Below are 72089 nucleotides of genomic sequence, written 5' to 3'. Positions count from 1 at the left end.
ATAGGTTAACAAATTTAGTTGTGCTTGGTAGATAGTTGATTATCTTGCATATTCCTGTTGATATATGCGTTGTTGCACAACATGTTGATTTTGGAAACTTGGGGATGTCGTTGTTTGACTATGGCTAGGACGTGGTTCTAGTACGGGGGATAGTCCCTCTATATGGTCTAGTGCGCACGTAGGGAGGTTAGCCATGGGCTAGTAACCCTAAAGTAACTATGTTGTCGGTCTGATCCGGCGTGACATCCGAGTATCCACTTTGTTTGATTTTGCATTTCATTTTCAAGTTGATAACTAGATGATGTTTTAACTTGTTGTTTCTTATTTGTCGTTCCATTTTAAGTTACAGGATGTTAACTTTGCGAAATTGTGCTTTATGCGTTGTATTGGAAGTTCCAATGTTGGTTAAATTGCATCGATATTGAAAATCGTGTTTTGACGTTCTAATAAAGCTTAGGATTGATCCTATTGATTCTTTTATAACATAGATGTTAGGTAGCATGAACCACTACTGTTATTTTGTGCTTTAGATTCTAAGTTGATGGCTTTGAGAACTTAAACCTTGTTGCATTGTATAACATGCTCTTTTGTTATTGAATTGCATGGATAATGTGATTCTTGTTAACTTGTATTCAAATATGCTTTTGTCATGTTATATGGATTACTCTAGACCTAGTTTAATTGTATTGAAAATGTAATTCATGTTAATCTATGCTCAAGCATTCTTTTTGTCATATTCTTTGGATTATCCCAACCATGATTCGTTTCATACACGTATGTATATCATGATTCTTGTTGCTTAGACTCTAAGGTAGCTTAGGATACTCCCCGAGTCTCACTTGGACATAGACGTTAGGTGGCATGAGCCCCTTTAACAAGTTTCACCTTAAGGTGATAAATTTGTAAAATGTTAGGTCGATGCATGCTCATCTCTTACGAGTAGCTTTATGTTACTCACCCCTACGATACTGGGGCATATTTCAGGTACTAAGACTTGGTTCATGACGCCTAGCATTCCTTGGATGTCGTGTAGCTTTCAAGTTTCCATTTCATGCAAATGTTAGCATGAAATGTCATTTTGTAGACTTATATGTCAAAATATGTATATTTGATTCCATGTATGCAATGTGTATTTAAGTACACTCCTTTCAATGTATTTGATATTTATGAGATGAGGCCGGAGGCCAATGACCATCATATTGTGTTCTATGTACTTTTTAACTTCATGAAATATTGTGAAAATCTTGAAAAATCGCAAGTCATTGCTTCACCATAGTTGCATCAGGTGTGGGAATTCCATTCTCATTCTTTCATAGGGTCTTACTAATCTTGTATGAAGTGTGGCCAAGGGTCAAATGGTCATTTGACCCCGTTTTGTATTTTTGGATTCCGAGTTTTCATTCCAAGTTTCATTTTTGCTTTTTTGCCCGTTGGGGGGTCGGATTTTGTATCGGTGGTATATTTAAGTCGTGGACCATTGTAGCACATCCAAATAGGTAAGTTACGTTTGCGTGCATGGTCGTTTCCGGGCAAAACCTTATCGTTTGTGTTTTGAGCCTCTTGTGAATTCATTTCGCATTTTTTTTACATATTCTGATCTAGGGGCATTATGGACCTTTCATGGTGGTTTTATTTTCTTTTTTCAACATGGTTGAATAGGAAACATGATTTTAGGGGGGGTTTCTTTTCCGTATTTTTCCAGAAAATGTCATCTTAGCATCAGAAATCGCATCCGAATTTCAGCTCTCAGTTTTTAAATTTAGCAGCTTTTTGGATCCTCTGGACTAGTTTTCTTGGGAGGGAATTTTGGGCATTTTATATTGAGTTTTTTTCGATTTTCTCACGAGTCATGTAGAAAACTCGATTTTAAGGGGGGTTTCTTCTTTGTGTTTTTGCAAAAAAATTCATCTAGCCTCTGATTTGGATTTTTCTGGAAAATAACCCCATAGCAGCTTTTGGGCTGCTACTGCCAGCCATGGTGCACTCAGCGCGCGCGCGGCGTGCGTGGTCGAGCGCATGGGCATGCGCATGGGGCTGTCATGGCCCCTCGTCGGGCCGTCGCGACGTCAATTCTTCTTTTGGGCTATTCTCCTTCGTCCGGACTCCGATTCAAGTGAATTTTTTTTTTTAACTTGACTAATTTTTCGCTATCTTTCCAACGGTGTGCTCGATTGCACCCGGTTCTTCCTGGATAATTACTAGTTTACCCTTTTTGCCTTAAGTACTCGTTTTTCTTCGTCATGCCTTTTCTCCTTCGTCCGGACTCCGAATTATGCGATTCTTGAGTCCATCTTGATTAGTTTTTGCGTTGTCCTTCCAGCGGTGTACTCGGAGACACCCGAATCTATAATTTTCAGAAATGACCATTTTGCCCTTGGGGGCCTGTTCAGTCTTTTTCTGATCATTCGTTCCCGCATTAGTTCTTATTAAGTTCTAAGACCTCATGGAAGGTCACTTTGACTTCTTAGAGTCTTGTTTTCTATTTTCGCTTCTGCATTCTGATCTGTTATCGGCTCAACCTTCGGTTCATCATAGGACACGCTGGCCTAAAAACCAGTGTCGTCACAATTGTGTTATTTTCATACAAAAATTTAATCTTTACTCATTAAAACACTCTTTGGGACGTCAAAGGAAACTCGCATAAGTTCAACTCAAAACTCTCATTTTCTTTTAAAGATTCAATCTTTATACATTAAAAAGTTCAAGTGACATAATAGGTCCCCTAATTGAGTTAATTTCATTCAAAGATTCAATCTTTACTCATTAAAACACTCTTCGTAACGTCAAAGTGAAATCGAATTAGTTTAACTCAAAACTCACATTTTATTTCAAAGATTTAATCTTAATACATTAAAATGGTCTAGTGACTTCATAGGTACCTTGATTGAGGTATTTTCATTTAAAAATTCAATCTTTACTTATTAAAACATTCTTCGGGACGTCCAAGGGCACTCGAATAAGTTTAACTCAAAACTCTCATTTTCTTTACAAGATTCAATCTTTATACGTTAAAAAGGTCAAGTGACATAATAGGTACCCTGATAGAGGTATTTTCATTCAAAAGGATTCAATATTTAATTATTAAAACACTCTTCGCGACTTCATAGGTGTGACGACCCTGGTTTTTAGGCCAGCGTGTCCTGTGATGAACCGTAAGGATGATCCGATAACGGATCCGAATGCGGAAGCGAAAATAGAAAACAAGACTCTAAGAAGTCAAAGTGACCTTCCATGAGGTCGTGGAACTCAACAAGAACTGATGCGGAAGCAAAAGATTGAAAATGTAACAAATAAGCCCCAGGGGCAAAATAGTCATTTCTGAAAACTGTAGATTCGGGTGCCACCGAGCACACCGCTGGAAGGATAACGAAAAACTAATCAAGATGGACTCAAGAATCACATGATTCGGAGTCCGGACGGAGGAGAAACGACATGACGAAGAAAAACAAGCACTTAAAGCAAAAAGGGTAAACTGGTAATTATCCAGAAAGAATCGGGGGCAACCAAGCACACCGTTGGAAAGACAGCGAAAAATTAGTCAAGTTCAAAAAAAAGTTCACTCGATTTGGAGTCCGGACGAGGGAGAAACGAGGGTTTGAAGTTGAGACATCGCGGCGGCCCGACGAAGGCCATGGCGCACATGGCGCCCACGCCCGAGCCCTCCGGCGCGCATGCCGGCGCCCAAAGACATGGCTGGTGGCAGCCCTTGGCTGCTGCTACATTTTTTTTTTATCTGCCCAAAACTGAGGCTTGAAACGGAGGTCAAGATGAGTTTTTCTAGAAAAACACGAAGAAGAAACCCCCCCTAAAATTGAGTTTTCTACCCAACCATGCTGACAGAATAAAAAAAAAAAATCACTGTGAAATTCCCAAAATTTCCCTAGATCAGAGCTGAACAAGAGGGTTAAAAGTTGCTACAGTGACTGTCTACAACTGAGAGCGAAAACGGGCAAGAAGATGAATTTTTCTGGAAAAACACAAAGAAGAAACCCCACTCAAAATTGAATTTTCTATGTGATTCGAGAAAGAATTAAAAAAAAAAACGCAATATAGAATGCCCGAAATGCCCCTCCATGAAATCTGGTCATGGAGGTCCAAAAAGCTGCTAAGTTGGAAAACTGAGAGCTGAACTTCGTAAGCGATTTCTGATATCAAGATGACATTTTATGGAAAAACACGAAAAATAAACCCCCCCTAAAATCATGTTTTCTATTCAACCATGTTGAAAGAAGAAAATAAAACCATCGTGAAAGGTCCATAATGCCCCTAGATTAGAATATGCAAAAAAAAATGCGAAATGAATTCACAAGAGGCTCAAAACACAAACGATAAGGTTTTGCCCGGAAACGACCATGCACGCAAATGTAACTTACCTATTTGGATGTGCTACAAAGGTCCACGACTTAATTATACCACCGATACAAAATTCGACCCCACAACGGGCAAAAAGGCAAAAGTGGAACTTGGAATGAAAACTCGGAATCCAAAAATACAAAACGGGGTCAAATGACTGTTTGGCCCTTGGCCACCCTTCAAACATGATTTATGAGACCATATGAAAGAATGAGAAGGCGCGTGGACGCGCCTGCCAGTAAGGGGAAGTACATGATGGCGCGTGTGGGTGTTCTAGGAGTATGTGGCGGCACGTGGGGATGCGTGTGACATCCCGGAAAGTTTCTTAGGAGTTTGGTGAATTTCCAGAATTTATTTTAAGCTTGTTAGGGTTAAAATTAACCATTAGAGGGTGTGTTCTTGGTGTTCTGAGAGCCTTAGAGTGTTATTAAGATACTTAGTAGCGTTTAATTCGCGTAAATACAATTAATTAAATATTTTGCCATGGAAGGAGGTGTATATATATATATATATTTATATTTATATATATGCATATATGATTTTAAATAATCAACGATTAGTATGGAATGTATTAAACGCATATATATATTATAAAATATATGTGTATATATATATATATATCATTTATGATTATTAAATATTATAAATCCTATTTGGTATATCTTGATTTGTAGATGGTATGATTGATTTAAAATCGCAATAGAGTGGTTATTAAATTAAGGACATGCTTTTAATATGCATGTGAAGTCTATGTATGATTAAGCTTATAGTTTAGTTTAAAGTTAGTACATGGTTGAATTGTAGGCATGGATGAGTTGCTAAAGGCTGTAATATATTGCCTTATTAGTTATGAATAAATTTCATATATGGGAAGCATGGTTGAATTACTAATTAATGGTATAAGTAAATATACTTAAGGAGGCATGGTTGAATTGCTAAAAAATAAATAAGTATATTTATAATGGCATAGTTGAATTGCCAATGCACAACTAAATTGCTACGTGTTAGATGATTTAAAATTCATCTATGGATATTGTACACTTAGGTTGATTAGGATTGGATATTCTTATTCGAATAGTCTAGTACCTCAATGTTAGTTATTATTTTATTATATTAGTAAAATAATAGTGGTTGAGACATGGACTAATTGTCAAAGCATAGACATTAGCTATGTGATAAAGATAATTGAAACAATTATTTGTTTTGGATTAAATGTGGTATTCTTTTATTTTAAAATTTGATGTTTAATTAAGTTACTATCTAGGGTGGAGTTAAGGTTAGAGGAGTTTCTTTTTAAAAGAAATATATATTAGTGGATTGGTTTAGGTAGGATTCTTTATTAATCTTTGATTAATGGTTTTACAATTTAATGAACCTATTAAAGGATATGATTATTGTATATATATAAGTATTTATGTATATGTGTATCATCGTACAGTAAAGTTAAAACTTTGTTAGGGTTGGTTTTGGTATAGATGGTTTGTTTATTGGTTTTCAAAGGCTTAGTAGAGAGAGCTTGCTCGTAGGGTTTAACCCACGATTTGTTTTTCAGGTTATTAGAAGTTTAAGTCTCAAGGTTGAGGATCCGTAGCTGGAGGACTTATCCATTCTTTCGGGTTATTTAAAAGTAGGATGTTATTTTTATTTCATTTGATATTAGTATTTAATAATGAACTTCTGGATAATGGATTTTGGTTAAGGGGTCCTTGAGTTACAGGATTCCCGAGTTGTAAATTTTGGAGAATTATTAATGGAATTTTTTATTTAATAGATTTCTTTCAACGAGTTATTTATTCTTTACTATTCATCTTTGTATTCTGTGCTTGTTTAAAGATTTTAATTGTTTTGACATTCCTTAATTTTGTGCGCGGATTTGATCAACCCGTGTTCCGAAATTAAGGGGTATCACACTTCTTCCCCTCTCTTTCAAGTTCTTTCAATACTTCATTTACCTATGAGGAGGAAGGGATTTCATGTGTTTGATTATTAGGTTGTGTTGGGATTGGAAGATTTCTATGTTGTTACTCTATTTGTGGGTTTTTTAAGTTCCATTCCATACTCTTGCTCTAGTAACTTGTTGTTGCACACCACATGTTTGTGAAAATTCCCCAACCTACTTTTTTTACCTTAAATGACACCAAAGGTTGGAAACAAACATGCTAAATCATCTAAGGCACCATTCGTTCCCAATTGGAATGAATGGCCCATCGAGAATGAGACCAAATTCGAACTCAATGATGACTTACAATGGCATCCACAAATGGCGTGGGCGGTTCAAAATCTAAATGACCGTGGTCTTACTTCTCTTTGTGCACCTTGTTACCATGTGACATATCTGCGGTTGGTTCGCTAATTTTATCAAAACTTTTCCTATAATTGTGAGAACCCAGCCATGTTCACCACTACCATTGATAGAGCCACCATTACCTTCATATTGGAGGATATCACTTTGGCTAGTGGTTGCCCCATTGACTCCCCAGTCGATGCAAATGGTTAGCCTATCTTTGGCCCCTTTCCAGAACTTATCAACCAAGAAGACATTGTAAGGCAAATTTGCCATAACAACTACATGAACCAAAGGAACACCTCTATTAGCAAGTCTTTTTTGCCACCCCGGATTTGGTTCATTGAGTCCGTCTTGGCTAAAAATGTCTTTTCCATTGACCATCATGTGGAGAAAAGGGGCAAATTTCTGAAATCTCTTTATTTAGCCCATGCCGGTTTTTGGTTCTCAATTCCTGACCTCATTTGGGAGCAGATGATGAAAGTCTATATAGATTTAATCATCAAGCATACTACTAAGTCCTTGACTTGGTCATTTCCATTTCCATATCTTATTTCCAAAATGATTAAGGACAAAGGTTCCCCCATTTATCGTAGGGAGGCAAAATCCAAAAGTAAGGAAAAGTATACACTTAAAGAGTGGAAAAAGAGCATAGGACAACTAAAGAAAGCAAGGCAGTTGAAGATTAGGGGAGAGTTAGACTAGGGTAATGTTGAGGGTTTAGAAATTGAGGAACCCGTGGAAGAAGAGGATGATACACCTCCAGTTGGACCACCTCCACCTGCGATGGGGCGGGATGACTATGATTCATTAAACACTTGCATGGACACGCTCCAGCTGCGAGTTGATGAGATTGGAGGTACATTTGACACATACCATCACCAAACTATGGAGGAGCACCACATATTGCGTGCAATGATCCAGTCACTTATTGATCATGGCGGTGCTAGTTCGGGTCTATCTTCATCCACTATAATGGAAGATTAAGCATTGTATTGCTCTTTTGGCTTGTTATTTGTTTCTGTTTTGTGTGTTTTGAATATTTTTATGTTTTGGGCCATGTTTGGTATGACAATTGTGGGTACACTTTTTGATGTGCACCAATTTTGATTTTTCTTCCTAATTTTGGGAAAGGTTCACATTTCTTCAAATAATTTTCGAAGCGTCTTTTTCATCAACACTTAGAATATTTTGAGGATAAATCTTCATGGTGCTCGATCACTGTATCATGGTGCTCGATCACTGTGTCTGAGGCTCGAGCCTTTTGACTTTGGCTCGAGATCTGGCAACATAGAACTTCCAAAGTGTCTTTTCATATTTCCGATGCAATTTGGGTTCGAGCACCTTTGCAAAGGCTCGATCACCTTGAGTTATGGCTCGAGCCTTAAAGTTATGGCTCGAGCCTTTTTGCCTTAGTTGGAATTCTTGTTGTGTCTTGAATTCTGGCTTGAGCCTAAGGAACATAGGCGCAAGCCATGACACTTGGACTTCTCCAAAATCACCATTTTGACTCTGGACTTGCTTCAAATGACAAGCTATGACTCTGTAATCTTCAATATCAGTATTTTCATCATAAAAGTTCAATTTTAACCATTTATTTAGGAAAATACCTAAAAATATGAAATAAACATAAATCAGTCTAAAACTGGATAGAAATATCACTTTTAGGTCTTAACATATGCGTATTTCAGGGCTCGAATATGCAAAATTCAGCGCTCATCATGTCACACTTTCTATGGGGTAACTTGTTGACTTTCCATTAGAACACTTGTTGCCTTAGGATGGTGACAAGTGTAAAGCCTAGATTTAACATTGTGAGGAGGCCTAGGATGGTGACAAGTGGAAGGTGGATGTGTGTGAGAGAAAGAGAGAAGGGTAGTGTATTTAACTAACAAAAGCCATTAGTTAATGGAATATCTAGAGATATTCCATAGTCTTCTCTAAGCTCTCACCTAAACTTCATTAATGAACCTTAAAACCCTAGCCTCCATTTCTGATTTTCAAACCCTTTCCCTTGAGATATTGGTTTTCCACCTTGAAGACTAAATCTTCCTTTCTTCCTTCTCTAGGACACCTTTTCTTAGTTTCTCCATTTACTTTCGTTTGCCTTGAATTCTAGAGGAATAATCCTCCAGTCAGGCACTTTGATAAACCCAGAAACCCTAGCCTCCATTTCTAATTTTCGAACCCCTTCCCTTGAGATTTTGATCTTCCACCTTGAAGACCAAATCTTCCTCTATTCCTTATCTAAAACACATTTTCTCAATTTCTCCATTTACTTTCGTTTACCTTGGATTCTAGAGGAACAATCCTCCAATGAGGCACTATGATAAACTATGAAACCTTAGACTCCATTTTTTATTTTTGAACCCCTTCCGTTGAGATTTTGGTCTTCCACCTTGAAGATAAAATCTTCCTCACTTCCATTATTAGAATACCTTTGCTCGGTTTTTTCATTTACTTTTGTTTGCCTTGGATTCTAGAGGTTCAATCCTCTAGTGAGGTAGGGGATGTCGTATGTTTATACTCTTAGTGTTTTAATGTGTTCTTAAGGTTAATATATATTGTATGCATGTATTTTTGAATTCTAGGGTTGCATCTAGATGTATCTTGCATGAAATTAACTTAGGGCTTTATATTGTTTAAGGCTTTTATAAGATCTTCAACTTGTGTTAATTTTGTTTCATTGGGTGATGTTTTTAAATCTAGAGATTTCATTAGTGTAATTATAGAAATTCTAGATAATAATTGTCAATGATTTAATTGTGTATTTGATACTTTGTTATTGTTGTTATTATAAATTTAAAGCTTATAATATACTAGTGTGAATGGATTTCATAGGTTGATTACATAATAGTAGCTTGATTTGATTCACTTTGTAAACTTGTTCATGTATTTGCCATTGTAGTTTTAAATGATATGATTGTGTAGATATTAAGTAGTCTAGATTGTTTTTGTATTGTGACATTTTGATATATTTACTTGTGAGTAAATTATAGTGTGTGTGTGCCACTTTGGCCTTAGGAGCATGGTGGTCATCATTGGTTCATAAAGTACATTTAGTTATAAGTTGTGTATGTACGACATGCATAACAAGATTGAAGCATAGACGCTATCTGAATATTGAAAAAGTGGACATCGAATCTATTAGGTTGAAAGTCCCAAGGAACACTTGGCCAGTGGGGTGTGGAAGCACACCATTTGTTTGCATCGGATTTGATTCCGCAATACATCTCATTGTATCATGGAGTCCCATGTGTGAGTTGCATCATAGTGGAGTCTATGTGTAGGTTGAATTATAGTTCTTAGAGTGGTGTAAACTTGTCATTATTCTAGCTTTATGGTAGTTGTTCTTCCAATATTTTCGTTTTGTTTGATTTCATATTTCATTTCAAGTTGATAACATTGAGTCGTTATAACTTGTTATTTTAAATTTATTCCAATGTTGTTTAATTGCATCTCTTATCATGGATTACGTTTAAATTGTTTCAAATGTAGCTTTAGGATGATCCCTTCGCTCCACGTTGAACTTAGACGTTAGGGAGCATGATCCACGTGTACCTGTTTATACTATACTGAAAAAACCGTTAAAAGTTTAGGTTATACACATGCGCATCATCCTACTGAGTAACTCATTTACTCACCCTAGTTGATTTAGGTTTTTTTCAGGCAAAGAGACACTCTTTACGGATGCTCACCTTCCCTAGCTTGGATTGGGCTCATTTGGTTAATTTTGTATAACTATGACATGCAAGTGTAGTATGATTTTATTCTCTTTGATGTTGTTTAATGTATCACTTGTTTAGAAGCATGATTTGTTTTCTTTTTGACATATAATATAAACCTAAGTACATTATTTTGATGCTACTTCAACATATATGTAATGAGGCCAAGGGCCAAACCTTTTTGATGTATTGAATGTATGTTAAATTTCAGCCAGTTTTTACTTTCATGACCTAATTAATCTTGAGGGCATTTTGGTAATTTTAGGTTGCATATTATTTTTGGTTCGTACCATAGTTGATTAGAAGACTCATTTTTAAGGGGGATTTCTTCACAGACTTTTTCCAAAAAGTCCCATTTTGGCCCTGAAAATCAAGCGTTTTTGGAAAATAACTGCTCGTAGCCAAATGCCTTATCTTCTTGACATACCTTGCTCTCAGGGGCATTTTGGTCATTTTTAGTTACTTTTTATTTTTGTTTTGTTTTGTGCCATGATTGAAAATCGCATGTTTCGACAAAAACACTGTTGCAGCAAATTCACTATTCATTGGGCACATTTTTGGCAAACTTTTCTAAAACTTCATAAATTCATATCTTCTTCGTTCTAGCTCCAAATCAAGTGATTTTTAAGTCAAAGTTTATTAATTTTTTGTTGTCTATCTAATGGTATGCATGGTGGCATCCATTTCTATTTGAAAATAACATTTTAGCCTTAGTGGTACAGTTTATCCGTTTTAGAACCTTAGCTTTCGCGTTGTTTTCTTTTAAGTTTCGTGACTTCTCGAGAAGTCACTTTGGCATCCTAGAGGTGGTATTCACCTCTAGAGACCCTTTATATATTCTTGCTTCCGCATATGGGATTCGTTATCTGATTAGTTTCAGGTTAGTCGCTGACACACCGGGTTCTTGAAATTCGGGCCGTCACACCAGAAGTCAAGCAATAATGGCAATGCAGAATTTGAACAGGTTTGCACCGAATGACAGCGCAGCCACGCAACCCTAGGACTTGATTGATTACAGCTACCCCTCATTTACGAGGGACAACTGTAGGGGCAAGATAAAAGGGCATAAAATCCCACTAGGCCAAGTCCAGTTCGGCCCACCAATTAAGAAGAAAGCCCAACAACCTCCCAGCCCACTCATTCTCATTCAAGGCCTATCTTGACCTAGGGATCAGCCAAAATGAAGGTTGAGCCCATTGAGGAAGGATTAGGCCCATATTATCTCAAGGTTTAGAAAGATCCAAGGAATTATTAGGGTAAGAATAGACTTCTATAAATAGAAAAAGAGCAAAAATGTAAAGGATTCGATTGGAGTGTAATAAAATTACTTTCCTAATAAAGAGAGCATTTTACTGCATCTTCAGTCCTTGAGCTTTCACCTAATAATTTCTTTCCATGAACACAAAAGATAAAAAGTGGCATGAAATGAAATTGATCCTCTATAGATAGCAACAAAGAAAAAATTAATAAAAATTCCCAATAGAATAGAATCAGTGACTACATTGAATCCTAATGCAATAGCAAAATAACAATAGTATTAATTCATTAAAGAATAAAGAAATTAACTTGAAAGAAGAACACAAACCCCCATATATTTTGTACCGACAAACCCAACAGATGGATCATAGAATAAGATTTAAAAGAGAAAAAGATTTGATGATAGAACCCTTAGAATGGAGGAGGCACACCCACACCCATAAGGGGTCTTCCACATGATGAAGAGGTAACGCAGTTATGAACTGTGTCCTTCAACTTGTAAAACCCATCTTTGAATACCCCAAATCCAAACAGAAAACCAATCATAATCACCACCAGTATTAGGCATGTGCACAACATGCAAATCTTGATCCCACACCATATCTTTAATTCTCTCTCTCTCTCTCTCTCCCTACAAAATATATATATATATATATATATATATATATGAATGGACTCTGTCTGTGAAATTTTTAGATCTAAAAATTTATTGTATAGTGACTATATATATATATATATATATATATATAGATATATTGAGGAGGGGAGATTAAAGTTTGATTGTGGCAGAGAAGGAGATGAGTCTATGCAGGGCTGAAATTCTATCTCTAATAAGTAAAGTTTGTTAAAGAAAACAGTTACTCTACGTTTTCTTAAACTCTCTGCTCTGCAATGGACAGTAATTACAGAGTGGGGTATAATTTTGCTCTGTCTCGCCCTGATTGTGAATGTGATTGTGAGGTGGGATATGGTAATTAATTAGTAATTCTAAATCATGTTGTGAGTCTCTCTTTTATGATAGGTCCCACTTATCATCAATCCAAGGGTCCCGATGCGTTAATGGAGGGAATTGTTGTTTGAGAGAATCACATCACATGCTCTTAGGATGCCAATTTCTCCTTACCGGTGGGTTTTCACCCCTTCCCGTCCCTAACGAGGGATTTGGTAGTCTCTTAAATTGATTTGGAACGAGTATAATAAAAAAAATTGAAAGCTCGAAGTGTGTTTGGGCGGGGCCTGTGATGCACGTGGTCAAAACTTAAAAGTTAATTTATAATAAAAAAAAAATTAGTGATGACCTACCCCAATTACATATGTACCTTTAAAATTTTAATATATACTAGTAAAAAACACGTGTGCTGCACGTGGTCAAAACTTAAAAGTTAATTTATAATAAAAAAATTTATTTTATAAATATTAACAACTTGTTTTAAGTAGTTGATATTTAATATTTATAAAGTCGTTATAAATATATATTGGGTAAAGTGCAAAAAAAAATGTACTATAGATACAGTGCAAAAAAGTCCCTGTATAGTATAAAACTCCCCTATACTATCAATTTGTTGCAAATAGGGGATTGAAAATGATTGTAATACCTTTATGTCAGTAGAATAAATGAATATGTTAAACTATAAGCCATGTAAAATGACTGTTTTGTCCATTTTTTAGCACCTCATTTCTCTCCGCTCTTCTTCCTCTCAGTTTTCTCTCTCCTCTTCACCTCATCTTCTTCACCCATTATTGTGACAAACTATGCCACCGTAGCTGTGGCACGCCGGACTAAGATACACTGGACTGAGTCTTGAAGATCACCGTGCAACTAACTTCTGACATGGAGGGAAGCTCCTCAAAGGTTGAAGCTTCTATTGGGTCTTGCTTAAGGCTTGCAGGTCTAAGATAAATCTCATTGGATAGAACTAAAGTGAAGCACAGGTTTTGTCTTTCGTAGATCGTGGCCAAAAAAGATGGATGTTTTTGAATTGGAATACGCTAGTTTAGTCACCGTCACCAGAACTAGTCGTTGTAGTTTTTAGAGCTCGCAGCTGTGTAAGCTTCACTAGACTGGTTCTATACACTTCACCAAACTGGGTCTATGAGCTTCAGTTTTGGTCATCAATGGAGTACGTCGAAACTTCTATACTGTTGGTCACCATTGTAGTTCATCATTGCTTGTAACGTCGCTAGACTGAAATGAAGCTTTACTGAGAACTTGGGCTCGCCAGACTAAAGTTCTGACCACTGAGATATACCGAAATAGCTGGGTTTCGTCATTGTTGTGACGACCCTAGTTTTTAGACCAACGTGTCCTGTGATGAACTGAAGATTGACCCGATAACGGATCCGATATGCGGAAGCAAAAACAAAAAACAAGACTCTAAGAAGTCAAAGTGACCTTCCATGAGGTTGTTAAACTCAATGAGAAATGATGTGGAAGCAAAAGATCAAAAATATGACAAATAAGCCCCCAGGGGCAAAATGGTCATTTTTGAAAACTATGGATTCGGGTGCCACCAAGCACACCGCTGGAAAGACAACGAAAAAATAATCAAGATGGACTCAAGAATCGCCTGATTCGGAGTCCGGATGGAGGAGAAACGGCATGACGAAGAAAAATAAGCAATTAAGGCTAAAAGGGTAAACTGGTAATTATCCAGGAAGATCCGGATGCAACCGAACATGAGAAGTGAGGTTGTGCCAACAATGTGACAAATGGGGAAAAGACATAATAGGGAAAAGGACAAAAAGCGCATAGTGTCCGAAAAGTGAAAATGCGAAAATGACTCGGCCCTCAAAGGAAGTTGTCAATTCACATGAAAAAGTCTCATAAACCAATTCCGAGCACTCGAGATGACACTAAGCGACACAAAATAGAGCTCAGAAAAGAAAATTAAACGAAAAAAATTCATTCGTAAAATTTCAGGAAAAAATGAAATGAAGGCAAATGACCGAGTCGTTACAACCTACCCTCCTTAAAGGAATTTCGTCCCCGAAATTAGGAACATACCAGAGAGAACAGAATAATGACCGAACAAAAGGTCAAATCAAAGGACAACTCACAATGCACTGAAGGACAAATTCTGAAGTCTAAAGATCAACTGAAGGAACGCGAAACCATGAACTGAGACAACACCCCATACGAATCGGCACGTTAACTCAACGTCAACCACCGAGAGAATCCCAAGAAAACAAAACGTCAAACGCAATGAAAGAAGAGAGTGACAAAGCAGTACAAACAACAACCAGAACCCGCCCACACTTACTCGTCAGTAAGGTAGCATGACAATATAAGGCACTAGTTCGTATCATGCTCCAGAAGGGAACTTTTCGATACAAATGACATCAATGTCAGAAATGATCATTACCAAAAGCACCACGGGAACCAGGCATCTGTGAGAGTTGGGGTAGCTAATCCCAAAACTCTGACAATAATGACATTGGCACCATTATGCTTAAGGCCTTAGATCTAGAAGCCACGAAGGAAAAAGAAATGAAACGGTGCCTCCCTGGCCCACATCTCACTCCACCAGACAAGAATCGCGATTCTACACTCACATGAACCTTACTCACATCAATTGACAGGACAGATAAGAAGGTTCCCGACATGGGTCCTTACAGAATGAATTTCTCCTATCCAAGGAAGAAACTCGTGAAATAAGAATGCATCCAAGGGATACAACAAATCCTAAGAGGCAATGCCAAAACAAGACATAAAAGTAAACAGCTAGCATGCATCATAGCAATGGACTATCTACTCAAGGTTCCACATAAGCAAACATGTCAAACAAAGATGTTTTTAAACACATAAGCATATAAGTACAAAAAATATGTCATCACACCGAGCATGTTATCAAACGAAGCACGTAAACATGTTATAATACCAAAACATGTTATCATAGGCATATATGTAACGACCCGGACATTTCCCTTCCTTTCCTTTTTCCTGAAATTTTACGAATGAATTTTGTTCGTTTAATTTTCTTTTCTGACCTCTGTTTCATGTCGCTTAGTGTCATCTCGAGTGCTCAGAATTGGTTTCTGAGACTCTTTCATGTGAATTGACAACTTCCTTTGAGGACCGAGTCATTTTCGTAATTTCACTTTTCGGACACTATGCACTATTTCGTCATTTTCCCTATTCTGTCTTTTCTCCATTTGTCATATTGTTGGCATAACCTCACTTCTCATGCTCGAAGTTGGTTTTTGACTTCACGTACCTTCATCTTAAGTGGTTTCCTCGAAATACGTATCTTTACTTTTGCAAGAAAGTACTCTGGTTGCTCCCGGTGTCCATAGGGGCATAGATGCACAATTCTTTGGAATTATTTTCCTTTCTTAGGGTGTTTTTTGTAAATATCTTTTGAAGATATTTTATTTCAGGGGTATCTAAGAAAATATCTTTTGGAAGATATTTTCATTCTGGGGTTGTTTCACAGTTAACCCTTTTTGTAGAGGCCATTGTGCAATTAACGAAAGTTATTGCAAAATACCTCGTCTGGAGCCTGGATCCTCGTACATGATTCATTTTCACTTTTCGTTGACTCGTAAATTCATAGAATTTCCTTCTGGTCGTTTTTCTCCAGTTTCAGAGTTTCTGGACCCGGTTGCCGTCGAACTTGTTCAGGGCATAACTTTCTGCTTGGGACTCGGTTTTTGACACCGTTTTTTCTGTTGTTCATATTTTCTCATTTTGAATCTTTTTCATTCACATAGTTTTTCCGTTTGAGCACGTTTGCTCAAAATTCACTTTTCCAGACCCGGCGGGGCCAATTCGGGGCACTTTTTGAGATTTCTATAAAAGGGGGATGAGCGATTTCATTTTTCATCTTCCCCACTCCTCTTGCACGACCTGAAGCAGCCATGGATGCCCATGGAGCTTCCACCTTCTCTCTACTCCTTTGATCTACTTTTCCTAAGTGAAAAGTCTTCGGCCTTCACATTTTTTGTTTCCCTCGACGTGTTCTACCATTCCCCCTTATTAGAATTCATTTCTGACCATTTCTTGAGTTTGGGTTTGAGGTCAAGTTGTGATTTTCATGGGGCTTCCTTCGGATTCATGTAGATCGTGTTGTCCCTGACAAAACCCTTCGGTTTCGACGGATTCGGAACACTTTTTTTTCGGTGGGCCTTTGAGGTTTTCATCTCAAATTGAGGTAGGGCGTGTTATAATTTACTTTCTTGCTCTATTACATGCTTGTGATACTTATTCAACTTAATTTCATGCTTGGATATTAAATCTAGAATTTTTTATTATTTATTTTCTAGTACGAAATTTAATTTTCCCGGTGAGTTATAGCATGTTTTAAACTTGTGGCTTGACATTATATTACACCTTGATGAGTTGATTAACATATATTAAAATTTGAGCATTTGGATAAGAAATGAAGATTTTATTTAATATTTATCTTGAATAAAATATTAATTCATGTGGCCTTAACTAACTTGAAATCAATGTGTGATAGCATATTATATTTGGCCTTAGCATGCTCTTCAACATAGTTGAATTTGAAAGTAATTGGAGGTGTTTTGAAAAGTAGTAATTATTAATTAACTTGATTAATTAATTTGCCCCGAGTGCACTATTCATTCCATTTGAATTCCGACTTGATATTCTTGATCTACATGCCATATAGCTTCATATATATTTGATTTAGAATATTTGGTGAGGTTTTAAAACCTTTCATTTAATTAATTTCCTTGTTTAAGATTTAATCCTCATGGTGATATACAACTTGGAATTGAATTGTGGCATGCTAGAAAATTAGGCTTTGGTATGGTTGTTCACATATATTAAATTGGGATTAATTGCATGAGAATTAGAATTTTTATTTTATATTTAACTTTAGTGAAAGTTTAATTCACATGGTTGTAAATTGAATGAAATAAACTTGTAATGTGATATTACATTAGTCCTTGGCATGTTCTCTAAGATATGTTAAATTGAGAACATCTGGTTAAGTTTGAAAATCTAGAGATTTTAATTAAAAGAATTAATTAAAATCTATTTTGTGGTCCCACTAGCTTAATTAAGATTTTAACTTGATATTTGTATTGGCCATGACTTGTTTACTAATATATATTAATTGTGGACCATTTGAAGTTACTTTAGAACCTTGGTAATTAAATTAGCATGATTTAATTAGAGTTCTACTTTGTTGTTCCAATAACCTAATTGAGTTTTAGAATGGATATAGGTGATGACCATGCCATCTAGGGAATTTAATTATTTTTATTTAATTAAATTCTATCTAATTGAGTCATAGATTTAATTGTGTTTGAAAGTCGTTTCTATATCAAAATCCTAGACATGGACTTGTTGTATATTCATTTGGTTATGTTTTGAGTATTGGATAACATAGTTGCTATGTTTATACTCATGAGAATATGTTTTCCTTATTGAATATATTGTTGCCTTGTGTAATGATTTACACATTTCGTATTTAACATCTTTCATGCATAGCGTGTAACGAATCGCACACTGAAGATTCGACATTCATCATATCATATTAGTTGTGGACTTAGAGCATGTATTTTATAAGTTTCCAAATTTGGTTGTGCATGGTAGATAGTTGATTATCTTGTATATACATGCTGATATATACATTGTTGCACAACTTGTTGATTTTGGAAACTTAGGGATGTCGTTGTTTGGCTACGGCTAGGACATGGTTCTAGTACGGGGGATTGTCCCTCTATATAGTCTAGTGCACACATAGGGAGGTTACCCATGGGCTAGTAACCCTAAAGTAACCACATTGTCGGTTTGATCTGGCGTGACGTTCAAGTATCCACTTCGTTTGATTTCGCATTTCATTTCAAGTTGATAACTAGATGATGTTATGACTTGTTGTTTCTTACTTGTTTTCTCGTTTTAAGTTTCAGGATGTTTACTTTGAGAAACCATGTTTTACGCGTTGTATTAGAAGTTTTGATGTTGGTTAGATCGCATTGAAATTGTGATTTGTGTTTTGATGTTCTAATGTAGTTTATGAATGATCCTATAGATTCAATTTGAACATAGACGTTAGGTGGCATGACCCACTTCTGTTGTCTTCGTGCTTTAGATTGCAAGTTAATACCTTTAAGAACCTTTATCTTGTTGCTTTGTATAACGTGCTTCCATTTTGTTTAAATTGCATAGATGATGTGATTTATGCTAGAAATGATCTAAGATAGCTTAGGATGATTCCTGAGTCTAATCTTTGACTTAGACTTTAGGTGGCATGATTCCTTTTGAATTATATCATGTTAGTCCTAAAAATCTCTAAAGAAATCGAGTCGATGCATGCTCATCCCAACGAATAAACTTGTTAGTCTTGTTTATTCACCCCGAAGTTATTGGGTGTTTTGCAGGTAAAGAAGCTTTGTTGTGGGATACACAACTCTCTTAGACATGCTAGAAGTCTTGAAGTATTTTTGATGATATTGAATATGCACATGTTAGCATATCATGTTTACTTTTGTTTATTTTGATAAAACTTGTATTCTTTGATTCCATACATGTAAAGTGTGCATAAGCACACTCTTTTCATTGCAATCCATGTATATTAAAAAATGTAGAATTTTGCCTTTAATGAGAAAATCATGAAAACTTGGGTTTCAATATGTCACTTTCGCACCGGTGTGTGCATTGTGTATGTAATTCATCCTTTAGCATTCATTTGCTATATGTGAGGTGTGGCCAGGGCCAAACACCATTTAGTTTTCATTTTTGCATTTCAATTCACAAATTGCATTTTGGTCTAAAATAGTAGAAACTGAGCCTTTAAGGGTTCATTTTCAAATTGGGTGGTGTAAAGTGTGTTCCGGTACCTCCACTAGGTCTCATTTATCTTGCATGAAGTGTGGCCAAGGACCAAACGGTCATTTGAAACCATTTCCTAATTTTGGTTTTCATTTTTCCCATTTCAAGTCCATTTTTGCCTTTTCGGCTGTTGGGGGGTCGGATTTTGCATCGGCGGTATTTTTAAGCCGTAGACCATTGTAGCGCGTCCAAATAGGTAAGTTACGTTTGCGTGCATGATCGTTTTCAAGAAAAACTTCATCCTTGGTGATTTGAGCCTCTTGTGGACTCATTTTACAACTTTGTTGCATAATCTGATTTTAGGGCATCCTGGGGTTTTCCTTCAAGAAAAAAATTCTGGTCTTCACATGGTCATTTAGAAAACATGATTTTAGGAGAGGTTTCTTCTTCGTGTTTTTCCAGAAAACATCGTCTTGGTATCGGAAATCCATCGCAAAGTTCAGCTTTCTGTTTTTTTTATTTAGCAGCTTTTTGGATCTCCATGACCAGATTTCATGGAGGGGCATTTCGGGCATTCTACATTACGTTTTTTTTTAATTCTCTCACGAGTCACGTAGAAAACTCAATTTTGAAGGGCGTTTTTTCTTTGTGTTTTTCCAGAAAAATTTATCTTCTTGCTCGTTTTTTATCTCAGATGTAGATAGATCCTGTAGCAGCTTTTTGCCCTCTTGTCCAGTTTTGATCTAAGGGCATTTTAAGAATTTTACAGTGAGTTTTTCAATTCCGTCCGTAATCGGGTAGAAAACTCTATTTTAGGGGGGGTTTCTTCTTCATGTTTTTCCAGAAAAAGTCATTTCGGACCTCGTTTCTGCTCTCAGTTCTGGCTGAGTTGTTTTCCTTCCTAGCATGTCATGGTGCATGCCATTGGACACTGAATGGGGCACCGGCATGGGCTCCGGGCACGCATGGGGCATGCCATGGCCTTCGTTGGGCCGCCGCGACGTCACAACTTCAAACACTCGTTTCTCCCTCTTCCGGACTCCAAATCAAGTGAACTATTTTTTGAACTTGACTAATTTTTCGTTGTCTTTCCAACGGTGTGCTCGGTTGCACCCGGATCTTCCTGGATAATTACCAGTTTACCCTTTTTAGCCTTAAGTGTTCGTTTTTCTTCGTCAAACCGTTTCTCCTTCGTCCGGACTCCGAATCATGCGATTCTTGAGTCCATCCTGATTATTTTTTTGTTGTCTTTCCAGTGGTGTGCTTGGTGGCACCCAAATCTACAATTTTCAGAAATGACTATGTTGCCCCTGTGGGCTTATTTGTCATATTTTCGATCTTTTGCTTCCGCATCTGTTCTTGTTGAGTTCCACAACCTCATGGAAGGTTACTTTGACTTCTTAGAGTCTTATTTTCTGTTTTCGCTTCCACATTCAGATCCGTTATCGGATCATCCTTTCGATTCATCATTGACGCACTGGCCTAAAAACCAGGGTCGTCACAATATAAATAAATCAAGGTACACCAACAAAAGCACGACATGCACCCAAAACCCATCGTCCTAAGGTTTTTGAACCCGGACGCTCTGATACCACCTGTGACGACCCTGGTTTTTAGGCCAACGTGTCTTGTGATGAACCGAAGATTGACCCGATAACGGATCTGATATGCAGAAGCGAAAATAGAAAATAAGACTCTAAGAAGTCAAAGTCACCTTCCATGAGGTCGTGAAACTCAATGAGAACTGATGCGGAAACAAAAGATCAAAAATATGACAAATAAGCCCCCAGGGGCAAAATGGTTATTTCTAAAAATGTGGATTCAGGTGCCACTAAGCATACCACTGGAAAGACAACGAAAAACTAATCAAGATGGACTCAAGAATCGCCTGATTCGGAGTCCGGATGGAGGAGAAACGACATGAAGAAGAAAAACGAGCAATTAAGGCTAAAAGGGTAAACTGGTAATTATCCAAGAAGATCCGGATGCAACCGAGCATGAGAAATGAGGTTGTGCCAACAATGTGACAAATGGAGAAAAGACATAATAAGGAAAAGGATGAAAGGCGTATAGTGTCGAAAAGTGAATATGCGAAAATGACTCGATCCTCAAAGGAAGTTGTCAATTCACATGAAAGAGTCTCAGAAACCAATTTCGAGCACTCGAGATGACACTAAGTGACACGAAACAAAGCTCAGAAAAGAAAATTAAACGAAAAAAATTCATTCGTAAAATTTCAAGAAAAAAGGAAAGGAAGGCAAATGACCGGGTCGTTACAATTGTCAACTCAGAGCTCCACACCGAAGTTCATGGTGTTGATAAAGCGGGTCTTCTCTATAGCTCGTTGGAGCTTTTAGTTTGAATGAAACATACCAGAGCTGAAATTAAAGCTCATCTTAAATTGAACTGGAGCCCGCCGAAAATAGGTCTGCATTATAACTCCGACTAAAATAGTTTTCCAGTAAATCATCAACCCATAGTCTTCAATGGAGCTTCAATTATGGTCTTCAATGGAGTTTTAGCTATGTGGTTGCACTGATAGAGAAACTCAATGTTTGAGTCACGGTTTAAGCATAAAGATGATGCTTTCTCACCAGTGTTGTCGTCGCTGCCAGTAACCACATTATTCTTTTAACTTCAATTGGTAGATTTAAAAATTCTTAAATTTTACATGGCTAAAGGTTGTGACGAATTGATGAAGAGGAGAGAGAGAGACAAGAGAGAGGAGGAAGAGGAAAGAAAGAGAATAACGTGGAATTGGTGGAATTAAGACGTATATAATGCTTGGTTTACAGACCCCAATTGGTGGAAATTGGGACGAGTTAATGAAGAGAGAGAGAAAGTGAGAGAAGAGAGAAAATGAGGAGAGAAGAAGATGATGGGGGTGATAGGGGTGGTGGCCTGTAATGGTGGTGGGATGAGGTGGCTCGTTGGTGGAGAGGAAAGAGGAGGAAGAGAGAAAAAGATGAAATTATTATTAGGGTGGATAGGTAAATCCATCACAAAATCTGTTAGGGGGAGGGATGAGGGGCAAAATAGGAACAAAAAGGTAATCGGATTTTCATATTTACTTTTTGCCAAAAAATTATCAGATGGGCTTATTTACACATTTTAAAAATATTATGAACTGAAATACACATTTTCAAAAAAGAGGGGCTAATTGTGCACATAACTATATTATAGGCCGATGTCTATTTATAAGAGCTCGGTTTTATTTTTTCTTTTATTAATAAATTTTATAAACAATAATCAAGTAGAATTAATAATAAAATAGTTGTGATCCAAAACTAAAATAAACAATAATTAGTAGAAATAATGTAGCTTCTATATGTAAAAAAAAATAGCTGTGATCCAAAATTAAACAAAACAGTAATCAAATAGAAATAATATAACTTCTATATGTGTTTGATAAAATTAATATGTAAAAAATAATTATGATCCAAAACTAAACTAAAAAAATAATCAAGTATAAATAAAATAGCTTTAATATTTGTGGACAAAATTAATTGTACTAGCAGAAACCAAATTTATCAAGTTGTTAATTAATTACCGAAACCAGATTGAAAAGAGATAAGAGAAATAAAAGAAAAAAAATTCAATTTACTAATCAACTTGAAATAAGAAATTATTGAAAAAAAATCTTATAATAGATAAAATGTTGCTAATCAATTATTAAAAAAATTCAAAATAGAGAAAATTAATTGAAAAAAAAAATCATAACATAGAAAAGGTAATTACTTGAATTTTTTATTTTTTATTTTAAATCCCAACTTTGTATGGAATAGAAAAGGTGGCAGAAACCTAATTAAAAATCCTAACTTTGTAGTTACAATTTTTTATTCTTCTCTCTCATTATTCTTCTTTCTCTTAATTCTTCATCAGCTACAAACCCTAGAAGCAAAACAATAGCAACTCTAGAAGCAAAATAGAGAAAATGAATTGAAAATAAAAGAAATAAAAAATTCAAGAATTCAAGTTACATAAAAATATAAAATACTTTCATGATACTTCTAAATTTTCAAGATCAACCATTGTTGTCACCTATCAAACATTAAATAAAGAATAAAAAATAAAATACTTTCATGGTACTTCTGAGAAAATGAAAATAAAATTAAAGACGAAAAACATAATCCTAATGAACTTACTAGATGAAACACGATTCACAAAATGTAATGTTGAATAGTTTCTAACAAAAATTGCACAACTATAATGTAAGGTTGCAAAGTTAAAAGGTGTTCAACCTTCTGGGAGAAAAATCTAAACGCCAATTACAAAGAGAAAATGAGCAGATATGATAGAGGTAAAATATGGAATAAAAAATAAATAAAATACTTTCATGATACTTTTGAAATAATAAAAAATAAATCACAATGCAAACTAAATTTACAAGATCACCATTGTTGTCACCAACCAAACATAAAACACACATAAAAAAATAAGGAAAAAATCATAATCATATCTAACTTACTGGATCAAGCACGTTGCTGCCTTGTGCGAAAAAAATATCTGAACACCAATTACAAAGAGAAAAGAGGCAGATATGGTAGACGTTTGGCAAATTATTTTATTAAACAATTACCTATTTTATCTTAATTGGTTACTTGTTTTAGTCATGAAAAATTTCGAGTATAATAAGATTTATTTTAATTGGTAACTTTTAAGAGTATAATAGGATTTATTTTAATGGGTAACTTTTAATTGGTAATTTATTTATTTTTAATGATGATTTGAAATTCTTGATACCCTTGTACTTTTAATAAGAGTCATGACAGGGAAACCGAAAAGGAATCCCCGAACTAACACCGAATTTGGCATGGTTGGCTATACTTATTGCGTGTTAAACAATTATTTTTTGAAAACTGTTTAAGTAGATAAGGTAGACAAAAATATGTCAGATTCGGACTTATTCGGGAAAATCATTCGGTGACCCTATCATTTTCCTTTTAATAATAGTATAGATATATAAAAAATATATATTTAATATTTATAAGACCCTTATAACTTGCCAGTTAATATATTAATATTCACTACTTAGTAATTTAAAAGTTGAACTAGCTTATTTATTAGCCCAATTTGAGCACATTGAGCTTTTTTTTTTTTTTTAAAAAAAAAAAAAAAAAAAATTATTATTATATAATAAGAGTAACATAACCAGACCCGCCCTGCATTTAAATAGAGTACGTGAGCCTGAGTCGATACTTTGTCTACCGAAGTAGGGGTAATGATGGTATACTAATTACAAATTCGTCCCAGAGTAGACACATAGTTGGTATGACGAATTTTTTAACGGGGCAGAGTTGAAAGAGTCGGGTTTAGCTAAACCCGCCCTATTCCCATTCCCATTTCCATTCTCAGGGACGGAGGCAGTTAAGGACGAGAGCACATGCCCATCTTAGATTTTCTCCCCCTCTTATATTCTGTGTATATTTTATAATAATATATACATTTTTTTAATGAAAATTTCTCAGTCTTCCCAAAATTCTATATATATTTCATATTTTTTTCTCCTAAATTATTTCCTTAATACTTATATTCTATATCTATAAATTAATTTAATTCCAAAAATATTAGTATCTCTTTCTATATATATACATATATATATATATATATATACATATATCTCTTTCTATATATATATATATATATACATATACATATTCTTATATACATATACATTATATTGTAAATATATATTACCGTATACAATAATTATAATGTGCCCCCCTCGAAAAAAATTTCTGACTCCGTTAATGCCCATCCCTACATGCTCCTCCCATCCAACATAATAATTTCATAAATAAGGAGATCTCCATGGGCTCGTTTGGATTGAAGGGAAAAAAAAGGGGGATATTTTCGATCGGTTTGTTTTCACACATTGTAGATGGAAAGGAAAATTTGGACAGAGAGAGAGAGAGAGCACGGAGTATGGACAACTAAAATCCTGTATTATGGGTTAAAAAATTAAATAATAATTATAACAAATTGGACGGAGGGAAATGACTGTTATAAGTGAAAATTTCATGATATAACTAATATTACTTCAAACTTATAAAGAATAAATTCATAATGAATTCTCAATCCTTGTTCACTCTTTTGTGTATTTGGATAACACTAGACATATTCCCATGTTTCTTGACGTAGCCAAAATTTGAAGTGCGTTAACGGATGAGAGCCATTTTTATTTATTTATTTATTCCCTTGACAAATCTGTAATTAAATTTTTATGTAAATATAAAAGAATATAGTGGTAAATTTGCCGAGACAGTTTTCTTTCTTTTTCCTCTTTTACATTTTCTAAACAATGGGCTTAGATTGATAATAAAAATAACTTGTGGTTAGAAATGAAAATAAAAAATAAAACATTTTTGTAATCATGAAGATTTGTATAGAATGGAAGGGTATATATATATGCATGATAATAGCTTTCATGGTATGAAGGCATGGCCAGTGGCGTTTGTGGTTTAGAGAAGCCCAGAGTGCTGCTGGATTCTAATGTTTGATTTCATCAATGTTATTTTCTATGCCCAGTATAAATAAATAAATTCCCCTTATAATTGAAAACACATTGCAGTGGGAGGATTTTAACCCAAATCTATTAGGAAAATTTTGAAACGCTAAGGCCTAATTTAGTAAGGAGAAATGGAATAACCATTCCACATTTTAATTGATTTTTCCTTATTTGGTGTGCTATATCAAAAGTGAATGGTCATTCTAAATCCTTTGGAATGACTGTACAATTCTCAATTAAAATAAAATAAATTAAAAGACAAAAAGATAAATATAATTTTATCTCCATATTAGCTTTCACCTTGAGTTTATTTTTCAATTCATAAGATAGTAAAACCCCCCTCTCATACCTCCACTGCTGTTGCCGCTATAGTCAAAAACACCCTTCCAATCCCACCGTGCCGCCTTCAATTAAAAATTTATTTCACTTTAAGTTTTAAATTAGTCTAACTGCTATGTTTAGTGTGTAGGAATAGAAAGAAATGCACATGGGAATAGAATGAAATGACCATTCTCATTTTATTATTTAGTCATAAATATGAAATGTGTAGGAATGAAATGATAATAACCATTCGAATGTTTGGTTAGACCAATTTAAAATTTAGAATGGATTAAATTTCAAATTGAGTTCTCTAAAACATTACTCGTAGTAATAAATAAATTAAATTAACAAAATGACATTCTTCTATAATTTTTTTAAAAATAAATGGTGGCAGTGACAGTGATGGAAGGCGGCAGTGGTGTTGGTAGAAAGCGGTGACAAGTGGTGTTGGTGAAAAGCGGTGGCAGCAGTGTGGTGGTGGTGGAAGGAAATAGCGGTTTAGGTGACGGTGGTGGAAGCTAATTGAGATGGAGGTGGTGGAAACCAATGGAGGTAATTATGGTGGTAGTGGAAAGCAGTGGCGGTGGTGAAAGATGGTGGTGGTGGTGGTGGAAGGCAGTGGCGGTAGAAGGCGGTGGTAGTGATGGTGATGGAAGGTGATCACTAGTAGTGGTGGTGAAAGAAGGCGGCGGTGATGGCGGTAGTGGAAGGTAGCAGTGGAAGGTAATGGCTGTGGTGAAAGGTGATGGCAATGGCAATGGTGGCGATGGTGGTGAAAAATGACGGGCGGTGGTAGAAGGCAGTGCTAATGGTGGAAGTCAATGGTGGTGAAAGGCGGAGGTGGTTGTGGTGGAAAGTAGTGGTAATTTTTGAACTTGGAACATGAGAGATTTTTTGGAAGTTGAATTTTAAAAAAAATTTACTTGAGAATGGAATATCCATTCCATAGGTTTAGTTATTGAATGAATTTTCATTCTAATAGAATGACTAGTCCCATTTTAAATTGTAAATCAAATAAATGAATGGTTGGAATTGACATTTAATTCTATTTTTGTACACCAAACACAACATAACAGTGATATCATTCTATTCCTTCAATTATTTCATCTTTGCATTCCATTCTCATTTATGTGTATCAAAATAGGGCGAAAGCAATGAGGGAAAAAGCTCGCCTTGTAAACCAATTGCCCTTCTATGTATTGAAAGCACGTTCTTTTCACATTTGTAATAATTGATATATTGCTACAGTAGTTTGGGAGTGTGTTTTGTGAGTTTATTTTAAGGAAAAAATGATTTTTTTTTGGGTACTAAATTAATTAGCTAAATAGGGTAAACTTATAGAGTTGAATAGTAGGGCTTCAAATTCTCGAGGCTTTGTTTCTTCCATTGGCATTTTAAATTGGGGGATTGTGTTCAGAATTGAAGAAGCTTTAAGGGAGTTGAGTGATATTATCCTAAAAATCAAGTGTGGTTTTCATAATTTATTTATTACTTTAAATAATAATATTTCTCATCGGTCTTATTATATTATTCTTCTTATTTTGGTCTCCCAAGTCCCCACTTATTCATCAGTGTTATGCAAAAGTAGTCCAATATTGGGGTTTTGGTCCGGCCTTGAAATCCTCCACTTCATCGGATCTCAATCTGCAAACTCTTCCGGACAAGGTAGAATTCACCTGCAAACCCCTCTTTATCTCTCTCTATATCTATATTTATATATATAGTTGTAAATCAGTCTCTCTCTCTCTCTCTCTCTATATATATATATATTCTGAATTAGATAGATAGATCTCTGTGTATCAGTAACTATATATATATATATATATCACAGCAAATTGTGTATCTGCTTCATGGCTACCCCTGGAAATCCAAACCAACCAGGTGGGCCATTTGATATGCACAAGTTCTTCAAACCCACAACAACAAACCCTAACTCACAAAACCCTAATAGCAATTTGATTTCTTCACCATTCCCACCCTCTTCTTACCCTGCACCACCTCCTTCTGCTTCTTATCCACCGCCAACTGGCCCTTACTCTTACCAACCTCAGACCAACCACCCATTTCAACACCATCAGTATCACATTCCTCCTTACCCACAGCAAGACCATATCACTAATATGCACCTCCAGAGATCCATGTCTTATCCTACGCCTCCTCTTCAACCTCCTCCCCACCACCTCCCTTCACCAAATCCTAATCCTGGGGCCAGACTCATGGCTCTGTTAAGTGCCCCCCCGCCTTCGAATATGGATTTGCCACCACAACCCCCTGTGCCCATGGCTCCAGTTCAGTCTTCCTCTTCTGGTGTTTCTGAATTTTCAATGCCCCCCAGTGTCCCTCTATTGTCTTCAGTCGTTTCAGCACCAAATGTTAACCCCCATCCGCCCCCCATGCGGATGCCAAGCAGTAAACTCCCAAAGGGGCGCCATTTGATTGGCAATCACGCGGTGTATGACATAGACGACAGAATGCCAGGTGAGGTGCAGCCACAACTCGAAGTTACTCCCATTACCAAGTATATCTCAGATCCTGGCCTTGTTGTGGGCCGCCAAATTGCTGTCAATAAGACATATATATGTTATGGACTGAAATTGGGAGCTATCCGGGTCCTTAATATAAACACTGCATTGAGGTCATTGCTTAAGGGCTTCACTCAGGTTAGTTCTTCTTGATTAGTTTCTATACATTCTATTATTTACTGGTTAAACAATGTATTTTACGTTTTAAATACATTGAGTTTGTTTGTACTAAATTATCTATGCCATTAATTTCTTTAAATTGTATTAGGTTGGAGTTTGTATCATATCTGAAAAGTAATTCATATTTGGATTCAGCTTTATGTTGATTTTGTTTTAGTCCAAGGTTCACTATTAGTCTTGATTTGAATTTTGAAATCTAGTATAAAAAATGCTTTTCAAATTCTCAGTGTATTTAATTTAAGGGTTTAATTACCTTATGAATAGGAGGGACATCAAATTGTATATCCAGGGAGATACTTTCACTGAGCACTATTACCATATGTAGGTTATTACCAAACAAAAATGAACTGAGAGACTATGATACAGTGAAAAATCTCATGTTGAATATTGGAGAAACTAGAAAGCGCTTGAGAATGAATAACTATGTATTCGCAGAAGTCTACGAAAGTCCTTTGCTTGGCCTCCATGCTTGCTTACGGTTTAATGATCATTGCAAGCTGATTAAGAGACATTTGTATTATTCATTGATTCAGATTCTAATTCTAGAAGTAACTTATCAAAAAAAAAAAAAAAAAAAAAAAATTCTAATTCTAGAAGTAATTCACATTGCCTATATTCAACTACTTCGTCTCTCTCTCTCTCTCTATATATATATATATATACACACACTTTTTTTTTACAAGTGTCTTTCTCTCTCTATTCAGTTTTCTAGTTAAGATAATTGCTGAGGAGCTGTTGGGAATGTGTGGCTGACAAATACATAGAGATGGATTTTGTGACACCCCGTAATTTTCATTGGCTAGGCTTATACACAAAAATAGGAGACATCGACACTTGATAATAAGCAAGCATGGAATACAATATGCAATAAAGAAAGGAATAATGGCGGAAGGAAATAACTAATAAATTCTTAAATCAATATATCCATTTAATACATCTCGGGAGTCCCATAAAACAAGGACCCCTAAATGCAAAACCATAAAATACTATAAAAAAATTCATAATAGTCTAATGAGGGAATTAAATGAAACCTACACTGAAATAATTGGAAAGAGTAGATGACCACAACAAGCTATGGAGTGTTTAATCCTCAACCCTGTGGTTGGAATTGTCTGGGACCTGAAATATTAGCAAAAGGTTGGTTAATCCCATGAGCAAGTCCTCTCTACTACAACCCAACAAAGTACCGATAAACCGATCATCTCAAACGAAAACAATACAACAACAAATATAACCCCCCGACACAATACGCATAACATGTGATCAACAATTATAAGCATAAGATAATAGGCAACTCAACTATGTTTGCAACCAAACCACGTACCCAGCAACTCAACTATGCCTTAACAAATCAACCATGCCACTAGGTACTTGTATGACTGCGTTAATAGTCTGCCCATAGTGGTTCCACAACGCATTCTACATTTGTAACATGATAATTATCATTTAGCACATATGACATGGAATTAATGACCCTTTCCCGTTATTAATTTCGGTGCAAATCATGCTTTACGCGAACTACTCTAACATCGGTCTAGAGACTAGAAAACACTAATAAAACGCTATGTCAAAAGTTTACCGTTCTAGAAATTTTATTTATTTTTGATAAGTAAAAGTAGATTAGAAAAGCGTTCAAAAGGGGAACGCGTCCCTAATACAAAAAAACGAAAGTTAAACCTAAGGACCAATAGAGTTCAAAAGATCAACTAAGTCATCAATCAAGGAGCAAACGCTTCCTTTCACATAACAGAAAATAGAACGAAGAATATGAATTTTCAAGGTCGCCAAAGACGATTCCTTTTTTTCGAAATTTCTGCTATTCCTCTCTCTCCGTATGCACCACCAAACACAGTGTGGAACTATCCTCCAATAGTCACGAGTGTGACTTTTCACTGGTCATCTTCTCCACGCGTTAATCAATCCTATGGAGGACTGAGGCATTACCCAATGTACGCCAAAAATGCTGAAGATGAGGTTCCAACAATAATACGCCACATGATAGTGCATAAGAATGTGATCCACATACTTACCGTCTGTTGGCAGTCCAAACAAAGAATGCGACTGTTAGTGGAGCCTTAGAACGCCATATAGTCTTCCATGGGAAATCATGACCAACGATATTGGAGAAACAAAAGAACATGGACTGAACACCAAATCTACCATGGGTGGAAGGGACCCACAAAATGTCATCACTACCTTTGCCAACATCCTTCTGCTGATACAACAAATCCAAAAAAATACATACCTCGTCCATTTCCTAATCCTGAAAAGAATGCCTAAAACGCACATCTCACGTAATTCCACTGCTATCAAGCCGATAACAGTCAACTACGTAGGTGTGTCTATTTTTGGCAATACTATAAAGTCTAGGAAAGGAATAAGACAACAACTAATCTCCACACCATAAATCCTCCCAAAAACGGACGCGCCTACCATCACGAACCTTGAATCTGATGTGTGAGGAAAAGACATTCCAACCCTTCCGAATGAATTTCTACATGCCGACTCCTTCCGCAATAGAGACTGGACAGGAGGACCAGCCACCATTCTCTTCCCCAAAACGACATGAGACAATCCTTCTCCACTGGCGACGTCGTTCCCTACTAAATTTCCATAACAACTTTCCCAATAAAGCTCTATTAAAAGGAACCAACTTTCGGATGCCTAAACAGCCTAACTTTAAGGGTTTGCAAACTTGCTCCCCGTTAACAAGATGATATTTGAACTCCTCTCCCTTTCCACCCTATACAAAGTCCCTTCAAATTTTTTCAATCCTTTCAGCGACAGAGCATGGGATTTGAAACAAAGATAAAAAGTATGTGGGAAGGGACGAGAGACTACTCTTAATAAGAGTGACCTTCCCCCCCTTTGACAGATATTGCTTCTTCCATCCTGCCAACCTCTTCTCATACCTATTGATTACTGGATTCCAGCTCCCCACCCTCCTAGAGGAAACCCCAAAAGGCAATCTCAAATAAGGAAGAAGAAAAGCATCCACCCCACACCCAAGAACTGCAGCTAAGGAGGAAATATCTGGAACATCGCCTACCGGGACAAGCACACTCTTTCCAACATTGATCTTTAGCTCAAAAACCTCCTAAAAACAAACAAGTATGCACCTCAAATATCTTAGTTGGGAGACATCGGCATCACAAAAAACCAAGGTATCATCCGTAAACAGCAAATGGGAGATCTCCATCTGATGAGCTACATTTCTGCCGACTTTGAACCCCCTGATATAACCCAAATCCTCTGCTCTCATTAGTCTGCTCAAACCCTCCATGACTATAAGGAATAGAAAAAACGACAAGGGGTCTCCTTGTCTCAAGTCTCGAGAGCTCGCAAAGAAACCAATTGGAGACCCGTTCACAAGAACAGAGAACATGACGGACGAAATACATGTTTCGATCCATTTCCTCCACCTATCTCCGAACCCCATCATTTGAAGCAGGTCTTAGGGTACGGAAATAAGTCTGAAGAAACAGGATAGGATTTCAGCTGGCTGAAACTAGGCTAAATTGCGCGCAGAGAGCATTCTGGAAACACCTGCGCCAGTCGGCTGAAATCAAGTTTCAGTCGACTGAAATTACAATTTCAGCCGACTGAAATTGCTTGGGACTTAGTCTTACGAATTTGCGAGTTCTCATGTCAAAACATATTAATTTAAGTCTGGTTCCGAAAGGCAGAGGCAAATCATTGGGCTATAACAGATTTAAATCATGCAAATTCCAGTATCCAAAAGCATAACAAGGATTCAAATCAAAATTATCAACAACAAAACATGGTTTACAAATTAAGTTATTAAAATTCTAAAATAACAACGTTTAGGGATTAAGTCCACAATTTCATAATTAAACCCTCATGTTTTAAACAGTGAATATACATTTGGATAACGATTCCGAAGAGGTGAAAGGCTTATAAGTTCAAAGGGGAAGAGAAGAGCAAGACTTGCCTCACTATTCGTCGGGCAACAACTCGTATTCTTAAGCCTCCGATCTAGGGTTGCAGTCCTCTCCTAGTTTCTCTTCCACGATCTAAAACGCGCGCAGGCTAGGGTTCATGTCGCAGTTCTTTCTCCCTCCCTCTCTCTCTCTATACGTGTAGTTCTGTCTGATCCCTCTAACTCACCTAATTCATAATATTTAAGCTAACCAATTAAGCCTACCAATAAGCCCAACCCGAATTCTAAGCTGACCCATGAAACCCCCATGACCCGGCAACATAAAATCCGACCCAGTAAACATAACCCAATAAACACAACCCAATGCAATTAAAACATTCTCCCTCTGTCCCAAAAAGGATGTCGCGTTTGGTTTATAAGGATGTCGCGTTTGGTTCCCCAAACGCGACATCCTTTTTGGGACAGAGGTAGTAATAATTAAACCACAACAACAATATGAAAATACACAAATAAACACATAATAAATTAATTTAAACCCAATTTATAAATCCCATTTATTTATTCCTTAAAATTATGGGGTACCGTATTACAGATATACACAAAATCATTGCCAAAACATGATAGGAGTAGTCTCTCTATTTTTGATAGGTTAAATAAGAAAAATCTTTTTAACTCACACAAAACCTGAAACACTGGTGCAATCATCTATTGCCTTACAAAGACAAGTAAACTCCTTAAGTACTAAATTAGTTGGAGATGCAAGTATTGAAAACTAATATTTTTTGCATGGGCCTTATCCCCAAAGTTGGGTCAAGGCTTTGTTGAGTGTGAGCCTCTTTGCCATTAAGGATTCATGTGCATGCAAGTCAAAGTAAAGTTCTGCTGCTGTTTGCAATTTTCAATTAAGGGTTCTTGTGCATACAAGTCAAAGTATAGAAGACCTAATTCTGTCTGTCTCACGTTACCCTTATTCTTTGTCCGAGCTTTGAATACGTAGTGAAAAAGTTCTAGCAAAGAGGCCCTATTTGGCCTTGTGTAGGTTTTGGGGAATGTGTTCCACATTATCTGATCACCAAATTGAGCTAATTTTTGTGCAGTGGCATTTATGCTATCATGTTGATTTCATTTTTTTTTTCCTTTTATTTCTTGTTGCAATAATGAGTAGGACTTCAGAATTGGGAAAAAAATGTCCAACTAATGTTTATTACACACACATTTGCTAAATAACAGCTAATAACAACTAATTTTAGTGGGGGACTACATTTGCTAAATAATCCACTTCAAATAACAGTGGAGATAGTTACATGTCCCTATCATGATGGTAGATCAAAATATCTTCCCAAATAATTTATTTACATTTTTTTTTGATAAGTAATAATGAAATAAAAAGGCGTTCAAGAGGGGAACACGTCCCTTATACAAAGTGGAACCGGGGACTAAGGCCCCAAAGAATCCAAAAAAATAATTAAATCATGATAATCATCTGAAGAGGAACAAGAGCTTCTCTTCACATAACAGAAAAGAGAACGAATAATATGGAGTTTTAGTGTCGCCGTGGACGACTCCTTTCCTTCGAACATTCTACTATTCTTCTCCTTCCAGATGCACCACCAAACGCAATGTGGGACAATTCTCCAATAATCGCGTACACCTCTACTCACACGACATCCTCTCCAAGCTTGAATCAAATCCTTAGAAGAACATGGCATTACCCAACGCATACTAAACAACCCAAGAATAAGATTCCAGCAATCGTACGCCACAGGATAATGCATGAGGATATGGTCAACTGACTCACCATCTTGCTTGCATAGACAACACCAATTAACAAAACAGTTACCCCGCTTCCTCAAATTGTCAATCGTCAGTATCTTACCCCATACAGCAGTCCAAACAAAGAATGCCACCCTAGTTGGAGCCATAGAACGCCAAATGGTCTTCCACGGGAAGTTAAGACCAACAAAATTAGATAGACATAAGAACAAAGATCTCACTTCGAAACGTCCATGGGAAGAGGGAATCCATATATATATATTTTTTGATAAGTAAATTGTATTAAAAGCGTTCAAAAGGGGAACGTGTCCCAAACTATACAAAGACAAAACGGAGCCTATGAACTCAAAGAGCTCATAAAATCAACAATATCCTCAAGAGCGGAGTAGTCTCTCCCCTGACCCCAACAAAACAAATTACAAATGATAGAAAATTTTAACACCCCAATGGAGGATTCCTTTCCCTCAAAAGATCTTCCATTACGCTCTCTCCAAAGGCTCCACCAAATACAAAAAGGGGTCACCCTTCAAAAAACTCTGGCCTGAGCCCCCACCCATTGGCCCCTCCACATATCTAACAACTCCCAAGATGACCGAGGCATGACCCAATGAATACCAAACAGGCCAAACATCAAATTCCAACAATCACGAGCCACAGGACAGTGCAACAAAAGATGATCCACCGACTCCCCATTAATCTTGCAAAGACAACACCTATTAACAATGATATGTCTTCGCTTCCTCAAATTGTCCAAAGTCAAAATCGTACTCTAAGCTGCAGTCCACACAAAAAAGGCCACCCTAAGAGGCGCCTTAGACCTCCACACCGTCTTCCATGGGAATGAGGTACCATGAAAACCAGAAAGGCACACAAAAAAGGACCGGACCTGGAACATCCCCTGAGAAGAAGGCACCCAAATCAAGGAATCTGCCCCAGACCCCTCCACCTCCTGTCCGTAAAGGAGAGCCAAAAACCCAGTGACATCATCCAGCTCCCAATCCTGAAAAGCTCGCCGGAAACGCACATCCCAAGACAACCTTCCACTATCAAGGCGATAGTAGTCAGCAACCATAGCATGTTTGTCAACAGCAATCCTGAAAAGCCTGGGAAACAATAGGGCCAAAGGCCTATCATCACACCATGGATCCTCCCAAAACCGGACATTTCTTCCATCCCGAACTTTGAATCTAATATGTTTGGAAAAGGCATCCCACCCCTTACCAATGGCCCTCCACACCCCCACTCCGCTAACAGACCTGACTGGTCTAACTGACCATCCTCCTCTCTCCTCCCCAAAGCGACATGAGATAACCCTTCTCCATAATCTATGTCTTTCCTTACCAAATCTCCAAAGCCACTTACCAAGAAGAGCACAATTGAAAAGGGCCAATCTCCTAATTCCAAGCCCTCCTAACCGAATAGGCCTGCAAACCTGTTCCCATTTGACAAGATGATACTTGAACTCTTCTCCACGACCCCCCCAAAGGAAATTACGTTGGAGCATTTCTAGTCTTCCAACAATAGAGGCTGGAATACGAAAAATCGAAAGAAAGTACGTTGGAAGGCTTGACAAAGTGCTCTTCACTAACGTAACTTTACCGCCCTTTGACAGATATTGTTTTTTCTAACCCGCTAATCTTCTCTCGACCCGCTCAATCACCGGGTTCCAACTTCCCACCCTCCTAGCCGAGTCCCCCAGCGGCAAACCCAAGTACGAGATGGGAAAGCGTTGCGTCCCACACCCTAGAACAGCAGCCAGAGTGTCCACCTCCTGAACCTCCCCCACAGGAACAATCAGTCTTAACCACGTTAACTTTCAAACCAGAAACAGCCTGGAAACAAACCAAAACACATCTCAGATACCTCAACTGGGATACATCAGCCTCACAAAAAACAATAGTGTCATCTGCAAAAAGTAAATGAGAGATCTCCAACTGCTGAACTGATTCAGGGCCAATCTTGAAACCCCTAAGAAAACCCAAATCCACCGCCCTTCTCATCAGCCTGCTAAGGGCCTCCATAACAATAATAAAAAGAAAAGGGGAGAGAGGATCCCCCTGTCTCAACCCCACGAGAACTGCCAAAGAACCCCGAAGGAGAGCCATTCAACAACACCGAAAACCTGACAGTGGAAACACAAGAAACAATCCACTTCCTCCATCTCTCACCAAAACCCATCCTCTCCAACAGATAGAACAGGAAATTCCAGCAAACATGATCATAGGCTTTCTCAATATCCAGCTAGCACAGATCACCAGGAGTCCCACTACGAAGTCTAGAATCCACACATTCGCTAGCAATAAGAGCGGAATCCAGAATCTGTCTATCCCCAACGAAAGCATTCTGAGACTCAGAGATAACTCCATCCAGGACCTCCCTCAATCCAAAGGCAAGGACTTTCGCAATGATCTTGTAAATGCACCCGATAAGACTAATGGGTCTAAAATCCTCGATATTAGAAGCACCACCCTTTTTAGGAATAAAGGCAATAAAAGATGTGTTAAGCGATTTCTCAAATCGCCCCGTGGAATGGAACTCATGAAAAGTGCCCAAAATCTCGTACCGGACCACCTCCCAGCTTTCCAACAAAAATCTCATCGTGAAACCATCAGGACCTGGAGCCTTATCACCATTGCAACTCTTTAAAGCCTTCAGCACTTCCTCCTCCGAAAAAGAATTTTCCAGCCCATCTCTCTCCAAGGCAGAAATAGAATCGAAGTGAAGACCATCTAGACGAGGTCTCCAACGAAGAGGCTCAGAATAAAGTCTTTGATAGAAAGAGACAATAGCACTTGGCACCTCCTCCTCCGAAGACAAAACTGCACCATCCACACACATCCGCCCACTATGATTACTCCTCTTATTAGCATTAGCAGTTCTGTGAAAAAACTTCGTATTACGATCCCCTCTTTGAGCCATAATGCCCGAGATTTCTGACGCCACGAGATTTCCTCCAAAAGATCAATCTCCACACATTCTGCCTGGCAAGCTGCTCTTCTACTGCGTTGAGATTCCGTAATAGCACCCTCCCCTTCCAATCGATCAATCTCCGCAATATCAGCCAAAGCCCTATTCTTCCTCCACACCAAGCTCCCAAACACCTCCTTATTCCACCTTTTAAGATTTGTTTTCAGGATTCGAAGCTTTCCGGTAAGAATATGGCTCGATGTACCCACCACCAGATTCTCCTCCCACTAAGAATAGACAAATTCCTGGAAGTTATCTGCACGAAGCCACATGTTCTCAAATCTGAAAGGAGTACTGCGAGATCTCAAACCTGCACAGTCCAAAACCAAGGGAATGTGATCCGACGTCACCCTAGCCAAAACTGCCTGAACAACATCCAGGAATTTCTCCTCCCATTCACCTGAAATCAAAAATCTATCAATGCGAGAGAAAGTTGGAACTTCCCTTCCACTGGACCAAGTAAAGGAAGCTCCCTCAAGAGGGAGATCAATAAGCTGGTGGCCATCAATAAAATCAGAAAAGTGCATCATAGCCTGAGTCCACGGGCCAACTGTAGACCTCTCCGCCGGGGATCTAACCACATTAAAGTCTCCTGCCACACACCAAGGAAGAGACCACCTCCCCTTCACCCCACTCAACTCCTCCCACAAACCATCCCTCACAACATCATCAACCGGCCCATACACCCCAGAAAAACCCCAAGTGAAGCCATCCTCCTCCATCACAAAAGCACAAGATAAAGAAAATCTCCCTTTGCAAACATCAACTTTAGTCAGCCATCTCCTATCCCACATAATAAGAACACCTCCTGAAGTCCCAACAGCATCCAACGCCTCCCATTCAACAAAGCGGTTGCCCCACAGACTTTTCACCACACGATCAGACAAAGAATCAATCTTTGTTTCTTGAAGACACACCAAGTGCACCCCCCATTTCCTCACTGCCATCTTCACCACCCTGCGCTTGCCCGGATTGTTCAGACCGCGGACATTCCACGATAAAATTCGAAACTTCATGAGGAAACAATCATCCCCTTCACCCCCCTACCCCTCCCTCCTCCCTTAGCATTACCCCTCTCCTTCTCCCCCCCACTCACCCTATCATAATTCACATCACAGCACAGATTTCTAAGCTCCCTTTCCCCTTTTCCCGGAGTCAGGTTCTTCTTCTTCCTACTCCTCCTCCTGGAAAATTGAATCATCTCCCCTTCTCTCCCCTCTGCCGTGGCCCGAAGGATTGCTAAGGCTTGGTCACGCTTTCCTTTGCATGAGACACCCAGTAGATCACAAGTAGCCCCAATGTTAGCCTTAACCCAATTCAATCCAGTGTCCTCACCTTCCTGCCTACACACCTTGCTGCCCATCTCCTCTGGATGAACTACAGCCAAAGGGTCCACCACCCCCAAATTAGCAAAACCCTCCTCCCACAAAATCATATCCAGAGAACTCCCCTGATCCATTCTGCTCCCATCTGCCATACCTCCCTTGGCCTCCACAGCTTCATCAACAGATGATAACCAGTCCTCTTTAAAATCCAACACATCACTTTGTGTGACCGGGACTGGGTAACAATCAACAGTATGGTCATCGATCGAAAATCTGTGCTTTTGCAACACCTTCACCAAAAGAGAAGCTGATTCCTCGCTGAGGGAAATGCGGATATCTTTACCCACACAAACAGTCACCACATCAGGCACAGGATCCTTCAGACAAGCCACTGGATCACCCTTAAAAGAAGAACACACCCCATCCGATCCACCCAAACGAAGCTTAGCCGCCCTACCCATCTCCTCCCCTGAAGAATCATACCTAGAGGCTGAGGAAAATTCCGAACAAGTCTCAGCGATCCCTACAGAGTGTCGATCCACATCCCTGTCACCAGACAAGCAAACCGTCCCATCCCTTTCTGACGGCCCAACAATCCCAAACTCCGAGCCAACCGTAGAGATCAACCCTTCCACCAAGTCAGCCTCAACAACAGGTGAAAGCAAATGATGCCTCCCATCACCAATCTTACCCCCTTTACTATTCAACTCGCAAGAGGGAGTAGAAGCAGAAATAGAAGAAGATGCAGATTTCCGAGCATAAAAGGAACTCGACATACCTGGGCACGAATGAGACACCTTACCGGCCACCCATTTCTGTTTGTCCTTCCTAGTCCATTTCTTACTGGGAATTATCGGCAAACTCCGAGATGTAATATCCTTCTTAATGGAGACACATTCGCCTTTCTCGTCATCTCCCAAAAATCCAGATTGAAGAATCTCAAATCTGTTACCCAAGAGTCGATTCTGACAGCATGACCCATGCCGGAAGTTCTTTGAGCTAGCCCCGGCCCCTTTTGACACCTTCGAACTCACCTTCACCCAATTCGCCTTCTCCTTCCTCGACTAAACACGTGAGGTCGAAACTCTCTGTGACGTAACCAAGTCAGGTTCTGGAATGCCATGGCTTTGACCTGCTTCTAAAGATGTGATGGGCTGCCCACTGTGGAAGGAAATTGAGAGATGGTTGTTTGGGCCCCATTTAACCAACCTTCCTTTATCCACTCTTGTCTTCACCTGAACCGGTCCAGAGGAAAAGAGAGGCCCAGATTGCTTAGATCGTCCATCCCGTTTAACAGACTTAATGAACCGCCTCGGCCCAATGGATGACCCAAGCCCACCCCACGCATTAGAATCCTTCCCAGTGACTTTTGATCCCGCTGCATGAGTGCCACGTAATCTAGGCCCAACACCATCCGGCCCAAAAGAAGTTGAGTTTAAAAAATCAAAAGAAGCACGTGACTCGGCACGAGGAAGGGTAGCTGTCATCCACTTATAATGGTTATCCTTTCTCCTCCAACCACGTGTCCCAGACGAAGCCTTCCCATTTCCACTTGCCTTAGGCGCGTGGCTGTTCACATGTCCCTGACCTTGGATCCGGTTACTCTGCACCTCCATCTGTTGGAAATCAGGCTTAGATCCATCCCCACCTCCATGACTGTAAACCGAACGAGAGATGCAAGCCAACGCCTCCGGTGAGCCCGAATCACCTTTTCCGGAACTTGTCCCAGTCAGCAGAACCATTGTCGGATCAATCTCTTCAGATAGCGAAATTCTGAACGCCCATCTTCCATCCTCCACAACCACACTCGTCGGAATCACAACACCCCCAGCCACAGTGATCACAATTCTTTCCGTATCACTCATTTCGAAGGCCTCCACATCTCTAAACCCGCCACATGCGTCACCAATGGCGACGAAGAGCTTCTGACACCAAAGGTGCAGCGGCAGACTATACAGAATGACTCGCCGGAATTTGTGCCTCCATCTCAAACCAGAACGCCCAACCCTAAAGTACCAGGGATCAATAAGAAGTTGAGCCTCACCCAAGATTTCTTGCCCCAGTCCAGAACCTTATGGGCCTCCAACACCGACGGGAACCGGAACAACAGAAGTCCGTCCGGCAAAGAATTAACCCTAACTCCTCCTGAAATCAACCAAGTCTTCGTAGCCCAATCTTCAATGTTCTCCAAAGACCCCACCTCTCTGTCAAATCTCCCAACCAGACAAGCCCTAAGAACACGTTCTCGAGAGGAAGTACTGCGAGTGTCCACTTTAAACACATGATCCCTTGAGGAAGGAATCCGTTCCACCTCTCCTTTTAGGTTCAGACGAGGTAAACGAGCAACCTCCAAATAAGACTGCTTCTGACTCTCCAGCACTTTCATTAGTAGATCCACACAACAGTAATTGTAATCTTTTCGGCGCTGCTCCTGATGAAACTAAAGCTAATCTCCCAAACACAAACCCAAATCTCCTAAAGTTCTAAATTCATCAACTCTTCTGGATATCTTGTATCAGCAGGAGGTAATTCGCAGAGGTAGTGATGATCTTCTGTGGGTTTTGCCAAAGGATGGAGCTGATAGTTCGTGAAGTATACCAGGCAGTCAAAGGCTATGCGAACATGCTTGAGGGAATCCATATTAGATCGTCACTACCTCTGCCAACAGCAAATCCAGAAGAACGCATACCGCGTCTAGCTCCCAATCCTAAAAGGAACGCCTAAAGCGCACATCCCACGTAATCCCACTACTATCAAGCCGATAACAGTCAGTTACGTAGGCGTGTCTATCAATTGCAATACTGTATAATCTGGGAAAAGTACGAGATAATGGTTGGTCACCACACCAAAGATCCTCCTAGAAACGAACGCATCTGCCATCACGAACTTTGAACCTGATATGAGTAGAGAAGACATCCCATCCCTTGCGGATGGATTTCCATACCCCAACTCCTCTCGCAAGATGAACCAGACCTGTAGACTAGCCACCACTCTCTTCTCCATACCGACATGAAATTAACCTTCGCCATGGGCGATGTCTTTCTCTCTCGTATCTCCACAACCATTTACCCAAAAGAGCTTGATTAAAAGGAACCAACCTTCTAATACCAAGACCACCCAACTTCATGGGCTTGCAGACTTGCTCCCATTTGACAAGGTGATAGTTGAACTCTTCGCCCTTTTCGCCCCAAAGGAAATCCCTTTGAATTTTTTCGATCCTATCAGCAACGGAGCATGGGATTTGGAACATAGATAAAAAATATGTGGGAAGGCTCGATAAAGTGCTCTTAATAAGAGTAACTTTACCCCCATTAGACAAGTATTGCTTCTTCCATGCTGCTAATCTCTTCGCATACCTATCAATCGCAGGGTCCCAACTCCCCACTCTTCTGGAAGAAACCCCTAGGGGCAAACCCAACTAAGGAATGGGGAAAGAAATAACCCTACACCTGAGGACTGTAGCTAAAGAGGAAATATCCTGAACATCCCCTACCGGGACAAGCACACTCTTAGCCACGTTGACCTTCAACCCAGAAACCGCTTGGAAATATGCCAAGATACACCTCAAATATCTAAGTTGCGACACATCAGCATCACAGAAAACCAGGGTGTCATCCGCGAAGAGAAGATGAGAAATCTCCACCTGATGGACTAGATCTCTTCCCACTCTAAAGCCTTTAATAAGACCAAGATCCTCTGTTCTTCGCATAAGTTTGCTTAAGCCCTCCATAATAATAAGAAAAAGGAAAGGCAACAAAGGATCTCATTGTCTTAAACCCCGTGTGCACCAAAAGAAACTAGCAGGAGATCCGTTCACAAAAACAGAGAACTTGACGGACGAAAGACAAGTCTCAATCCAATTCCTCCACCGGCTTCCAAACCCCATTCTCTGTAAATTCCAATTCACATGATCATATGCTTTCTCAATGTCAAGTTTGCATGGGACTCCGGGAACCCAATACGCAATTTGGAATCCACACATTCGCTTGCAATAAGAACTGAATCAAGAATTTCCCTTCCTTTAACAAAAGCGTTTTGGGAATCTGAAATAATCCCATCCATTACTTTCGTCATCCTAAGGGCAAGAACCTTAGCCAGGAGTTTGTAAATACAACCCACTAGGCTAATTGGTCTAAAGTCTTTAATGTCTGAAGCACCTCCCTTCTTAGGGATAAGGGCAATGAATGAGGCATTTAGCGACTTCTCAAAAACGCCAGTAGAATGGAACTCCTGAAATGTACCCATCACCTCGTTTCTCACAACCGCCCAACTTTTCTTTAGAAACCGCATAGTAAAACCCATCAGGCCTCGGAGCTTTGTCCCCATTACAACTTGATAAAGCCCGTAGAACTTCATCCTCAGTAAAAGGAATCTCAAGCCCATCTCTGTCCAATTTAGGTATAGCCTCAAAGTGGAGACCATCAAGTTTAGGTCTCCAAGCTAACGATTCTAAGTAAAGCTTCTGATAGAAGGAAACGATCCCACTGCGCACTTCTTTTTCCCTCCACAGCTCCACACCTTCCACCCGAATTTGTCCTATATGATTACTCCTTCTGTGAATATTAGCGAGTCTGTGAAAAAATTTTGTGTTACGATCTCCCTCTTTTAGCCAAAGAGCCCGGGATTTTTGTCTCCACGAAATCTTCTCCATGCTAGCAATTTTAGCAAAAACTGCCTGACAGGAGGCTCTCCTAGAATGTAGTTCCACCACATCCCCACCCGCCTCTTTAAGACGATCAATCTCAGTGAATTCGGCAAGGACTCTATTCTTCCTCCATTCAAGATTCTCAAAAACAAATTTATTCCACTTCTTAAGATCGAATTTGAGAGCTCTTAACTTCTTTGTTAAAGTGAAGCTAGGCGAGCCTGTAACTGAAGCTCCCTCCCACCAAGACCTAAATTTCCCTTGGAAATCCTCCGCTCTCAGCCACATGTTCTCAAACCGAAACGGGGATCTTTGAGAACACAAACCCCCACAATCCAACGCCAAAGGAACATGATCAGAAGTGACCCTTACTAAAACTGCTTGAGCGGCGTCCGGGAATTTCTCTTCCCATTCCCCGGAAATTGAGAATCGATTCAGCCTTGAAAAAGTGTCTGGGTCTCTACCGTTTGACCAGGTATAGGCTGCACCTTCCATTGGTAAATCAATGAAAAAAAGCTCATCAATGAAGTCAAAAAACTGATCCATATCAAAAGCCCTGCTTCCCCCTACAGACCTCTCGACCGGGGATCTAACAGAATTGAAATCCCCCACCGGCAGAGAGACCACAATCCTTGAACATGGCTAAGCTCCTCCCAAAAAATAGGTTGATCATTATCAACAACCGGTCCATAACCTCAGAAAAGACCCATCTGAAATTGTCCTCTTCCATCTGAAACTCGCAAGACACGAAAAATCTCCCCATCCACACATCTGTCCTTGACAGCCACCTACAATCCCACATAACTAAAATTCCGCCTGAAGTACCTATAGCATTCAATGCCTCCCATTCCACAAACGTTCCACCCCACAAACCCCTAACCACCCCATCAGAAATGGATGCCAACTTGGCTTCTTGCAGACAAACAACCTGGGCCCCCCACTTCCTTAAAGCTACCTTCACCACCCTCCTCTTGTTCAGGTCGTTGAGACCACGAACATTCCATGTAATGATTCGTAGCTTCATTAAAAACCAGATAAAATTATGCCCCCTCCTCCCTTCCTTAAACTCCTACTTTTGGTCCTTCCCTTTTCCCTCACCACCCGTCTCTTCCCTTCATAATTGACATAAGAGATGAGATTCTTGACCTCCTGTGCCCCTTTCTAGGACGATAAAGGCCTCGTGTTTATGACTTCATTGGTCACTGCAACCTCTCTTCCTTCCACAACTGCTTGAAGGATAGATAATGTCTGGTCGTCATTACCCTCTGATGAGATTCCCAACAGCTCACTAGTGACTCCAATATTATCGACTACCCAATACTTTCCCATATCAGCAGCCTCTTCATAACAGTCAGGTAGCACAACGGCCAGTGGTGCCTCTACTAATATGTTATAATCATTCTCCAGCCGAGGGGCAAGCTCATTAGAGCAAACCTGTTGGATAGACCCCAAATCATCATCCATCTCCTCTTCAAAATCCCTTCCATTCTCATGCGTAGTATCCAATTCTGTAGCGAAGTCGCCCATTCCAGCGAATCTAACAGGCTTGTTCTCCTCAGCCCCTGCAAATGGCAAGCAGTTAAGGCCTTTCAAGGCTACACGCAATCGAAGCTCTTTGAACAGAGTCAAAGCCTCATCATTGGACAACTGAAAATGGAGGTCTCTCCCCACACAGACCATAACCCCCTTAGACAAGTCCTTGACTGTACAACCAGCTAGGTCCATTTGCCCAGACAAAACAGACTCGCAGACTTCCTTCCCTTTCGTATTCAACCCATACTCAACTTCAGGTCCAGTATGCGAAACTGATAACCCACACCTCTTCTCCGTTGCTGTCTCAATTGCATCACTCCTCAACATCTCACAAGGAGGAGTAGAAGAAGTGAAGAACTGAAGAAGAAGATGGGGCAGTGAAGGAGCTCTGAGGGTGTGAAACTGAGGACATACCTGGATCATTAGTAGAAGTCCACTTTTGCTTTTCTTTTCTAGACCATCTAAATCCATGACAGTTTCTATGAGAATACCGAGACAAAAATCTAGAAATTCCAGAAATTCTTCCCTACGGCAGTGCAATGTCAGAAAAGGACGAAGATGATATGCCAGCGCAGCACTGAGAATGACGAAAAATCTTCTCATCAGGTCTCACACCAGCCTCGGCAGCAGAGTGGTGGCGAGTTCCATACAGTTGCAGAGATGCTGTTAAAATGACAACTCTGAGGATTAAGTTCTGTAGAGAAAGGTGGGCTGGGCTTGGTGTTAAGAAAAGAAACTAAAATCAAATTATTGGGGCCCATGTAACCTTTCTTTTTGAAGTACACACTTGTGGCCCAAGTCGTGACTTATCTTCTTCATGGCTGGGCTTGGACATAGAATGTGGGCTGGGCTTAATTACGAAGTGATGAAAGGCACTGATTTAGGGCGTAATTGATACGACTTCTGGATCTACCTGCCCTACTTGTGTCTGGCGTGTTGACAGTCACTTGCCTCTTTCGTTGGAGGCCCAGACGAGTCTGCAAATTCTGGCGACGTACTTTTATGATCGTTGCATCAGACAAGAGGTGGGGACTCTCACTGACGTCATAATAGGACTTCGGAAAGATGCGAGGTGAGATCTCCTCTATCAGATTGACCTTAAAGGCCACTCGTTGGACTTCAATGAAAACAAACTCCGGCATCACTTCTCCGGCGGAAACATAGAGAAGGATTCTCTCGCCATTCGCCGAGACGTCCACCTCCACGCCTTGAAAGCCACCACATAAGTCTCCAATTGCTTCAAACAACTTGTGGCACCAGAGATGGAAGGGCAAACCAAACATCACCACCCTTTGTATTTCTCGATCTTTCACTGCAGAACAACCCACCGCAAAATACCAAATGTCTATGGATAAAATAGCGTCGCCCCATCTCTTCCTCCCTTCATCCGATACCCTTAGTGCCTCAGCCTCTGATGGTAACCTGAACAGGAGTAGGTCGTCGGGTAGGGAAGGAACTTTCAGCCCACTCTATACTTTCCAAGATTTCGTCGCCCACGCCTCAATCCCTTCAATACACCCCCCATCATGATCGAAACGGCCAACCAAACATGATCCAACGGCAGATTCTTGTTCCGTTATACTTTGACGATCGACCCTAAAAACCATAGCATTGCCGATGGAGCAGCTTTTGATTTCTCCATGGAAGTTGAGGCGTGGTAGAGTTGCCACATTGAGATACGATCGTTGCATATCACAATTCCCTGCCAGAGAAGCCAGAGATCCAGCGACAGGAAGCACAACCAGAAAAAATGACAGACGCAGGAGTGAAAGACTCTGACGTCAAAAAGGGTAGGGAGAGAGGAGAGAAAAGTCAACCATGGTCAACCAAGATAACAAGAGGCTAATGTTTTACATTCTTTATATGCTCAAATACACTATATTGTTTTTTCTTTATGGGGGAGGTTCAAAGAATGGTTTACTTTCAAGGGCTTTGTAATCCAATCAAAAGTGGTGTATTTTTTATACTGGAAATTTGTTGCATAAGCCGAGTTGCACTTTTTCTAGATGATTTACTTTGTGTGAGATAGTTTAGCAGATAACTAGCCTAGGGCCGCTGCTGCAACATCTTCTTCTAACGTTTTACCTTTTGTGGTTAATTTTCTTTTTAATTTCAAGGATGTTACTGATAGGACAAACCATTTTCTGGCCTCCAAGTTATTATTGTTTCAACTATTATGATTTTATGCTACATTTTTGAATATTTGACATCCCTGTTTCTTCCATATGATGCCTTTATGCACATGTCATCTATGCGGTGGATTATATAAATAAATGTTTGAATGAGATCTTATAGATAATCCTGAATGGAAATGAAGGGATAATTCAATATGCATGGAAATGAAAGGATAGTTCCATAGCTACTGTTTTCTGTTAATTTGATTTCAAGAAAAAGAAAGGAGAAAAGAAAAGAAAAGCTTACTCTATTGCTCAAGTCTCTATCTGCTTACTCCATTCTGTTCATCTAAGCAATGTTTTTTCTTCCAGAGGGTCACAGACATGGCTTTCTTTGCTGAGGATGTTCACCTTTTGGCTAGGTATCTCTCTCTCTCTCTCTCTCCCCCCGTCTCTGTCTCTCTGTTATTCATAATCTCCTTGTGTTTGCCTTTTTGTTATGCTAATATGCTTCTGACTTTTGTGCAGTGCAAGTGTAGATGGGCGGTTATATATATGGAAGATTACTGAAGGGCCAGATGAGGAAGATAAGCCACAGATAACAGGAAAGATAGTTATCGCCATTCAGATAGCAGGAGAAGGGGAATCTGTTCATCCACGAGTTTGCTGGCATTGTCACAAACAAGTATATATTCTTCTAATTTTTAATTCTAATCATAAATGCAGCATTTATTTTGGTTTGAAATTATTTCGTTTAATACTTTGTGTTGTTTCTATTAGCAATTAAGTCATCTGAATACAATTTTTTTACTTTAATAATTTACACATTTTTCACAGGAAGTTCTAGTAGTTGGGATTGGAAAACGTATTCTGAGAATAGATACTACGAAAGTTGGAAAAGGAGAAGTCTTTTCAGCGGAGGAACCTCTCAGATGTCATGTTGAACAGCTGATTGATGGGGTCCAGTCTGTTGGTGAACATGATAGAGAAGTGACTGATTTGTCGATGTGTCAATGGATGACCACCCGTTTGGTTTCTGCTTCAATGGATGGCACGGTTTGTCTACATCCTGAAAGTTTTGCTATTTATGGTCTTTTAGTTACCCTTGTGGCCTTATTTATATTGCTGTCTGCTCAATCATCTCAACATATTCGTGTTGGCTATACTAATGGTTTATTATGTAGGTAACAAACAAAGATTTTGTTATTTTAGATAAATGAATGAAAGAGGGTTGGTCATACCATATCACTTCGTATAAAATGGGGAAATGTAGAAAAATTAGTTAAAAAAGCTTTCATATTAAGAGCATCAATTCAATTATGTCTTACCTGTGTGCTCCTGTGAGTATATTTATTTACTGATTGTGATGGATCGTAAATATTATGACTCCGGCATTTAAATATTGTCCTTTAAGTTTCCAATGACAGCAGTGTTGTCCTTTAAATGAAGTTTTTGGAGGTGAGTTAAACATGTTACTAGGATTCGAGGAGTAAGGGCTTAAATGGCTCGTTTGCACTCGTCAGTGTGTACTATATTGTTTTTGTTCTTTTATCAAAATTTTGAAATGATGCTTTTGAATTATTTCTCTTGTTTATTTTATTCATTTATTTATATTGAGGAAATAAATTTTTACTACTTTGGGGTTTTAATGTCTGCACTCCAATTATTGCTCATGCTCCACCTGCAGGCTGTAGTTTTTTAATGGAAGAAATGGCAAAACTGCCTTTAGTTTAAAGGTGTTTATTTTCATCTTCTTCTTTGAACAACTGATCCATCCATTCTTTGTCGGAACCCCAGGATAGCTTAAAGAAAATGTCCTTATCTGCTGTGTTTTTGCTGTCTGTCCAAATATTTTTATTAGATCCCAAGCATTGCAATCCGAAATGAATTCTCTGGGATGTTCTATTTTGCATGACCATTGCCATCTGAAGGAAAGAAAATTGTTTGAAATACTTGAGAAAGAAAGCCATTTTTAGGCTCTGTTTTTTCCCTTTCAAACTTTTTTGTGTACTAGTCTGTAATCAAGTTCAGCAAGCTTCCTAAGGGCATGCCAAGACTTATTAAACCAATCTCTAATTGGCCATGCTTTATGCTGCAATTGGCAACAAGCATATTTTTCATAATAATACTATTACTAATAATAATCTTGATTGGGTTCGGGTTGGGTTCATATTGCTCAACGCCTTTGATTAAGCCTGACCAAGACTGAGGTCTGATTTTAGGCCAAGTCCAATCCGAGCAACAAAAAAGTCCCGAAGTCTGTTCAGGAAAAAAGAAACATAAGAAATAAAGGGACTGGACTCTGTTGGGTTCGGGTTGACCAGCCAAGCTGCAACCCTAATCCAAACAGGTTTCATATTTAAAATATTCAAACCAAGTTCAGCAAGTTTCCTAGGGCATGCCAAAACTTATGAACCTCATTTTCAATCAACCATGTTTTATGACCATGTTTTTCTCTTGAATTAGGCTTTTGTTTCCAATATTTACATAATAATTCTATTACTAATAATAATCTAGATTGGGTTCTGGTTGGGTTCATAGATTGAGGTCTGGTTGAAAGGTTTTAGCACAAGCCCACCTGAGCAACAAAAAGAGTTCCCCAAGCCCGTCCAGGAAAAAACACGGAAAAGAAAAAAACGGATTGGACTTTGTTGGGTTCGGGTTGCCCAGCCAAGCTGCACCCGTAATCCAAACAGGTTTCATATTTAAAATATTCAAACCAAGTTCAGCAAGTTTCCTAGGGCATGCCAAAACATATGAACCTCAATTCCAATCAACCATGTTTTATGCTGCAATGCTGTGACAAGCTCTCCTCTTATCATAGATGTTCATTTCATCTCCTACATCACGGTCAGTGTATACCATGCTTACCATGCTCCGCAATTGCTCTTACATTGGTGACAAAAATGAAAATCCTGTAACTCAACCAATGGTACCAAGTACTGACTACTACTTTTACTCATGGTAAACCTTAGAATTGACTTAACTTTCAAGTGATCCAGGGGATTTGAAGTATGAGGTCATTCAGTAGCAGTTCTACATTGAAATGGAAATCTGAAAGTAGTAATCTATGTGTAAAACATGGCCTGGGTTTTTGATCTTTTTGGTAATCACCTTCTGATATTAAGGGATGAAAGTAATAATGATTTGTTTTGAAGTTGGGCAAGCAATGGACCTTCTCAAAGAAACATTTGATGAGAATGTACAGTCTTGCTGTTTTGCATTTAAACTTGCAATTAAACAAGCAGAAATGACCTGTTGCTGTATTGCATAATCTCCGAGAAGTTATGAAATTCCGGAGGGCTATGTGCCACTTCAAGCCCCTTGGGTTATTTTAGCTTAAATTTGCCCTGCATCTCAATACAACAACAACAACAACCACAACCAAGCCTTTTTCCCAACTACTTGGGGTCGGCTACATGAATCCTATGTTTCCATTCTGCTCTATTTAAGGCCATAGCCTCAGTCGAAGGATGCATTACCATGATTTATGCAAATATTTCTTCTGCTGGTACTGAAATATTAGATTACCATCTTCTCTTGGAATTGGGTAGCAGCTAACTGGTGCAGTGGTTCATCCCTCAAAAGGACAGGACAGAGTGGTCTTTCCTTCCCTTATAGCCATGTAACACCTTCATTTAGAAGGGCTTGCTCTTTTAAATTTTTTTAAGCCAAATATCTGATGCATGTGATTTGGTTTACAGCCGATCAAAACCCCTCCAGCAAGGTATTTAGTCCTCAAAATTTGTACCTGAAGGCATTCTCTACCCAACCTTTGTTGTCACAGAATGATAGTTGCCCTAATTGCCAAACCTCCAATCTCAGTCTTGCATTTCAAGATCTCAACTCCTTATATTCTCATCTGTAGTCTAAAGTTAGCCTGGAGTAGCTCTGGAGAAAAATTGCTAGCCCTTGCACAATATTGTTTTGTTCAGTGGCCTCAATCATTTATAGTCTTCACTATTTCTTGTTTAGTGGGTTTATTCAAAATTTTCCTTTTTTTTTGTCAATATTTGATGGTACTTCTTCAATATCTATATGTAAGTGCATGCAAAGAATTACATATACTGTTGGAAAGAGCTTATTGTTTCGGAACATGCTCATTACCATTATCTGGGTAATAGAACATGTAGTTTTTCCATCTTGGACTCACCCTGTAAGGTCACTAATACAGTCTTTTCCACACTACTTAAAGATTCTTGATGCACGTCTGCGTGTATGCCTTCATGCATTTATTATTTGTAATGATTTTCTTTTTGATCCATGTCCCTGACTGTGCATGTGAAATATCTTCATCAACAGATAAAGATTTGGGAAGATCGCAAGCCGCTACCACTCATGGTATTGAGGCCACACGATGGCAAACCTGTTAATTCTGTTGCATTTTTTACTGCCCCTCACCGTCCGGATCACATTATACTTATCACAGCGGTACATGCTCTGAGAATATTTTCTTTTTTCTTTTAATATTTTCATCTAGTATGCTTCAGGCTGTAACTATGCTAATTCAACTTGAATGTTTAATATTTCTGTCTTTTAGGAGCCTGCTATTATCTAAATTTCATTTTGATTTTATATTTTTCACTTGTGTACAAATTTTTTATTTAACTTTGACAAATTTTGTCAGAAGAGTTTTAATATGCTTTTCAACAATGTTTTTTGCATGGATAGTATAATCCATTTAATTTTTTAAAGGATGTTCACAGGGGCCTCTGAATCGGGAAGTGAAGTTATGGGCGTCAGTAGGTGAAGAAGGCTGGCTGCTTCCTAGTGATGCTGAATCGTGGCAGTGTACCCAGACATTGGAATTGAAGAGTTCAGTTGAACCTCGAGTGGAAGAGGCCTTCTTTAATCAAGTTGTTGCCATGTCTGAATCTGGCCTTCTCTTATTAGCAAATGCTAAGAAGAATGCTATATATGCTGTACATATAGAATATGGTCCTAACCCGGCAGCAACTCGAATGAATTACATAGCAGAGTTTACTGTGACCATGCCGATTTTGAGTTTTACTGGAACAAGTGATTTATTACCCCATGGTGAACATATTGTTCAGGTTTACTGTGTTCAGACACAGGCTATTCAGCAGTATGCACTGGACTTATCCCAGTGTTTGCCACCACCACTGGATAATGTGGTGCTAGAGAAGTCAGACTCAAGTATCTTCCGTGATACATCTGGTACTGAAGGATTTGCAGCTTTGGAGCCATCTGATAGCAAATCTGCTGAGATGCAATCAGCTAGTTCAGCACCCAAACCATCTATATCAGAAAGTAGTTCTGAGAGTGCAACTATGCTGAGGCATCCTGTGAGCTCCACTTCTATGGAGCGATGCACTTCACCAGAGTTGATTATGGAATCTAAACTTATTTCTTTGCCAGTGGTAACTAGTGATAATGATATTACTTCTGTTGCATCACCACGTCTTCCTTTGAGTCCAAGGTTGCCCCGAAAACTCTCTGGTTTGAGAAGTCCAGTGAACAGCTTTGAACCAGGTCCCGCACTCAATGATCGTGGTGGAGATAAACAAGTTATTGAATATTCAGTTGACAGGCAAATGGATACCATTCATACACACTTGTCTGATGTTCCTTCCTTGGGTGATGATTCAAGGAATAATGAAAACAATGTTGCACATGATAATATTTCCACTGTTCTTAATCATCCTATCAAGTTCAAGCACCCAACTCATCTGGTAACTCCGTCTGAAATATTGATGGCTGCTTCCTCTGAAACTGCTCATGTTAATGAGAACAAAAGCGAGGGAGAGCCAAATATTCAAGACGTGGTTGTCAATGGCAGTGTGAATAATGTTGAAGTGGAAGTTAAGGTTGTGGGTGAAACAGGATTTAATCAGAACAGTGAACATGGCTCTCGAGGAGAATCTCACAAGCTCGTGTTGGAAAATAAGGAGAAATCTTTTTGCTCGCAGGCCTCAGATCTTGGTATTGAGATGGCCACAGAGTGCTGTGCATTACCAGCAGAAATGTATATTGTGGAGGAATCTCGGCAAGAGGCTATGGCCCAGCCTTCAAGTGCTGAGGGAGAAGTCGAGGACTCCACAAAAGATATCACTCGAAAGGATGCAGATTTAGCTATGCCTGCAACAAATCAACAACCACTGGCACCAATCTCAAAAGCAAAAAAGCAAAAGGGGAAGAATAATCAAGGATCAAGTCCATCTTCAGCATCCCCAAGTGTTTTCAACTCAACAGATTCTTCTAATGAACCAGGCGTCAGTTCAAGGATTCCCTCTATGGAAGCTGCTTTTTCTCAAATTCTGGCTATGCAGGAAATGCTTAATCAGGTCATTGCTTCAAGTTTGGCATGTGCATGATTTCCTTAATATATTTTTATCAGTAGTTACTTTCTGTGGAAATGTTTGCATGCTGGAACTGGAAGTGAGTTATATTATTTAAAGAACAAATACTGCAGTCTAATTGAAGAAAATTTTAGATAATTTCCGGACATGTAATATTTGGTTCCTTTTAAATTATGATCCTCTTCAATTATTCTTATTGGTGGCTTTCTTAATTTAATAATAGCATCATTGTGTTCCTTTAAAAATATTCAAATTTATCATCTCAGGGGGCCATGTTTAATTCCCTTTCATTTGTTTTTATGGTGTTCTGTGTTTAGTTTTGTATTTTTGGTCATTCCATGTAATTATATTCTGTTGAAAATTTGCTGATTTTTGCGTGTTGATTTATGTTAATAATTTTCTTATGTCACACTATAGCGATGTACATATGGCCCTCCATTGGGATTTTATTTTTATAATTCTTGGGATTGAAAATGATGGAAGAGCTCCCCTTTTTCCATACCGATTCTTTCTGTACTAGTTGTATTCCTCTTATGTTCAATGTTACAGTGTATGCTGCAAACTAGGCTATTAATTTACATCGGCAATTCACCAGCACCTTTTTTTTTTCCTTGAAAGGTAATTCACCAGCACGTCTTGGTAACAAAAGTTTGTTTCATTTATGTATTATATGTTAACGTGAATTCTATGTGCACAGTAATCTGCATCCTGTATTCTCAACATCTCTTTGCCCTTCTATTTCTTGCAGTTGACAACCATGCAGAAAGAAATGCAAAAGCAGATGCAAATGATGGTTGCCATCCCGGTTACCAAAGAAGGCAGAAGGCTAGAAGCAGCCCTAGGGAGAAGCATGGAGAAAGCTGTCAAGGCCAATACTGATGCTTTGTGGGCTCGTTTCCTAGAAGAGAATGTGAAACAGGAGAAGTTAGTACGAGACCGTACTCAGCAAATAACAAGTTCGATCACTAACTGCATGAACAAAGACTTGCCAGCTGTGCTGGAGAAAACAGTGAAGAAAGAATTTGCCATGGTTGGACAGACTGTAGCTCGCACAATTACTCCAGCAATTGAGAAAACAGTATCTACAGCTATTGCCGAGGCCTTCCAGGTTAACCTTCTGAATATCTCAGTTTTCTTTTGGCATTTATCTTATAGGGAACTAAATTTGATACAATGTGGTGCAGAGAGGAGTTGGTGACAAGGCAGTGAACCAACTGGAGAAATCGGTTAATTCAAAACTTGAAGCTACTGTTGCCAGACAAATTCAAGCACAATTTCAAACTTCTGGCAAGCAGGCTCTTCAGGTATGCACAGGTTTATGGTATCAGTTAATATGTGACCGAGCTATGTGGAACATGTAGTTAACTCTCAAGTGTTTAAGTAGGAACTAAGCTTAATCTTGTTATTTTTTGTTTAATCTAATATTTTTTCCCCTTTTCGTGTCATTAATGCCAAAATTTGTTGATGGATTTTGGTTCCTTGATATTTTATAAATCATAAGTACTTTTTTGGTAATTCGAGCATATTGATTTTATCTAAGAAGCACATACACTTCTACGAAAGTGCCATGTCCATGTTGGAAATTGTGCCAGACACGACACTCCATGGACACGTGTCCCATACTTCATGGACGCGTCCATAATAATTTTTATTAATTCTGACACTCGACGGACACATTCCAAACACTTAACTAACACATCCTACACTCTCAAGTACAAGTCTTTATAGAATACAATCATGGATGTGTCCATAATTTAGAAAAATTTTTTTTCAATTAATTCAGACACTTGGCCAACCCATTCCGGACACTTAACTAACAGATCCTACACTCTCAAATACAAGTCTTATGGAATAGAACCCTATAACAATCTTGAAAACGATATAAATACTGTTCAAAGTGTCCATCCAACCTCTTTTTCTTTCATTCTTTCTTCTTTTTCTTTTTTTTCAGAGTTGATACTGTATACATGTCATAATATGTAATGGAACTTATTAGCATGACAAAACTACAATTATAATGACAAGCCGGGAGAGTAATAATAATAAGGTATTCAAGTAATTCTCTCCTCTAAATTATGTAAAATGTTCCAACTGTTTTGTTTAATAGAATTGTAAATGCTAATTTACATTTATATTAGCCATGTCCTACTTTTTATGATTTAACGGGTCCGCGTATCGTGTCCGTGTCCATGCTACATAGATTTCTATATTCTTCCTTTTTTTTTCCCCCTATTTGTTTGTAATTTCTTAATTTTCGGCAGAGCCAACTGTTACCAAATTTGCACATGCACAGTCCAGCTTTTCTTTCTCCCAGCTGATATTGTCTTTGTGAATGATAAGTTTATCATGTTTGTTTTCCTTCTTTTGTACTCTGGAAATTTCTGTTTTAATGTAGTTAAATGTCACAAAGAATTTAATGAACTATCAAAATTATCCATGCAGGAGACATTAAAGTCTAATCTGGAAGCTTCTGTAATCCCTGGATTTGAGATGTCATGCAAAGCTATGTTTGAGCAAGTTGATGCTACATTTCAGAAAGGAATGGTAGAACACACAACTGCAGCTCAGCAACAATTTGAATCCACACATTCTTCATTGACACTTGCTTTAAGGGTATGTAGTCCAGTGCCTTGTATGACCCAAATGCGCGTGCCTGTCAAATGTGTTTTGTGGCTAATTGTATTTTATGTTCCTATTCTTATACTAGTATTTTATTAGTTAATTTATTTATTTATTTATTTTTTATTTTTTATTCTAGGACATGACATTACTATTTTTACGATGGTGATATCTTTCTGTCAATCTGTTTGCTGTTGTCTTGACTCTTCACTAATTATTTGCTATACGAATGACTTTCAACCTCTGATGTTATCCTAATTCTGCAGGATGCCATTAATTCAGCTTCATCAGTGGCTCAAACTTTAAGTGGGGAATTGGCTGATGGTCAAAGAAAGTTGCTAGCTCTTGCAGTTGCAGGTGCAAACTCAAAAGCTGTAAATCCGTTGGTTACCCAATTGAGCAATGGACCTTTGGGTGGTCTCCATGATAAGGTTTGTTCAGCCATGAAAGCAGTAAATTCTGGAAACTCCAATTAATGTTATTTGCTCTTGCAATGTCATTCAAATTTTTCGTGCTCCGTCTGTGGAACAGATCGAGGCACCTTTGGATCCAACCAAAGAGCTATCTAGATTGATATCTGAACGTAAATACGAGGAGGCTTTCACCACAGCCCTACAGAGAAGTGATGTTGCAATTGTATCTTGGTTATGCTCTCAGGTACACATACATATACAGCATTAATTATTATTATTTTTTTGTTTGCACAATTTTGTTGAGGATTGAGATGTGCAAGTGCCACCATGACCAGGCGTAACTAAGGGCAGTCTAGTCTTTTAGATTTTTCCTTTTATTCTCTATTTTTAATTCATTTCACATATGGAATTTGTATCATCTTGATGCTCCCAAGTTCTGGCAGAATAGTGAATAGGTGGTATGTAGTTCTGAAAGATATAGGCTTCGTTGGATAGGTGGGATGGAAAAGAAAAGTGGTTCTAACATTAGTTATGATAGAAAAAAAAAAAAGGAAAATAAATGATAGCTTAATCCTTTGCTCATGTTTGGATAAATTATGATAGAAAAGAACAGAAAGGAAAGGATAACAATAACCCCTATTTTTGTTTGGAAAACATAAAGAAGAGAGAAGAAAGGAAACTATCTTATAAAATTTACTATCATACTCTTTAGCATTTAGATTACAAATAGAACATGTTCTACGCCTAAATTTCTGTACCTTTTGCATTCTAGGTAGCATTCTGCTGAAGCTCCGTGACATTTAATTTAATTGCCTCCAGTTTATATATATTTATCCAAAATAAAAAACCCATATTCTTCATCTCCCTGCGAAAAATATGATTGGCCATTCCGGTGAGGTCATTTGCAAAACCTAAAAACTGGCTAGATATGCTTGTGCCCAATATTTTTTTTAAAATAAGTAGGATTGAAGAGGTTTGAAAGAAGGTATAAGAGAGCGGGATTTCTCTGTTCATTTGCTATCTTTTGCCGAGTTTCCTATAGATTGATAGCCATCATCACATTGTTGCAGTAGTTGCCATACAGGTGGATTGTGTTACTGGTGAAGAAGCGGTAGTGCGTTTGAGGGGTAGTGTGTTCGTGGAGCCATCATCACATGGACATAAGTGAAGTGCCATACCACATAACTGCAATTTGTATCAAATTTACAAAATGGGGGAAGCCTCAATCTTGGGTGAGAAACTGCAGAGAGGTGAGAAGATATGTCGTGCAATGATGGCTGTGGATCACCGATGACAGGGCCGACATTGAACTATGAGAGAGAGAAATTGCAGGCGAAGGAGTGCATTGTGGCGCTGAATAATAGTGGTTGTTCTTGTATAAGACGAATGGGAGAAGTGAAGATGGATATTATTACCCTAGGATTCAAATGTCATTGCAATTTTCTTCTTTACAATTTTAAGGTTACTTCCAGTATTTTGGAAGTTTCATTAAAGTGGCTATCCTTTCTCTCCAAATCCTCCCACTTTTGGAATGATAGTGAAAATGCAATTTGAGGGGTTAAGTAATCCCTTTAAATCCCTCCTTTTCCTTTATTTTCTTTCTTTAATGGTAAACCAAACATGAAAATAATATCCCTCCATTTCTTTACTTTTCTTCTCCCTCCATTTCCACCAATCCAAACGAAGCCTAAATGATGGGTGATTAATTCTTTTAGAGAGTGAGGGGCTCAAGTTTGTCAGGTGACAGCCTTGTAGTACCAATATACCTGACCTCCATTGAGGTTTGCAATCTGGACCCTTAGATTAAATATTGGTAAATATTATGGTTAACCTCCCATGAGGTTTGGCAAAGAATACATGTAGGTTCAGTCAGTTAATGGTCCGTTAGGGCGGTTAGAGAACTACTGATTTAATACCGAAATTGCCTTTTCTTTAGGAGCAAAGTTAGTGCATTACCCGTCAAACATATGGAATGATCAATTTAACTTTATCATATATATACACATCACGGAGGCCGTCCTTCCCCACCACCACTACCACTGTAACCTATCAAACATATGGAATGACCAATTTAACTTTATCATATATATACACATCGCGGAGGCCGTCCTTCCCCACCACCACTACCACTGTATAACCGCCATGGTGTCCACTCTTCTCTGTCTTCTCTCCACCACCAATTCCATCGCTCTCTCCCCCCACCCCACAACCCCCAATCTCTCTTTCTCTGTCCACCATTGCCGCCCACCACACCAGCCCCTCTCCTTCTACAACTCTCTCCCCCCTCATACTCAACCCATATGGCATAAAACCAACTTTAGATCATGAAAGTAATTTAAAGGAAAATGATCATAGAAAACTATGCCATTAGTTACAAAGAAACTATGCCATTAGATACGAAGAGTGTGTGTGTGTGTGTGTGTGTGTGTGTGTATATGCATATACAGAGGTCCCAATCATTTTGCAACCACCATTATTGTTGGACTTGAACTCAATCTCCCATATATATGCCGAGAAAATTCAATCAAGTAACCAAACTGCAGCATACTCTCTCTCTCTCTCTCTCACACACACACACACACACACACACACACACACACACACACACATCCTTAGATGGTTTCAGATCCCATCCAAATCCGAGCTCTGATGCTCATCACTTGCTGCATTTAATTGTATTGCACTTAACCTCTTCCTTTGTTAGAAAATTCCTGGGACTGGTTATTAGAATTTAATGATTTTTTTGTACCTATTAATTCTCAAAAAGAATATGGTATGAGGAGAATTCTGAAAATGGCAGCTTCCTCACAGTCTTTCTAGCTATAAAACCAACCAGAGGGATATTCTCTTATATTGACTTTGTCGAAGATTTTGGTGATTTGAGAGGAGGAAAACAGAGGTGGTGACTAGCGGGATGAGGAGAGAGAGAAAGAACTAAGTATAGCAGCAGAGAGTTGAGAAAATGGTGGCAGTGGTTGAAGGCGCCATTGGTGGTCATAATTAGAAGAGGGGAAGCAACTCATTTTAATCTGTTGCTTTGCAACATACATACATTCATATATCTTTATATGATGTAATTTATGTATATTAACTGTAATATATAATTGTATATAAACATAAACTATAATATGCATATATTATATATATATACATATATATGTTTGTAAGGTGAGGTTATGGGTCAAGTGGTGGTGGTGGTGAGGTGGAGGAGAGGGAGAGAATTAAGGTTATTCTTTCCAGTAAATAAGATAATTAAGGTTTCCTTGGGGCTGAAGTTGATTGTAAAGTGTGAAGGGTAATCGTGTCTTTTAAATATGGCCCTTAGGTCCAGTTTTGATGGAAATATGAACCGAGCCACTCTCGGTCCCTTGGCCTATCAAAGCTCCAGTCATGGCTCCTATTCAACTTCAAGAAAAAGAAAAGTATGGTTCCTTGATAATGCTGTATATCTGAAATTTCAAGCTTTAAGGTATCCTTTTAAATGGGGGAAAAGGGCTGTGAGGTATTAAATATAACCTCCCCCGATTCTATGAAGTAATTGAACAACAAATGGATGATAAATACCCAAACCCTTTGTTCATATGAAAACACCTCCTGTCACCATATTAGAACCTCAGGAAAATTATTTTTTTAAAGATCCGTATTTAATATTAGAATTTGGACATCTTGAATCACCAAACCCCAAAACACATATATCGGAATAGGACTCAATGATTGACGAAAAACACAACCCATTTCCCATTTCCAGTTTTAGCAAAGCCATTCAAATCTTCAACTAGACCGTGGGTAACTTCTTGGTACCTGACCTGTTCTTGTATATTGGTCTTACATTTTCAAGCGTTGAATAACATGTTTATTGGTAAGACTTCTGGTCTAGGTTTTGAAAGTGTAGACTTCCATTAATATCCAAAAACCATTCTCTTTCGATCTCTTTGAAGCTTTTATCCAAAATCGATGTTTAATACTGTTCTATAATCAAGATTCATATTTTGGTTCCACACCGTCTCAATTCCTGCTGGAGATTTTACTTTTCTAAAAAAAAGTTAAATCAGCTGTTCTCTTGCCCTTTGTTTTTTTTTTTTTTTTTGTTTTTTCCTGGCAGGTTGATTTACAGGGGATTTTGTCGATGATTCCTCTCCCCTTGAGTCAAGGAGTGCTGCTCTCTCTTCTGCAGCAATTGGCCTGTGATATAAGAAAGGATACGCCTCGAAAACTGGGGTGGATGACGGACGTTGCAGTTGCTATAAACCCGGCAGACCCAATGATTGCCGTTCATGTTCGTCCCATATTTGAGCAAGTATATCAGATACTAAACCATCATCGTAGCCTCCCCACCACCAGTGGTGCTGAGCTTTCAAGTATTCGTCTTGTCATGCACTTGATCAATTCCATGATGATGAGCTGTAAATGATCTTCCCATTTGTGTACAACTAGTAGGAAGGTTTGTACAAAATAGTGGCGGTTTTGTACCTTAATTTGGTTGTCAGAATCTGCAAGTGACCACCTTGTGTTTTATACAAGTCCACTCCTATGTTTTCTGATGAACAATTTCCCTTCACACTGGAACATTTATTTGATGTCTCTTCTCTGTCGAATGGATAAAATTGTTAGATCTGCTCCTCCCCGCAAGTGACCTTGGTGGTAAAATGTTTGCCTGTCTAGTACAGAAAAGCATTTTCATTTTTGAAGCAGTTACTGTGCAAGTAAGGACACAAAGGTAAAAAGTGTAGGAGTAAGCAAATAAAAAAAAATAAAAAAAACCAGAAAACTAAACAAACATATGTTCCTGTTATTGAATTAGAAAAAGCATGTAAGGGTTAAATTCAATACTTCCATTCTTTTTGACACTTAACCCCATTTATTTCTATTAGGTAGGGATAGTAGAATGCGTCAGAAATTATCAACCTGTCTATATTCGTCCGTTTTTTAATAGTTATGGGGTCAAAAGTGAGTTGGGTAATTTTTAACTACTTAATTTGAGGGTCAAGATGGGTTGGATATGATTACTCATATTCAATTCATATTTCATCGGTTACATAATAGGCATAAAACACACATTTATTTTATATTACACTCAACTTATTCTTTTTCTCACGAAGGGCTGCAAGTTGGGCTGGCCAAATCCAGTCCAGTCTCGGATCATATTTTGGGCAGGTCGTGCAGGTTTCATGGGTCTTCTTTTTTTTTTTTTTTTTTTTTTTTTTTTTTTTTTTTTAACAAATATACAAATTACATTTTCTTTTTCCATGTTTCTAACCATTAAATTTTTTAAGAAAATTTTAATTTTTAAACATCAAAATTTTGGGTGGGTCGGTCGGGTTTCACGATTAATTTTTTTTTTTTTTTTTTTTCAAATATGCAAATTACATTTTCTTTTTCTATGTTTGTAAATATCAAAATTTTTAATAAATTTTTATTTTTAAAAATCAATATTTTGGACAGGTCGATCGGGTTTCACGAGTCAATTTATTTTATTTTTACAAATATACAAATTACTTTTTCCTTTTTCATGTTTGTAAACATAAAATATTTTAAGAAAAATTTATTTTTTAAACATCAAAATTTTAAGCAGGTCAGTTGGATTTCACGAGAATTTTTTTTTTTGTTCAAATATACAAATTACATTTTCTTTTTCCAAGTTTGTAAACATTAAAATTTTAAAGAAAATTTTATTTTTAAACATTAATATTTTGGGCGGGTCGATCGGGTTTCACAGGTCAATTTTTATTTATTTATTTATTTTTTTACAAATATGCAAATTACGTGTTCCTTTTCCATATTTGTAAACATCAAATTTTTTTAAGAAAATTTTATTTTTTAAACATCAAAATTTTGGGCCGGTTGGTCAGGTTTCATAGGTAATTTTTTTTTTTTTTTTTTTTTTTTTTTTTCAAATATGCAAATTACATTTTCTTTTTCCATATTTGTAAACATCAAAATTTTAAAGAAAATTTTATTTTTAAACATCAATATTTTGGCGGGTTGATCGGGTTCATAGTTGTTAAAGGCTCAAGGCGCACAAAAGCGCAAAGGCCTCCTGAAGCTTGAGGCGCAAGGTCCAAGGCAAGGCGCGCGCTCGATTGAAGCAAGGCGCGCGCCCGATTGAAGCAAGGCGCATGTTGGAAAAAAAAAAACCTACCCAATAAAAATGCAATAGTATATATGAAGATGCAAAAAGTCAACTAAATCAATTACTTAAGTTCAATATTCAACATAAAGATGCCAAAGCCAACCATTTATATTTTCGTCAATACATATAACAAAACTAATATGGTAAGAGAAATAATGTTCAATTGATTTATAATTTTTTAAAATTTCAGTTACACAATTTTTGTAAGGCATACACAATTACACACCCAAAACTGGGAGCCAAAAAGAGAGAGAAAAGAAAAGAATTCTGCTGAGACTCGAGAGAGCCGAGAGAAGAAGAAAAGAAGAATAGAGAGAAAAAGAGAGGAATTCTGCCGAGAGAAGAGAAGAGAGAAGAGAGAAGAAGAAGAGAAGAACTTAACGTGAGTCGGCAGATCTGAGGAGATCTAGCAGATCCAGCACTATGATTCGGCAGATCTGAGATTGCTTCGCTTTCGCGTTCACTGCGGTTTGCAAGCCCTAGCCTCCGTCTCTTTCCTTTTGCTCTTTTTGTGTTCTTTTATTTCTTTTTGTTTTGTAGGTTTTGTGAAGTTATATAAAAAGTAATAATAAACAAATACTTACAAAAAAAAAGTAATAATAAACAATACCAAACAAAAATAATAACAAAACAATAATAATAAAAAAAAATCTTTTTCAAACAAGCGCGCCTTTTATGAGCCTATGGCCTTGCGTCTCAAAGCCAATCACCTTAAGCCCTTAAAGCCAGTCGCCTTAAGCCCTTACAGGCGACATGCTGGCGCCTTGCGCCTCAGGCGCGCGCCTTTGACAACTATGATCGGGTTTCACGGGTCAATTTTTTTTTTTCAAATATGCAAATTACATTTTTTTTTTCCATGTTTGTAAACATCAAAATTTTTTAAGAAAATTTTGTTTCTAAACATCAATATTTTGGGCAGGTCGATCGAGTTTCACTGGTCATTTTTTTTTTTATTTTTTTATTTTACAAATATACAAATTACGTTTTCCTTTTCCATGTTTGTAAACATCAAATTTTTTTAAAAAAATTTATTTTTTAAACATCAAAATTTTGGGCGGGTCAGTCGGGTTTCACGGGTTAAATTTTTTTTATTTTTATTTTTCAAATATGCAAATTGCATTTTCTTTTTCCATGTTTGTAAACATCAAAATTTTTAAGAAAAATTTATCTTTTAAACATCAATATTTTGGGCGGGTCGGTCGGGTTTCACGGGTCAATTTTTATTTATTTTTATTTTTTATTTTTTTATTTTCTTTTTACACAAATATACAAATTACATTTTCCTTTTCCATGTTTGTAAACATCAAAATTTTTAAGAAAATTTAATTTTTTAAACATCAATATTTTGGGTGGGTCGGGCTGGTTTCACAAGTCATTTTATTTTTTTTTACAAATATCTCCATGTCTGTGAACATCAAAATTTTTATGAAAATTTTAGTTTTTAAATATCAATATGGGTCTTAACAGGTTGACCTTATACATTTTTGACCCACTCATTTTCAACCCGTTCTAAGCGGGTTGAATATGGATCTTGACCCATGTTTGACTCGCCTATTTTTAACCCAGCCCAAATCCAACCCAAACTGCCAATTTGCCACCCCTACTATTAAACCACCCAATAATATCAAAAAGTTTCATGCAAGGTTAAACTCGTTATGGACGGATGAAATTAACAAAATGGTCTTCCTTTATATAAATAAATTTAAGGGTTAAATTCATAAAACCCCCTATACTTTAATTTTTTGACACTTCACCCCTATGCTATCTTTTTGCACAAAATTGGGACACTGGAAGTGCGCAAGCTTGTTAGAATCTTGGAAGATTAAGAGAAGTCGAGCAAAAATGAAACCCTTTTAGAACGATCAGGCGATTGTGGAAGGTTCTGATTTGCCTTTGATGAAAGGACTTTTAATAAGACTACAATGCTAACTAAGGAATTAAAGTGCAATACTAAGAAGTAAATGCATGAAAATAAAGAACTTGTATTAAAATTGCTAGAATTGAAATACATGAAAGATAAATGACATTGAATTGTAGTTGATGTTGTTGAGAGAGTTTCAAATGTAGTCCTAGGTATACTATTTATAGGCATTACAAGCCTTACAAGAAGGACACATGTCCTATCACAAACTACCCCTTCCCTTTATCATCTCTTTACAAAACACTTGTCCCATGTCCAGCTGCAGAAGTTCATCTTCCAAACCCATGAACTACAGTCTTCTTCCTGCGATGCCATGTGTCCCACGTTCTCAACCTATGTTTTGCTTTATGGTTTTGAATATGATGATGCCATATATTCATCAATATATATATATATATATATATATATATATATATATATATATTCCAGTTATAATGAATGTAGCCATGTTCCTGTCCTCATTCATTCATGAACTTACATTTTAAAACCAACACATGACAAGTGTCCCAAATTAACTTCCCTTCCTTTCAAGTTTTTAGCAAATCAGTTAACCTCTTTCTTTATAGCAATTTGGTTACTTTGGTAGCAATTTGATGGCCACGTAATTGGGAGGTTTTGTATTTATCTATATATCAAACCCACCTCATTAATTATAGGAACTACCTTATCCATTAAGGTATTTATATCCTAGTTTCATTCTGGGCTCAAACAAGGCTTTATTCATGGCTGAATAGATGGCCAACTGTACCCATTATCCGGCTGAACTAAAATGGTCAACTGTCCTTATTTTCCGGCTGAACAAAAATGGCTAGCTATCCCTATTTTAATTCTGCCAGGTGTAATCTTTCAACAAATGCCATATGTCACCACACTATTGGATTATAATTTGGTCTGTTTGTTTCTGATAAGTGTTGAATATTGCATATTCAAGCGCCCTTATTTGCATTAGTTAAGTCCATTAGTTGATCTTATTGTATAGATTATATTCATTTGCATGATTTTGTTTACTTTTAGGTTGGTTCCCCAAAAAAAGATAAAAGTGAAGCTTTGATAAGTTCTTGAAGATCAAAGTATGCCGGGCCGGGGACTTACAGTTTTGCTAAGCTATTTTGTGCCGTTGAACTTAGGGCACTTTCTGTAAAGCATAAGATAGAAGATAGCATCATCAGATCAAGCAAGGCCAAAGTCAAGAAGAAGTTTTGAAGCAGGTGAACAGTACGGCGGGCGCCCGCAAGCGCCCGCCAACTCAAGCCAAATCCTGCGGGAGCTCAACTCCAATAGGTTTCAGATTTGGCAGGGGCCCGCCATGCACTGCGGGCGCCCGCCATGCACTGCGGGCGCCCGCCATTTGCTATCAGCAGGCCAAGGAAGCCCTTTGACAGCACATGGAAGGCACCTTTGACACCCTACGGGTGCCTACCCTGCGCTGCGGGCGCCCACCATGCGCTGCGGGCGCCCGCCATAGGCTGCGGGTGCCCGCCAAGCTGTAGACAGCAGGTTGCCAACTTCATTGTTTTACCCAATGTTGTCCCCTTGACTCAAAGGATTGCTCTGCACTTCTCTAGGGATTTTGAGCCATGAATTAAGGGAGTTTGGTAGGATATTTTGCTTATAGAAAGGGCTTGAATCATTATAATAGGATAACATACATTGTAAGGATTTTCTAAAGAGAGAAATATTGTGTTCTTGAGGGTTGTGTGTGTTTTGGCTCCTTGGTGCGAAAATGGAGGGGAAGATCTCCTCTACTCCTAACTCCCTTTCTAGGGAGGTGATGAAGCCCTTCCTTGTAAGCATGCTTTAGTTTTGTTTAATTTGGGGAATGAAATGTGTATGTGGTGGTTTTATAATCTAGAGCACTTTACATGTTGTAATAGATCTTAAATTCTATAAATGATCATGTTGAATCTATTATCTTGTCTTAGATCTTATTTTCTCATGATTGTATGGCTTGCATTTTCATAGTGAGAATGGAATTGAGATTATGAAATGGCTTTTAATGGCATGTTGTTTAAGAAGTTTGATAGTCCATAGCTTAGGGCCTCCCTTTAATGGATTGTTCTTGGTTTTTGACTTCATGTGCTATTATCATTTGATTGAGGATTTGATAGTCTCTACCTTAGTGAGCATGTCAAAGGATACACCCTAGTTTAGGTAGTTCAAGCATGTAAAACTTTGATAGATTATTCTTGCCTCTTGATTTTGGTCATCCTAATGCCGTTCGTGAACGCCCAAATTGATGTAGTGAATGTGCGGTTCAAGAAAAGCCTTTTGGGTCAAATTTAAATTTATAAAAACCACTATCAACACTACTACTAACGTAGCAAGAGTGAGTAGGGATCGTCCCAAGGGACTATGAGGATCGAGCAATGTCGTGGAATCACAATTAGGGCTAGTAGGTCGAGTGATCAAACAATTGGTTAGTTGGTTGATTAAAGAGCAACTAAATTAAACTAAGTAATAGCAAAATAGTGCAATTAAGAGTAAGTAAGAGAGAGAGAGAGAGAGATCTTAGGGTTTAGAGATCACCACCAAGCAATGCATTTCTATATCATTGACAAGTGATTAATGAGGGCAAATAATGGGTTGCAATATTGGTGTGTGTGTATTTGGTTGATTCAACAAGTAAGGATGACTAGTTAAGCATGTATTGTCTAAACATCATGTGAAAGGCACAATATATCTAGGCTATGAAGCATATATTGTCTAAACAACATGTGAAAGGCACAATAAATCAAAACAAGTCATTAATCCTTTCATTAAGCTCACAATCCAAATACAACACAAGGATAGAGACATATGCTAATTACATTCAAAAGCTTGGATCATCAAACAACAAGCATAGATTGTCCTCCCATTTAACACTACACTACAACTACACTACATCTACACTACTAGCATGAAAATAAACTAGGGGAGAGGCATAATCCATCAAGAGATAAGCATGAACCATCAAGAGAATCACAAAAGCATTTTTTTAAGCACAATGTTTTGACAATCTCTAAATCTATAGCATCAATACACATAGACATGCATCAATAACATAAAATCTAGAGATAAGCACATGAACATCTATTTTAGCATACATAGACATATGGATAGAATGAAATGACCAATTGGAAGCATTAAACCACATAAATCATTGAATAAACAAGATTTATATATATCAAAGTGTTAAAACATCAATTACAACACTAATCCCTTAATAATACACAAGATTAAGATATAGAAAGCATGCTTGGGGCTAACTCTAGCCCCAAGAGGATGTCTAGCCACTCATGGTGATGATGCTCCAACCCTCAAGGGCTAACTCCATGGTTGAAATCTGCTCCTTGTTGATGAAGAGTCTCCAATGGTGTCTCTAGCCTCCTCCTCCTCTAAACTTCCTCTCCAAGAGATGATATGAAAATAATGTTTGCTCTCTTTGAAAAAGCAATCCTTATCCTTATATAGGTAGGTCAAAATGACACCCAAAATGAGCTGGGGTCGTGCACACAATATTCCCTAATGATTAGATAAAGGACAACTTTCAATGAGATGGAATTTTAACTTTCTCGCACTGGAGGAAGTTCGATCGATCGAAAGTAAGTGAGATCGATCGAACTTAGGCTGGATCGATCCAACTGGCTGAGCTTTTTGGAAAAAGACAAATCCGAGATATTTGTGGGAGATATTTATGGGAAAAGGACAAAAGTGGTTAGTGGGTGGTACAACTGTGGATAGGATCAATCATTTGAATAAGGACACAAGTGTTCGATCCAACGAAGGATGGTGTTGGATCGATCGAACTTTTGGAACTTTATGCTTTTGGGTCAAGGCTTGGATCTATCTTGAAGTGCTGAGATCGATCATTGTTTGATCGATCGAACCTTGAACTTGGATCGATCGAACTTTGCTGCTTGCCACATTTGGCTTCATTTGCTTCCTTCTTTCTCCACTTTGCTCTTTTCTTTGATTAATCCCAAAATTGGTTCAATTAAGCTCTTATTTGGCTGAGTTAGCTTATTTTTGGGATAAGTGCATGAAAATGGAAATAATACGAAATCAATCTAAAACGGTAAAGTAAGATAGATAAAGGTACTAGAATGCCTAAGCTTAAGGGTTTAAATACGCACTTTTCAGTGCTCATCAGATTTCATGAACTTCTTGAAGATAATGTAGTAATCTTGTATTGCTACATATCATTGCCATATATCTAAGATAATGTACTAATCTTATACTTCTTGAAGATTATTCTTGCCTCTCTTTTTAATCTCCTTCAATTTATTGTTCTATGCACATTTTAATTCCTAATTCTAAGTGACAAATAAACCAAAAACTCTACACCTCTTTCATCAAACAAAGTGATTTTAAAGACCTTGGTTGCCATAAAATTGCAGTCCTTGTGGTTTGACTTACCCCTATGATAGCCCTATTTTACAATGATTTGTTCTATTGCAAGGGTTGATTATTATTGGTAGCATATACCGAGGCCCACCAATTTTTGGCGCCATTGCCGGGGATTACAAATGGTTTTGTAACCGAGGTTCAAAGATTAACTTTGGTTTGATTATGAATATTGTGTTTTGTGTATATGTTCTTGTTTGGTTTTGGTGACATTGTGTTTTAAGTATTCTTGTGAGATTCTAGGGACTCAAGGCTTGAAGGGAAAACTAAAAAAATCATAACTCTAGAGGACTCCCGGTAAGTTTTTCAAAGTTCTAGTCTCAAAATTGTGAATATCTTGCATGTGTTTAAATTAGTGATTTTTGATTGTGAAGCCCTTGTCGAGGCTATTCATGTTTTACTGTATTATAAAGCATCGGTCCTTGTTGTGGCCATTTATTTTCTGTCTTGTTGATAATTGAGGAGAAAGGGAACATTGTATGTGGATGTTATGGCGAAGAAGTGTTGTGCTTGTTGTAAATTGTGTTATTGATATTGGGATGTAGGTCATTATATTTGCCAACTCTTGAAGCCCCAATTGACATAAACTCACTTGAAAGGACTTTTAGAAGAAACCTTAGGGAATCTGAAAATATAAGAGGAATTGAACTTGAATTTAATACAATGGCCGAAAATGAAGAAAATGTCTGGAATGAGGGAATCAATAATGATAGGGCTGAAATTCCAAATGTGGTACCTATGACTCTTAGGGACCATTTCATCCGCACCACTTATGCCTCTCCTTCTTGCATAGTGATGCCAAACATCGATGCAGCCTAATATGAGATCAAATCTAGCACAATTCAAATGCTTCCATCCTTTCATGGCTTTGAAAATGAAGACCCCTATAAGCATCTTGATGAGTTCCTTGAAATCTGTTCTACCATCAAACTGAGGGGCTTCCCTGAAAATGCACTCCATTTGCGTCTCTTCCCATTCGCCTTAAAAGATAGGGCAAAATATTGGTTGAACTCCCTTGTTGCAAATTCCATCACTACATGGGCTCAAGTGCAACAAAAATTCTTAAAAAAAATACTATCTCGTGAGTAAGACCAACCAAATGAGGCGTTCAATTCTTAGCTTTTCACAAATCAATGGGGAACAACTCCATGAGACTTAGGAAAGACTTCAAGACCTCCTTAGGAAATGTCCGCACCACCTAATTCCAAAATGGCAATTGGTGCAAGTTTTCTATGATGGTTTAACCAAACCACATAGACTCATGGTTGACTCATCATGTGGAGGGATGTTTATGTCTAAAAATGCGGATGAGGCTTGGACCTTACTCGAGAATTTGAGTGAAAACTCATTGCAATATAATTCTCGTAGGGCTCCAACCTCAACCAATGCAAAGAACACTAATCTATGTCAACCAAAGACAATGAGGGAAGAATCTTCTCAAGTGGATGCCATAGCTTACAAATTCTATCAATTAATGGCACCACATCTCTTTCCTTCCTTGTCTCAAAATTCAGCAAGTGCGGTGTGGGCATCATGCACTAGCCCATTCCATCTCTTAGAAGATTACCCAACACTGGAGCAATTTCCTAGTAACAATCAAGAGCAAGCGAATGCTATATTTTCCAGGCCCGAAAATAATCCTTATTCCAATACCTACAATCTGGGATGGAGAGATCATCCAAATTTTTCGTGGAGGCAACCTGCCCCACAAAATTCAACATTTCAAAATCAAGGGCATCAAAATCAGCTCTCTTCTCAATTTTCAAATAGGCAATTTCAGGCCTCTTCAAGTTACCATCCACCCTATAATCCAAATGTCTTTACTCCACCTCCTGTGTTTCCAACTGATGAAATTCTTGCTGTAAATAAACAAATGATGGAATCCCTTAATAAGCAAATGTTAGAATCTAACAAGCAACTCTTGACATTATTGCAGCCCACTCTCCAAATGGTGCATTCACATACTCAATCAATAGCTAAACTTGAGAATCAAGTGGGACAAATAGCTAATTCAATGAACCAACTTCTTTAAAGAGATAAGGGAAAACTTCTCGCTCAACCATTTAAGAATCCTAGAGGGATCCATGTGATTGACGAAGTCCCTCCTCCGAGTGGGCCTACTCATGAACATGTCCAAGCAATCACCACCCTTAGGAGTGGTTGAATTGTGGACAACAAGGTTAATGGAGGAAAATGTGACAAAATCCTTTTTTCCAAAAATCCAAACCCTAGATCCTCTAATCCAAATTTCACTCCTGAAAATCCAAAGTCTAGCACTGAAAATTCCAAGCTTGCTACCCCAAATGTGGAGACTTCTTATGAGCCTAAGGCTCCGTTTCCTTAACGTCTCTAAGAGTTGACACATTTTGGGAACAAAAGTTGTAAAATTCAAGACATGTGGGAAGTCTTTAGGCAAGTAAAGATCAATCTACCTCTCTTAGATGCTATCAAGCAAATTCCTCCCTATGCCAAATTTCTCAAGGATTTGTTCACTCAAAAGCGCACTTCCAAAAGTCATTTACCAAAGAAGGTAAGGCTAACTGAACAAGTGAGTGCGATAATTCAGCACATCACTCCTCCAAAGTATAAGGATCATGGTGCCCCGACAATCTCGTGTGTCATTAGTGACAACAAGATAGAGAGGGCCCTCCTTCATTTAGGAGCAAGTGTGAACTTGATTCCTTATTCAGTTTACTTACAACTTGGGTTGGGAGATTTTAAGCCAACCACCGTGGTCTTGCAGCTTGTCGATAGATCGGTCAAGTACTCACGGGGCATTCTTGAAGATGTCATCATCAAAGTGGACAAATTCTACTTCCCGGTAGACTTTGTAGTTCTTGACACGGAACCGGTCCATGACCCAAAGAAACATATTCTAGTGATCCTTGGTAGGCTTTTCTTAGCTACAGCTAATGCTTCGATAAATTGCTTAACCGGGGTGATGGATATCGCCTTTGGAAATATGCAAGTCAAACTCCACATTTTCTATGCAACTCAACATCTTTCCGAAGAGGATGATTGTTTTCTCATTGATGTGGTAGATGAAGTGGTCGAAGAATCTCTCCCTTTCATTCTAAGCAAAGATCCTCTTGAAACTTGCATGTCTCACTTTGATTTCGCAAACTTTGATATCGATCAATCCATCCAAGAAGTA

At 38.2% G+C, this 72089-nt stretch overlaps 1 protein-coding gene across 2 annotated transcripts; it reads left to right on the top strand.

The window, feature by feature from the left end:
- Window positions 1–27684: 27684 nt before the first annotated feature.
- On the top strand, window positions 27685–61096 carry LOC132311056 (enhancer of mRNA-decapping protein 4-like). Of its 2 annotated transcripts, XM_059808762.1 has the most exons (13): window positions 27685–27854; window positions 28021–28849; window positions 47522–47571; window positions 47678–47834; window positions 47987–48205; window positions 51452–51580; window positions 51856–53454; window positions 54218–54577; window positions 54654–54773; window positions 55912–56082; window positions 56355–56519; window positions 56620–56745; window positions 60604–61096. In XM_059808762.1, the coding sequence occupies exons 2-13, from the start codon at window positions 28040–28042 to the stop codon at window positions 60910–60912; spliced, it is 4215 nt and encodes a 1404-aa protein (XP_059664745.1). In that variant the 5' UTR covers window positions 27685–27854; window positions 28021–28039; the 3' UTR covers window positions 60913–61096. The 2 variants fall into 2 exon arrangements, with proteins under 2 accessions (XP_059664745.1, XP_059664744.1); XM_059808761.1 differs by having other exon boundaries at window positions 27685–28849.
- The last annotated feature ends 10993 nt before the right edge of the window (window positions 61097–72089 follow it).

The sequence above is a fragment of the Cornus florida genome, unplaced genomic scaffold (genome assembly GCF_030987335.1).
Source record: "Cornus florida cultivar Cherokee Brave unplaced genomic scaffold, ASM3098733v1 CherokeeBrave_3.0.0_Hap2_Chr06, whole genome shotgun sequence".
Lineage (NCBI taxonomy): Eukaryota > Viridiplantae > Streptophyta > Magnoliopsida > Cornales > Cornaceae > Cornus > Cornus florida.
This window is presented reverse-complemented; position numbering and strand designations above follow the sequence as displayed.

Bases quoted from the DNA above. Each gene is read 5' to 3' on its own strand.
- LOC132311056 (XM_059808762.1), top strand. From the start codon at position 28,040: ATGGCTACCCCTGGAAATCCAAACCAACCAGGTGGGCCATTTGATATG. The intron at 48,206-51,451 runs GTTTGTCTACAT...CTTCATCAACAG, and splicing joins CTGCTTCAATGGATGGCACG to ATAAAGATTTGGGAAGATCG. The intron at 51,581-51,855 runs GTACATGCTCTG...GGATGTTCACAG, and splicing joins ACATTATACTTATCACAGCG to GGGCCTCTGAATCGGGAAGT.